We start from the raw sequence: 60,948 nt of genomic DNA, 5'->3' as shown, positions 1-60,948 counted from the left end.
CAACCTCAGGGTTAATGTACTCCTAGTGCTGGTCCCAAGCCTAGATAAATGGGAGAATTGCACATCTAAATCCACCCGATCTGGCAGCTAGTTGGGAAATAGGTAAGCAGCTGCCACCAGGTTTTAGTTCTTGTTTAACCTTTCTGACAGAAAAAAAGACAAAAAGAAAAGCTACTGAGGAGGAATTAACATGAGGCACATATATATTTCAAAGTATTATTGTTATTAAAGCTCAGGACATTTACATACTTAATCACAATTTCTTCAGCTTAAAACAACACAAAGTGATAAGTGTTATCTGCAGAGATAATCCGATTACTTTTTTCAAGTAATGAGTAAAGTAAGGGATTACTATTGCAAAAAAGGTAATTCGATTACCGTTACTTTCCCGTAAGCACGCTGCGATACTGCATTACTAAAACCGTGATTTTTTTGCGAGAGTGTCTCATGTCAATGACGTAAGCGAGTGCGACGTTCGTGACAACAGCTGTGTGCAGATCAACAATGGATAATATATCGAGTGCGGCGAGAGTATGAGCGTGCAGCGTTTAAAGCGTGGAAGTACTGACCTTACTTTGAGTTTAATTCCGTAAAAAGTGACAAAAACATTAGCGTCCATCGTGCGTGGGAAGATAACTTCTTTTTACAGCGAAAAAACCCCCCTAAACTTCCAAGCAAGCACCGAGTGCGCTACCACGGGAATGTGAAATTCACAGAGAAACTCGTGGATTCTTCCACTGACATAAAGGCTGCGACACACCTGCACCAGGGCAAACATCCGCCTGCCCCACTCCTTACTCAACTCCTGCTCAACAGATAAAAAATAGAGCAACAGGACCGCTGAGTCTTTGATGTTATTTATTTTCTGCTGTGTTTTACTTACTTCTATTTGAAAGAGTGAGTGTAAACACAAAAAAACTATTTTATTTTATGTGCTGGAATGTGCAGAAAATAGGTTTAAATGTTAAACAAATTTCTTCCAGTCAGAGAATGTTGCACATAATTTAATTTTTGCTTGATGCATAAAGTTAAAATATTAAAACTAATAAAACAAGTTTTAAAAAGAGACTTCTTCATTTGATTACATTTTAGTAGAATCGGGCTGAAGGATCTATCGCTTTATTACCTATTCAGGTTCTAAATCATGTTTTTAAAAAGTAACTAAGAAACTAAGTAACTAATTACTTACTAAAGTAACAGGATTACTTTTGGGGGGAAGTAATCACTAATTAGTTACTGATTACTTTTTTCAAGTAACTTGACTAACACTGGTTATCTGCTGTTTTAACCAGCAGATAACAGTTTATAATTTGGGGAAGTAATCTGACTCATGCACCCACAAATATTTCTTAGGTTTAATGTTAACTGATAAATCTCTCAGTAAGTTAAATAGGCCTGTTCCTGGAAACAAAATAAACTGTCGATGGTCATGGCAATAGAGGCACATGAGCCGGGAACAATGGGGCCTTTGGCAGGATGCTGCTTTCCTGAGTGTCCTGCCTGTACTTGGTGGTGAGGGGTTTTGGATAAAAAGGCCCCTATTGTCTTGCTCATCCTTCTTCTGAGCTTTAGCAATGAAAGGATGCTTCTGGATGCCTGCCCAGCGTGCGTTACTATAAATTCTAAACACACTTTCTTCTTTACCCACATGGACAGGTAGGTGCAAGTCTTTTATTGTCCTTTGACTGTAGTGCTGTGGATTATGCTGAACATTAGTTTTAAAGCTTAAAAATTAATTTATGCATCAGTAGACGGGAAATCAGTGAGTGCCTCCCATTGATCCCCTCAGAATAAGTCAATTCTTTTTTTCTTTTTTGTACTTTATAGCTTTTTTGGCTTCATTAAATAGGAGACAGGAAAAAAGACACGCTGTGGAAGAGAGCCAAAGATGAATAATAACTACTGATAACCAGACTTTGGCAAAGTGGTGACACATCTGAATAACTTGCAGTTATGCATAATTGTTTGAACTGATGATCTGGGATTCTGCAGTTTTTTTTAGAAAATGCTTCAAGTGACCTTTTCAACTTGTGCACAACAAGTTCTCCTTCTTACGTCTTTGCTGAGTTCATTGTGTCCCATTGTTCTGAGTATTAGTCAATCGAGTGAATGTTATCAAATTAACCATTACCAAGAGAAAAAACATCCGCTGGCCTTCTCAAGTTAAAAGACGTTGTAGAAAATTAGTTCCTTCACCTATTGTGAAGGATCAGGTGATAAGTTGGGGCCTGATAATTCAAAATCTTGTATGTGAGGAGAAGGGCTTCAAGCTTCTATTGAGCAGTAACCTTCATGATAGTTCTCCAGTTTTCTTGAAGGATTTTAAAAGCTCTTCTTTGGGTGTTGGCTGTTTTTTGTTCTATCCTCTGGCAAGATGATTGTACACTTCTTAAATAATAATACTGATAATGTTTTGGGGAGGTCAGTCCATGACTGATAGTTTTCCATTGTGTGTTTTTCTGTCCTCGTATGCTTTACTGGATTGGTAGTGTTTGAGATCATTGTGATGCTGAAAAATTAAGCTGTTGTCAGTTAAATGCTTGCATACATGGTGGATCAAAATCTGACGGTATCTTTTTGGGCTCATAATTCCATCTTTTTTTTTTTACAAGATCCCCAACACCACCGTAGTTTTGTCTCCACTTTACGGTAACATATTTGAGTCACTGTTGCCAGCGTCATACCGTGACACCGTGTTATGGTAAGTTACCGTTCTTCAGGATGATACTGTTGCTGTTGTGCTATAATAGTCTTGGAAAAATTATGCACTGTAGCCTCTTTTACGGTGATAGTGACGCCAGTGAGATACCGTTATGCCTTTTGTCGTCAAAAGGCAAAGTAACATCATACTGTGGTTAAGAAATTGATACACTACCGTTTATTCACGCTATGTGACTGTTACCATGCTTCAAGGTGCAATATATTTACTTTGGCTGAAATGGAACCAAAGACTGAACTATATTTTACCAATGACTGTAGACACTGCTGTTGTACTTCTCTGCTGGCCTCTTCTTTACACTGATTTTCAATACTGAAATGGTCTCACTTCCACCAAGATCATTTCTTTTTGAGGTGTCAGTGAACAACTGATGGACCGACTGCAGGGCTAGCTGCATCTCTCAGGTCCTGTGTCAGAGCTTTTAAAGACATTACTTTCAGATACTCTTCATCTGCTGTAGTTTTCTAGGCCTGCCACTTGTTCTTTTGTCCTCCACACATCCAATTTCCTCTGATTTTTAGGAACACACTATGAAAAGTACTGAGATGTGACAAGTTTGCACATTGGGAATCACTTGTTGATGGAAAAATACTATTTTATACCAGGTGAATTACCTTATCTTTTTTTATATTTGATATATTCAACAAAAGAAATGGGATAAAAATATGTGTTTTGCAAGAGGCTACTAATAACAAAGTGCCTAAAGATACAACTTAAAAGGGAGTCTCTTTACATTTTCTGTTTATGTGTAGACACAACACCGTTCATCCCTGCTTCAGGTATCTTTTTATGCTTGAAGGCTTCATTGGTGAGTGTTACATGGCTTTAATGACCCCAGAAAGTTTGGCTCCTTAGAAGTAAAATATGAAGATGATGAGAGAGATGAGATAGCCTTTATTTGTCAACTGCAGTTGCCCACAATCGAGATGACAGACCTTACCAACCGTACATACAATACACACACATCACATTGGGGAGATGGGTCACGGGAAAAAAAAACATTGAAATGTGTAACACAAAAGGATAATCTAGGAATGCACAGATATCAACACACCATAACACAATAAAACACAGACAAGCAACATGGGAGAATATTCCAGTGTGTACAGCTGGATCTGGGACCGCTGCAATCTTCAATCGCGCCTCCAGCTGATGCGCTGTCCATGGGAGGTAAGCATGGGAGGAGGCGTTAGATTCGGGGGAGGGTTGGTGATAGTATCAGTATCACTGTACATGTTTCGTGCGTGTGTGTGTGTGTGTGTGTGTGTGTAGGTGGCCTTGATGGAGGGACAAAGAGTTCTGACAACAATCTGTTATAATGGGAAGAATTTTTTGTTCCAGTCCGCTTCGACCCTGGCAGGTCTTCAGCTGGCGCCAGTGGGATAGCCACATGAGTAAAGATGGTGAATGTTTGAGTTAGTGCGAACAACTGCATCCAATTTTTATAGTTGGTCTAATGTCCGTCACTGGTCACCAATTCTCTCAATTCCCTTAATTCCTGTTCTTCTTCTCCAAGATCTTATCCATATTGTGTTCATTAACACAGTCTTACTCACAGCCTTGCCCATCGTCTATCATGTCGGCCAGCTTTATGGGATTTTGAACAGCTGTAGCCGCTTCTTGTTCTTCGACAAGCCAAGTCCGAGCCAGCTCCAATCAGCCAGAACTCTGTTATCGTGGTTCCGAATTGGTAGATGTCATTCAATGTCCTCCACCAAGAGTGTCGCCAGACACACGACGCAACTGACCATCGAATATCCAGCAGCAACCGTCCCCGCAGGACAATCGGGCACTCCCAAACCCAGGAGGGTGTGAATTTTGTTATGGGACCAGTTGATCAAATCCATAATTCTTTAGGTATTAGACAACAAAGACTGAGAAACTATTTGAGGGTTAGAGTTAGACGAGACTAGACGAAGACATAGAAGCAGCAGCAGGGAAGATAAGGGAGGGAGAGGGTGAAAGATGCGTCCGAATCCTCGGAGAGCCAAAGAGAGAAATGAGACATGACTCAAAACCTTTTCACAGTACTGTTACTTCAATATTTTGTGCTATATTGCAGTTCCTACTTTTCTTAAACAGAAAAACTGAACAACAAGAAAAAAACAATAGTGCAGAAATGTGGGGAGTTTCTCAGGGAAGCAATGTGTGAAAGCCTGAAAAAGCACGCAGTCATGCCTAACAACCTCGCTTGCTCTACTCTAAATCTAAATGTTGATTGCTAGGCAGTCTCTGCAGGGATTTCCGTCTGAAGTTTTTGTGCCATGTTAACATAGACTGTGATAGAAAATAATAACATCAATTTCAACTGTTCTGCACTCCTTGGTATATAATCTGATGCATTAAATGCCTTAAAATATTCTTCCAGAGCCCTCCGTAAAAGATTTAGTCGTTAACTCTGGAACAGGTTATTTTTATTGTTTGCACACGCTTTCAAAGTTCTTAGAGAAACAGGGCTGCTAGTATTCCACCTAATCAAAGCCTAAATAGGTCAGTCACCTGTTTGCCTTAGGTTGTGCAACAGTCAAACACCTTTTAAATGTCTGTTAAGAGTTCAGCAGGAGTCAAACTTGGTGTGTTTTAAATGAGTACATGCTTGCCATCTAGTGGCTAATAATGGCAATGCCAGAAGGATAAAATGAACAAGATTTAACACATGTAGTTGTTCAAATCTAAAAAAATATGAATACTACTGTACACTTAACATGCATTCAGTGGTATAATGAATAGCTGCATGAATAGTTGCATATTTACTTGGTAACAATCACAGTGACCTTGAAGGTTAATATTCTCCAGAGTAGATTAACTTTTCTTATCACAAGATTAAGACTTTAATTGTTATATGTGTTAAGTACTATACAATGTAACCATAGGTGGAGTTATGATCCTGATTGTATTAATTTACAACATTAGAAGATTAAAGATTTTTTTAAAAAAGTATCTTGCTGTTATCTGAGGATGTCCTGCAGCGTTGCTATCAGTGTCTGGAGTTCACTCAGTTAGAGAAAGGCAACGGCACTAAGATGCCCAGAAGAAGGAAGGAGCTGCCTTAACATACCCCTGATAGTGCAAATGAACCCTGACTAGGTCTGCTGCTCCTTTGAGCTTGCCCCAGCTCATTCCCTGACATAGACATTTAAGACAAGATAATGTCAAAGATCAAGGCCTCACAGCTCTGCAAGCAAAGCACTGTTATTTCAATTCTTTCTTTTTGATGGCTAGTTGTGAGTTGGATTGTATTGCTCTGATGGAAAACCTAATCAGAAAGTCATCATATGAATAACGGTGGTCAAGTTACACAGTGAATGCCGTTATGTTTATACATTGAATTTTACAATATTAGTCAAAGTTTTTTTATAACATTTTGAAAACTTTTAAAATTTCTCTAAAATTCGGTTATCTTTCAGAATTTAACACTGAAACTCTGTATTAGGTTATAGCTTACAAACAGACCTATGAGCTCATGCCCATGGAGGAGGTATCTGTCAATACTTCCTCAACAGTATCGGTCAGAATAAACACACATGATCACCTAATCAGTTGTTACACAAATCAAGGTTAAGTTCAAGGTCATATTTCACAAGAATCTCTGCTCCTCCCAGGGCACTGGCCAGATTTTTGTGAAACCTGCACTCAGTAATCTCCCAGTGTGTTTTCATCCAAACTGTGCCTGAGATAAAGGTCAAGGTCAAGGTCGTTTTATGGATACTAACCTGTGAACTGTGAGGGATTGTGAACTGGATAACCTACGATTTCATTTCTTTTCTTGTTTAAGACGGCAAATTTTCTTCTGCTTTCCAAACTTTTCAGCTGCTTTGTTTTCTTCTATAGGGCTCTATAGCTCTTTTGGTTAATAAAGATTACTCTGTGTTAAGATGTGTTACTCACTTTCAAATTTAACTAGACAACTGGTTCCATGCAAATATTTTTATTTAAACTCAAATCAAATTACATATCTGAGAAGATTTAACTAAAAACATTGCATAATTCATCCGTGTCACATTCACCACAGCCATACAGTCAGTTCTACAGGTGAGAATAGTTCAATATTGTAAACTACCTAATGAGACAACTACTAATGAGTTAATTTTTAACTGGCAATGAAGGCTGGCCTGATATAGCTCTGAAGTTTACATAATAATAATGTTTTAATCTTCCCCCTATAGATCAATGGGAGTGTGGATATATTATCTCTGTTAGTAATAGAGCTCTTTAAAATCCCTGTGACTGCCAGATTTGCTGCAGTGTTGCATGCTATTTGTCATATTTATCTTTAAGTGAATATGGACGTGCATGAAGACGAGAGCTTTTACCTGCATATCGGACTCTTAATGTTTTATTTTCTCTGTTCATTTAACACATTCAAAAATAATAACCAAGTCGACACTTTAATATTGAAACTAAACAAATATGAACTTTCACTTCCTTTGTCAGCGTAATGTAATGCACACTCAATACGAGTTGCTTTGCTCATGTGTGGGGGACGCAGAGCCCTGTCTGAGGGAAGTTGTTGGCATCCTCCTCAAGGCTTTTCATGCAGTCGCTTCAGTGGAGTCAAGCCTTAGTGAAACTGGCACGGGACGCACTCACCCCGGGGGTAGGAGATGCTCAGCTGAGAAACTGGGAGAAAAATGAACAAATGCGATGGGACTGCCACCACTCTCAGGCTGCCTGTGGGACAGCCCTTCACAGCCTGGTAAGAGTAGTTTAATGATAGTGGTAGCAGAGGATCAGAGAGGAGGAGTCCAAGAGCCAAGTTGCATGTTTTTGCTCGGGTGTCTTGTGTCACTCTTTTCTCCCAGAGGGTGGGACACATCCAAGTCACATGGTGGAGCTCGATCTGTTACATAAACACAGACCTTCACAGCCCCCAGTCTACTCGCATCAACTTTGTTCAGTAAATACATGCGGATAAACCTGTTGTGATGTCATCAGCGGCGTCCAAGGACAGTTGTTGAGATGTTCGCTCCTCCATGCTGCATCATTCAGCAGTCACTAGTCCACAAAACTTAAAAGCTTGCAGTGACCTCTTAAGACGTAACCGTCTGCGACTCAAAACTTACATTTATTTGGTTGGAATACTGATGCATGAAGTATAAGTATACAGTATACATGAACCAGGGGCTATGAAAATGGTTATGAAATGGTTTATATAGTGAGTATTCAATTCAGTGTATTTTTAAAACCTTTTTTTAATCTGGTAAATTCATGAGACATTCCAGTGTCTTTCTCTTTATTTTAAGTGATCTGTTTAACATATAACAATAAATATAACCTTAATGAATATTAAACACCCTCTTTTGGCTGTTACATGTGGCCAGTCCTTGTAACAACAGCAAAGTCAAACAATGTCTTACAGGGGAATACTGTAATATTTTCCTGGCTCAGGGCAGTCCAATCAATACTTATCAACATGAACTTCAGTTTCCCAAAGCTAGAACAGTCTGACTTGTCCAAGGACACAATGACTGTGTATCCAAAGCTAAACAGCCAATGGGTTGACTCTATGGGTTGTTTTTATTCAGTAACTTTGTGCATCTCATGCATTTAAATGCACGCAAAAGCTGAGTTTTTATTGTTTGTCACTGCCACTATCAATTTTCATATCATGTCAATTTTTTCTTAATCTTCTGCTGTAAAACCAGTAATCCTGCAAACAGTTATTTATAAATAAAATGAAAAAGGTAATACTCAGGCATATATTTTTGATTACATAAGGTGTTTTAGTAGATAATGGTTCTAATATCTTGACTGAATACATCTGCATATTAATCTCTTCTAATATTCTGAGTGCTTCCTTTGCTCAGAATGTTATGATACCAGAGTGATAAATGCAGTTCACATCAACAGTGAGCAATTTATACAACTGTTGAGGAACATAAACTCTAACTGACTTCAATTTCAAGTCACACAAATGTTCACTTCTTAGCTATCTTCACTGGACCATCTGCGTCTTCTGGATGATGGAAGGACTTTAGAGGGAGAGCAGTGCGTTACAACTTAAAAGCACGTGCTTAATGGTCCCTTAGGGAAAGCACATGTCCAAACGCCAAATGCTCAAGCCATTCCAGAAGCATCCCCTATCTTCTTTTCCTCACTGCTGCACCAGTGGTGCTTGCTACACCGCATCTCCTCAGTCAAATGGAGAGGCGAGCCTTGAAGGCGAGGCCTCTGGAGGAAGGCTCCTACAGGCCCAGATGGCTAGCACTCAAAGATTTATTAAGACCACAAATGACTCAAAAAGAATGAGATTTTAATGCAGACTTCTTTTTTACTGCTATTGTTTTAATCTGGGCATTTATTTTTGTTGGCTTCCTGCGTTCATAATATTGCAACAGTGTTTAAAGACACTGGAGATCAAGAATTTTGCATCATTTCTGAGTTGAAACTGTGATTTGATTGATGGTGGACTTGCTGATGTTGTTGAACGTTATTCTCTGCTTTATAGCTGTACACAGATCATAATTAAAGAGTTATTGGGGATCTGGTGAAAGTAACTTTATAATAATATGGCCAACGTGACAATGACCAGGCACATTTCATTAATGCAAGCCAGACACTAACCAGTTTATCTGTCTTCTATTAAAAGTAGTCGAGTTTAAATCTCTTCCAAAACTTGATGGAAGAATTCTTACTTCTAATCTTCCATGAATCACTTCATCATCTGTATTTTGGTGTTTCATTTCTGAAGCAATTAATGTAATGCACGTGTATGTGTGTGAGATTTCTGTTCATATAGCACAAGTCTTTTTATCATGATAAAATAAAGGCCATTACGTCTCTTTAGTAACAATGTATGCCGCTGCACTTCACAGACCAAGGTGAAAGCTTTAAGTATAAACACCAAGTTGGGAAAAGACGTGTAGCCGCAGCAATGACTGCGACCTGTCCACTGCTTCTATCTGGCCATCTGCCTGGACAGAAGATCTAAATATTATGACACTTGATATAACTGAGCATACCTGCTGGTTACATTCTAGCGGATCTGTATTGAGGCAAGGTGGCTTATATCTCAGTGACACTGCTGTCCTTACACTTACTGGCCTCCCCAAAGTTGTTTTTTCATGACCGTCACCCACTGTAAACTGTTATGTAATTGATAATAGAGAGGTTGCCTGTCTGCATTTATTTTTTGTTGATATGCTTGTATGTGACAGAAAGAGTGGGATAGAGGAAAATGTAGTGATGTCTTAAATGATCTTTTGAGAGAACTAAAAGTGTTTATCAGTCATTAAAATATAAAGGTGCTAGAAGCTGAGGTGCTTATTGTATGTTGTCGGAAACAGAACGTGATAAAGACGATGACAAAGTGAGAAAAAGTAGAGAAAGAGAGAGAGAGCGATACTTCCATCATCTGTGTTACAAATGTTGCACACGAGCGTTGGGGGGAGGTTGACTGTGTTGAGATTAACGTCCTCCCTCAGCTGGGTGTTCGTTTCAATCTGCAGTACCATATCCTCAAGTCTGAACCCTTGGATGAGGGTCAGTTGCCAGAGGAGGATTTTTTCTTCTCTGCCTCTCTGTTTTTTTTATACTTCCTTCTTGGGCAGGAGGCTGGTGTAATAGAAACCAGACACAGGCTAGAATGTGAGGCATTCACAGCGGCGAGACTTCACTTCTTAACAGAGTGGAAAAACGGGATGAAAAGAAATTCCAGTTCAACAGGTTTAGTCATTTTTCTTATTTTTTTGTGATTCTGGAAGTGATCAGTAAGACGGAGAAGGCCAGGACATTAGGATGGAAGTGGTATTCCATGGATCAGACTGTGGAGGGGATATCTAGAGAGGGCAAAGGAGACCTTCAGGATGGGGGAAACATGTGCAACTTTTCCAGGTGAGTTGTTTCTAGCCGACTTTCTTCTCTAGTCTAAACCAACTAGATATTTTAGTATTTTTTCAACTACAGACTTGCATCATGGCAGCATGGATGTGTTTGCGTGAACGTGTTTCAGAAAAAAAAAACCTTGCTGAAAGACATTTTGACACTACTGCAGCAGTCTTTCAAATATCAAACACTCTGACATATGCAAAGCAACTAAATGGAAAAATGTGTAGCAGTTGTTTTATATTGTACAGTGCAAAAAATATGTCCCAATCCAAGAGGAAGCTCGTCACTAAAAATATTTTACGATACTACTCTAATTTAGCCAGAGTTCCCATTCATAATATGGTTTTATGTAAAACATTATTGTCAAGATGCATAAACCACACATTTTAAATATTTTGTGTAATGTCCTATATAACTACCTCTAACTGCTTCACTAAATACCTCCCTGTTATTTACACAATAAACAGATTCTGGGACATTTGACAAAAAACATGGCAGCTCTTCCTCTTTTTAATGATTTGGAAAAATATTACAGCATTAAATTAAATTAAATTAAATTAAATATCCAACCTTAATTTTTACATGTAATTAATAAGAATAGTTACTCTACTACTAATGTAGGCCAATTTATATTAATCCTAAAAAATAACCTAAGAAAATCTATCAGGTTCTACAGACATTTAAAGCTCAAGGGGCTCATTGGGCTGAAATTGCTGCAGCTCTGCAATACAAACAAAACTGCACAAAACTTATATAAAATTTTCTAAAACGGTTTTCAAAACACATCAGCAGCGAGTGTAAATGTATAGGAGTTGTTATACGAATAAGGTTGATGTTAAGCTACACAGCAAATTCATTGCATCCTACATGAAACAGCCCTTCTGTCATGCCATCCTGGGGCAGAAGTGAACTGCCCACCATAGGTGCCATCTGCCTCCATGACGCCGTAGCCCTCCCCAGCGTCAGCAGTGCTGGATCTGCAGGGGAGGCCTCGTGGCAGAGCAACAAGCCTCTCCTGTTCTCTCAGATGGCAGCAGAGATGGCACATCACACGCCAGGGAATGCAGTGTTGCATTCATGAGATCACCGTGAACCATGAATGAAGGGACAGAAGTACTACGCTGTTTCCCTCCATTACAGTTGCCTCACTGAGTCAGTTGTGATGCAGGCTATGAGAAGAGTATGACACTGTGAGATCTCATTTCTGTGTAGGATCATTGGCGTGGAGTTTTAAAACAAAGCTTGCAGTATGTTTCTGAAGAGGCGCTCTTTGGTTTCCGAACTGGCTCGAGTTCTTTTCTTGTAGCAATCGGTTTTGTTCTGTCTAATCAAATGATTGATGGCGCGTTTGTTTGTTTGGCTGATGGAATGCTTTCTTTTTGTCTTTTAATCTTCCCTGAGCTATTTTGTACTATTTCAACCATGTCAAAAACTATTCCAGGATGTCCTAATGACTTTACCCTATGCATCAACACAAGCCTTTGTTTATTTGTGGCTGTGCAATCACTTGAAAAGAGAAATAGCCTTTACAAAAAGAAGTAGCCAAGTGAGCTGGTCACAGGTCCACACTGTATGTTTCGGCAAGTATGCTTGCAAAGTGACTGTTTAAGTCTGAGATAGCAACAAAATCAGTGAAACACCTTCATTATAAAATTAAAATTAATTTGCAATAATTGCCTTTCTCTTGAAAAATGACGCCACACTTTTCAGCAAAAACTTCACTAACAGAAAATATTTTAAGACTATAATTTGGTCTTAAGTTTAAGGAAACTCAGATGCTTTGCTGTTCAGGGACTGTAAATTACTTCTGGGTTTGTTTTCTTGTCATCGTCTTCCTGGGATCTAAAAAGCTGCGGGGTTTTTTTAATAATATTTTGGTATATTTTTGGTAATTGTATCTTTATACAGAGTAAAAAAAAATTAATTTAATTGTCACTTAAAACCATTTTAGTTAGAGAACACCACACAATGAATACAATGGGTTGATTAGTCAAAGACTCGAGTTCATTACAGTTCTAAATGACAGTTTGCTAAAATGTAAAATGTTCACATCATCAGTCCAAAACATCTCTTGAATAGTTCCTTACTTACATTTAATTATTACTTATCTTATTTTCTTTTTAACAGATTCTAGTTGAAAAGCTTCTTAGAGCAACATGAGCTGGAGCTTTCTCACTCGCCTCCTGGAAGAGATCCACAACCACTCCACCTTCGTGGGGAAAGTGTGGCTGACTGTGCTCATCATCTTTCGCATTGTGCTCACAGCAGTCGGAGGTGAGTCCATCTACTCGGACGAGCAGACCAAGTTCACCTGCAACACCAAGCAACCAGGCTGTGACAACGTATGCTATGACGCATTCGCTCCCCTCTCGCATGTTCGCTTCTGGGTCTTCCAGATCATCATGATCTCCACTCCCTCTGTCATGTACATGGGTTATGCCATCCACAAGATTGCCCGAAGTTCAGAGGAGGAGCGCAGGAAGCAGCAAAGACTTCGCAAAAAGCCACCTCCTCACTTGAGATGGAGAGAGAGCCACCATCTGCAGGAAGTCTTAGAGGAGGAGGAAGATGACGATGCGGAGCCAATGATCTATGAGGATACACTGGAGGTGCAGGAGGCCAAACCTGAACCAGTAAGCAGTACTAGCAAAGACCCACCAAAATACGATGGCCGCAGAAAAATAATGCAAGAAGGCCTGATGAGAATCTATGTCCTCCAACTCATGTCAAGAGCTATTTTTGAAATTGCTTTCCTTGCTGGACAGTACCTCCTTTATGGTTTTCGAGTTAATCCTTCGTATGTATGCAACAGGGTGCCCTGCCCACACAGAGTGGACTGTTTCATCTCCAGGCCCACAGAAAAAACAATCTTCCTCCTAATTATGTATGTGGTAAGCTGTCTTTGTCTCGTGCTAAATGTCTGTGAGATGCTTCACTTGGGGATTGGCACTTTTCGGGATACTCTTCGCATGAAGAGGAACCGTGGCCAGCGGATGTCATACGGCTACCCATTCTCCCGTAACATCCCAGCGTCCCCTCCAGGGTACAATCTTGTGATGAAGACAGAAAAGCCTAGCAGGATCCCCAACAGCCTCATCACACATGAGCAGAATATGGCCAATGTGGCCCAGGAGCAGCAGTGCACCAGCCCAGATGAGAATATCCCCTCTGATCTTGCAAGTCTGCACCGGCATCTACGGGTTGCACAAGAGCAGCTTGATATGGCTTTTCAAACCTACCAAACCAAAAACAACCAACAAACCTCCAGAACCAGTAGTCCTGTGTCGGGAGGCACTATGGCTGAGCAGAATCGAGTTAATACAGTCCAAGAGAAACAAGGAGCAAGACCCAAGTCAGCCACAGAGAAGGCTGCATCCATTGTAAAAAATGGGAAGACTTCTGTCTGGATCTAGTGATAAATTTCCTTTAGTAGATAACAGTGAAAACTATCAAGTCCCCAGAATTTCAAAGTGACCCAGGTGGAGGATGTGTTTGTGTGAGATACAACTTTGGACGATAACAAGTGAAATTTCAGTCTCACTATTTTAAAGAAGTACAAAGTAGGAAGACAATTTGGGGGAATAGAAAATAAACACGAAGGAATTATTAACTCCAGTATCATAAATCTTCTTTGTTACTGTAGCGTGTCATATTGTTCTTGCAATAGATTTTGGTTATAGGCTAACAAATGCTTGCTCAGTTTATTCATCTACTTCCAATTAAAATGTCAAAGCATAAACAGACTGCTTCAAGCGAATTACCATGACTGATTTGAAGAAATTTTACTTTGAAAGGACACAAGTGGATCTAAACCTGAAAATGCAGTCTAAGACACTGTACACATGCACAATGGCTCATTCTGAAGAATGATGAATGTTATTATTATTAGAAAGATGCATGTTTAAAATTAGAAGTATTTCTGGATGTAGTATGGATGAGTGTCCCCTCAAGAAAATTAAATGTAAAATTATATACATATAACTGTTTGACACTGAAAGCTTTAAATCTTTTTAGTGTCATCGCCAATCAATGTGTCCCAAAGCCTTGCAGTGTCACATTTGAACAGAAAGAGGTAAGTAAATAGAAAATAGACTAAATACTGATTTTATGCAATCTGAAGCAGATGATGCATGCTTTGCAGCTGGGAACATACAGCATAGACATAGGCTATAGTACAAATCCTGTCCTTAGCTATTCAATAAGCTCCTAAGTCTTGGCATGTTAAATGAGATTATTACCTTTTTTCTGTTTCTATAATTGCTTTCATAATAATGGTTAATCCTGCCTTCGCTGTTTTCATACAACAAAGTGCCTCAAACCTTAAAAGACTGTTCAAGTATTTTATTTATGAAACAAAGATAAACTTGTTTGAAACCTCAGATTTCTGTCTTTACAGCAGCACTCTGCTTTTGTCACTCTGTGCTAATAAAGAAAGTGTTTCTAAAAGTGCAAACGTTTTAAAGTTGTTTTTTTTATTGAAGTCTGACTAAAAATTAGAGCATTGAAGAAAGTTAGGATGTTACTGCAGGTCCTTCTCAATCACTTCTGACCATCTGCTGGTTGAGCCTTATCTTAAAATGGGGTCATACCTTTGCTGTCATTGCACCAGGACTTTGGAATTTCTCCCAAGTGACCTCAGACAAGCATCGACTCTGAACCTTTTTAAACCTAAGCTGAAGAGATACCTTTTTTGTTTGTTTGTTTAGCTTTTAGATATTCTTACTTAAGTAAATAAATGAGTATATTCACTTACTTACTGACATAGTTTCATTTCTATTTGTGCTCATATTAATCTGGGCAAACTGCATTCAAATAAAATAAAGGCTATTTCTCCTTTTTATGTAATCAATGCCAAACCTTAAGCTCTACAGACTGTGCATATGCATCTATTAAGGTACATATAGGAAATTTTCAGACTATCTCTCATTCCATTTGCCCAAATAATATTAGTTGCCCTACATTTAATTATTTTAATCTGTTGTCTTATAAAATCACAGCTAATGAAAGATCAACATCACAATGTGGGAGCTGGCTACTCCGCTGACTTACAGATTCACAGCACCACGATAGTATTAAAACAAGAACATTCACAGAGCGTTACTCCCCCTGAAGGCCAAGGCCTAGACCACAGGTGTCGAAATCCAGGCCTCGAGGGCCGGTGTCCTGCAGGTTTTTAGATGTGTCCTTGATCCAACACAGGTGATTTAAATGGCTAAATTACCTCCTCAACATGTCTTGAAGTTCTCCAGAGGCTGGTAATGAACTGATCACTTGATTCAGGTGTGTTGACCCAGAGTGAGATCTAAAACCTGCAGGACACCGGCCCTCGAGGCCTGGAGTTCAACACCCCTGGCCTAGACTAAAACTTTGATGTTTTTATTACAAACTGGTATCAGCCTGTTATGGTGTCATTCTACAGAGGGTTGTACAGCTCTCTCCATGCCCTTTCATATGCTATATTACTCAATATGGTTTCTTTACATTTTATTTTCAAAGTCGATTTTGACCTTGAGCACTATCTGTCATATATTTAGCCAACCTAGGTACTCATGTCCCTCAAGGCCTTTGTGAAGTTTGAAGATTGTAATAAAAAAAATGTGTGTAATACAAAGTTTTTACTGATTATTTTTACATTTGGTGAGACGTTTGACAAAATTAAATCAGCTCGAGCTGTTCTTGTTGTCTACCTATCACTCAAAATTTGAAAATGATATCATTACTGAGGAATATGCAAAAAACTCGCAAACAAGCAACTTTAATAACTTTGATTTTTGCTGCTTTGCTGTTCTGTGTGTCGTTTTTATGTTTTACAATCTGATAACTATTTATAAAGAGATAGTAGGAGAGCTTTTATTCTATCAATAAGCGTCCCATACCTCACGAGAAAACGACGGGAACAAATATCGCTCACTGACACACACGTGCTATCGAGCAATGCATTGTGGGATTTCAAAATGGAGCTGTTTGTGCAGAGTACGCTGTGATATCCTTGGTATTTAGCTGTCCACTGTCGTTTTTAGTGGAGTAGGCAGTCTTTTTACGACTCAGTACACTCCCGTGCCACTGTACATCATGGGGGTTTTGTGCTTTGCTCGGGGAGTGCTGGCGTCCGCCTCCGGGCTCGGTGTTTACGCCAGGAAAAAACCCGGAGGTTTGTGTGTAACCCTTCTCTCAAGTGTGTTAGCTCCAGCTGGGATCCGTGTCAGGAGGTACAGCCAGGACACCGGTAATCCTAAACACTCCCAGGGGCAATTTGTGTGCTATTACCTTCCGCACAGGAGCCTGCTGAAAATTCAGGGACAAGACACGAGCGCGTTTCTCCAAGGTATTATAACCAATGACATGGCGGTGCTGGATGAGCCTGAACACAGAGCTTTATACGCACACATGCTAAACGTGCAAGGAAGGACACTATATGACATCATATTGTACAGGTAAGAGCAAACTTAGAGCACTGTTCAAACGCTTATAAGTGCATTCAGTAAACGCGTTATCAAGAGGGTGTGTCTGCTTACTGCTTACGTAAAGGCGTTTTTTTCCCCCGAGGCGTCACACTGGCCGACATAAGCTTATTTTCTTTTTCCTTCTATTTTTTAAACCCCGGAAAAAACCAAATTGTATGACAGAAAACGAGCTCAGGCTGACAAACCCTTATTTAATAAGCTGTAAAATTCAGCACGGGAACAACAACAGCTCTTCTTTATCACTTGCCTATTTTTTACTGTTACTAAAAATAATGTTAATAAAACTTTAAAAAGCAAAAACGACTAATGTTGATGGTTGAAGTAGAAACCATTTTTAAAATTCTATATTAAAAAGCGTTTGTCATGTATGCTGTACTTGAGTACATCTAAATTATAGAATATAACTTCTCTAATAAACTGCAAAAAGACATTTTGCAATATTAGCATCTCAAATTTTTAGTGACTGACACATGATCAATGTTCTTTTAGTTTTGATGTACATTGTTGGGTGAACCACGTTTTCTATACCTTAAACTATTTAAGATGATATTCTTGTACACCTGGTTGTAAATATCCCCAGTTTTGAAAAGTTGCAGTTGTTGCAGTTCTCACTACTCATAACTCATCTTGATATCTAAACAGCATTTTTACTAGTCTTTGTAGTACTTTGTAAAGCTGTGTTTAAAAACTCCTTGCTCTGTTTGACAGTATTTGATGTTACAGCAAATCCTGTTAAAAATTACATTCTCATAAGGAGAGAATTATTAGCCCTCCTATCTGTAAGACACAGTGGGTGACCACAGATGCTCCATCAAAGTTCCACCAAAGGTCACCCAACCAAAATAAGTGAAAACATCTGCGTGTGTTTGCTTTCATGTTGTTTTGCATTCTTCTGAGTCACTCATCCAGTTATATTTGCTTTCAGATTAAAAGAAACAGAAGGAGGATACGGTGTTTTCCTGGAGTGTGACAACACAATTAAGGACTCCATCTTGAAACACTTGAAAGTATACAACCTCCGCAGAAAAGTCAACATTAGCCCTTGTTCAGAGCTCTCTGTGTGGGCTGTGCTGTCCCAGCAAAACAAGCCAGGTCAAGAGTTCAGTAAGCCTGAGCTTTCTTCCCCTGATAAAGCTCTGGCATGGGAGGCTGATCCAAGAACTCAGCAAATGGGCTGGAGATTTGTGCTACAGAGTGATGTTGATCCTCTCAAAGTCATTGCGTCCTGTCAGAAAGGAGATACTGAAGACTATCACAGACATCGCTATGCCATAGGTATGACACCAGCTTTGAACAAAGACAAACAAGAACACCCGGAGAGAGAGAGCAACTTATTCCGAAGGGCAAGGGCTTTACTAAAGCTCTGAATTTTTTTTTTTTTTTTTTTTTTTGGGAGGGGGGGGGGGGGGGGGGTGTTTTTATAACAGTGGGAGGACAGGTTGCTTTTAATACAATATGCTCTATTATCTTTAGCCAGATAAGGACAAAAATAAGATTTACCCGTATGGGCAGCACGGTGGCATGGTGATTAGCCTCACAGCAAGAACGTCCTGAGTTCAATTCCACCACCTGGCCAGGGCCTTTCTGTGTGGAGTTTTGTTCTCCCCGTGTTTGCCTGGGTTCTCTCTGGGTACTCCAGCTTCCTCCCACAGTCCAGACATGCAGTTAGTGGGTTTAGTTTAATTGGCCATTCTAAATTGCCCATGAGTGTTAATAGTTGTGTCTCTCTGTGTTAGGCTTGCGACAGATCTGCCACGTGTAGCAAACTGTTTTATTGGATATGCTATTATACCCTATTTATAGTGTTTATTGTTTTGTTTGATATGCTTTTATTCCCATGTGAAGCACTTTGAAAAAACTTCCTGTTTTAAGAAGCGCTATATAAAGACATTTTACTTACTTAGTTATTGCCTCTCGCCCTACCGTAGCTGGGATAGGCTCCAGGAAAAAAAAAACCTGCTAGCTAGATCCTGAGATGAAGATAAATTCATGCAGTGTGTGATTTTTGTTGTGAGGTCATAGGGTGTTGTATTGAAAAAAAGTATCGTGCAGCTCTCTCCATGCACTTTCATATGATATGTTATACTCTATGGGGTTTTTTATTTCCAATTTCTTTTCTAGGTCAACTTTGACCTTGGGCTATGAGAAATGAAGGTCGAGGTCAAATGCTTAGCCAACCTCAGTGTCCCCCAAGACCTGGAATATTGTTGCGAAGTTTGACAATGATCTATAAAAAAATTGTGGGTAATATGAAGTTTTTGCTGATTTTTAGTTTTGGTGTGACCTTTACTGTATTCTCACCAAAGTTAAAATCGGCTCGAGGTGGCATTGGAATCTACCATCACACAAAATTTAAACATGATATCTTGAAAGCTGTGGATGCTAGACTGCTAACAAAGAGACAGACAAGCACAGACAAAAGGAGGAGGGGGTGGTTCTGAGAAGCATTTATTTGTCTGAAAAAGTACTCTTATTTTATGACGCATGTTTGTGTCCTTTGCTGTTTTTGTTGTCTAGGTCTACCTGAGGGAGTCAAAGACCTTCCTCCTGGGGTTGCATTACCACTAGAGTCCAATCTTGTCTACATGCAGGGTATCAGCTTTAGCAAGGGCTGTTACATTGGCCAGGAACTCACAGCCAGGACTCATCACACTGGTGTGATTCGAAAACGCCTGATGCCAGTACGCTTGTCATCTCCAGTGGAACACCTCGAGGAAGGAACGGCACTGTTAACCCAGTCAGGCAAGCCAGCTGGGAAGCACAGAGCAGGGACAGGAGAACTGGGCCTAAGTCTGATCCGCATGGCGCACGCCAAAGAGGTGTTGACGCTCAGATCTTCTGACGACACTACAGTGACACTCGAAGCCTCCGTGCCAGACTGGTGGCCTGAAGATGCGAAATGTAACTGAAGGGAATGTTTTAAAGCTCCCTAAAAATGACATGCATCACATCTGACAGACTTCTCATGGACATAACCCTCAAGTACAGTATGTTACACTGTCATTGCTTAACAGCTGTGTGGCACTGGTCCATGTTTGGGTATTTTTTATTTTATTTTTTTGCAATAAAGCCCAAGTTTGTGTGTTTTTGATTTTTTGCTTAAGTATTATTTACCACTGAACTATCATAGATTTATCACAGCTCTGTTCATACTGGACACAAATAGTGTTGGTGATTATTCAATAAATATTTAAAAGAGAAAACTCAGATATTTAATGTGTTTAATCTGTCAGTGCAAAAACAAATGCAAGACATTCACAAACAATATTTGAGATTCCAGTTCAACTCAACCCAAAGATGCAGTAACAGATGTATCATCCTTTTTTTTTTTTGCACTTTTGCAAACGGGCACTTTTCATTCAAGCTATTTCCAGTCGATAACAATGGTGAGAGGCCGAACACATTACTCCTGATAAAGGAGATGCTGCCCTCTTGTGGACTGTATGGTGTCACGAATTTGCTGTAACATTGTTTCTGGCTGCAGAGTCAATGTTGAGTGATCGAGTCGCTTAAAGTCTTCATTGCACAGGAGGCATTCGATTATATGAGCTACTCTTTGTAGGTCAAAGGCCGCGTGGTAAGGTCCCAACGTGGTGAGAATCTCTGAGAGATGACGTGAGTAATCGGAGGAATCCCCAGAGGAACAAGCGTTAAGGAAAGCCATTCTGTTGTTGGCAATGATTTTCAAAAATGAGGCAAATTCTCCATAATTGATACCGGAGCAAGCCTTCATAATTACCTAAAATGAAATGCACCAAGCAATTGCTATTATGATCAGAGCAGAAGCACATTTAAATGACATGACTGAAAATTTCCATGCATTGTACCTGGCAGTGCTGATGCCACGAGTCCATCGTGTTTCTCCACTCATTTATCTCTTTTTGAACAGATGACAGTTCAGTCTGAAGAAACTGCCACATGATGTCAATGTTGCAGCCATTTAGCCAGTTATGATTAATAGAGATGGTGTCCTCCTGTATGAAACAGAATGTTTTAATATGTCAAACTGGTGATAAATAAAACGCAGTGTTATACAACTTAGAGTAACTGTGATGTCATCATTTCCTGCAAAAAGCCATATTTCTACCAAAAAATATACACAAGGTTTAAATTTATGAAAGATATGTTGACTGGAGGAGATAAACCAGAGCTGCTGTATTGAAACATGAGTGTGTCTGTAAATGTGTGTAATGTTAAACAAAACATGAATTTTGTTTAAAACCTAATTTGAAAAAACATTATTAGGGCTCTTGTCATCTAGTACGTAGTAAGTAATCCAGTCCATTAGACTATTAGGGTATGTTCACACTGCACGCGAAAGCGCATCAAATCTGACTTTTTGACCCTATGCGACCCATATCCGATCATGGTATGACTGTGTGAACAGCACAAATCCAATATTTTCGTATGTGGTACTGAATCCAATACATATCTGATGTTTTAGAAAGCGACTGCTGTTTGAATGGTCATGTCGCATTAAATCCGTCTTTTACGTCACTGATACAAGACAGACACCAATTGTCAGCGCCAGAGAAGCGCCCAAGAACGCTTCCTGGCCATCCAGTGAAACTGTTGGGAAGACAACGGTGGAGAAACGTGAACATTTTATTTGTACTGCATAATCTGCAGATTCTGACAGCAATCTGCAACTATCCTTTGAAGCACCGCTCCTCTCTAAAACAGCAATAAGGATAATTATTAGGCCATATGCAAACAACAAAATAACTTCATAACTTAAAGCAAAATTGGGAAACGTAAAGTCCGAAACAAGTCTTTATATTAAGGGCCATCAGTCAAACAATACTGTTTGGTCTGGGTCTGAACAGAGCGCGTTGTGTGTGACGTTTTCTTTTGCGCACACGGGCCGCTTTGAGGGTTCTTAGCTCAAAGGAGTAGCCAGGCATGGTGTTCTGTTGCTGTAGCCCTGTCTGACATGTTTTAAGTTCAGAAGTGCTATTCTTGCAAAACTTGTTTCTAACGAGTGGTTAATTGAATTGCTGCTACCTCATCGAGAACTGTCGCTCACTGGATATTTTCTGTTTTTCAGAGCATTCTCTAAGCTGGGAAAAGTTTCTAAAATACTAAGACCAGCCGGTATGGCACAAACAATCACATTCAAAACCACTTAAATGGCCTTTTTCCCTAATTCTGATACTCAATATGAACTTCAGCAGGTCATTTTGACCATGTCTACATGCCTTAATGCACTGAGTTAGATAATTGTGTTAACGAGCAGCTGAACACGTGTACCTAACATTGTGGCTGGTGTTTACATTCAGTCTAACAGAACACTTCTCATAGTAAGAAATGCAACTTGTCTTTTATAATACTTGGCAGACCATTTTCCTCTAGATCACCAGTAGATATCCCTCTACAGCTCTTACCAGGTTATAAACTTGATGATGCCAACCACTAGGCACAAAAATGATTTCTCCTGCCTCCTGAATGATTTCAAGAGGTTGGCAGGCTTCTTCAGCGTGTGGAAAAAGGCCTCTGTCTCGAAGTTCAGCTGACGTAACATCATAAGGGAGGTTGCCGTGAGTGTCTCGTAAAAACTCCTCCTGACCTGGAGGATACAAGAGCCACTTCTTCCTGCCACAGATGTTTGCAGACCAACTGTATGAACGGAACACATCAGAGTGGAATGGTGTCCTGGTAACAAGGAAGTGCACTGGGTCAGATCATGAAACATTTTATATAAGCTTATGTTTTGTTTGGTTTTTTTGAAATAATGTTTTCATACCATGACCCTTTAGGTCCCATGTAGACAAATCGGTAGTCATCCACTTCGAGGGTGTCCCAGTATTCATTGAGCCAGTCAGAAGTAAAGAACACTGGTGTGGTGTAAACATTATGTTCTGGAAAGTCCCTGTGGAGAAATTTACAAAGGATAGTTACATATTTTTCATACAATGGTGTAAACATTTTTCTTTGGATTAATATTACTGTGATACCTTGACATGTGCCAGTCTTTAAGATAGAGGCATCCTTTGGGTGATGAGTGTCCATTCAAGATGTATTCCCTCCAGTAGTGTATAAATTCTTTAAAAGGCATGACTTGTTTGGGGTTGGCATTGTACTCCTTCGCATTGCAGTTTGCAACAGGGACTGGAGTCTCATCTGTGATTGAAACAGTAACAGTTATTAAGAATTATCACAGATTATCTTTGCAGACATTTACACAGTAATGCATGTTTGTTTTACCAAACTCTTGCAGCAATTTCTGGAAATTAGGTTTCCCATCCTCAGTCACCCACTGTTTCCTACACTTCCACTCCTCTGTGAATCTCCTTGAAAACATACAAGGGTGATTGGGGAGCAGATATTTCTTGAAAAACTTGGAATAGCTAAGCTCCTTGTCAATGTAATCTACAAAATGCGAAGACCAAAACTGTTCATATGACTGCCTTGGTATTTTGACCAGGCTGCTGCAGTTACGGTACGCCTCCCTGTCCATGATGGTAAACAAGCCCTCGGCTAGCTATTTAGCAAGCTCAGCTGTCAGGGTTTGGACAGCGGGGGAACTGTGAGGGGGAAAAGCTAACTGGAAGATTAACTCGACATTACACCGCGTACGTATTCTCACGTTTCTGCCACATTTGAAAATCTGGTTAAGCTAGAAAAAGATACTAAGCTAAGAAAAACGCAATTTTCCACTATGACAAGCCGCTACACATTAGCGCATGTTGGGACTCCTGAACGACGCACATATAAAACCGTTGCTATTTATATTTTGTCACGTCACATACATATATATATTTAATACATTTATATTAACGTTATGTTTTTCGTATCGCTTGGAAAGCGCCGAAACCGCCGCCGCTTTCATTATTTTTCGCCAGACATTTTCGCAATAGTGCTTCTTTTTTTTGACAGCAAGTTTTTTCCCCCCCCAAGTCGGACGGTAAATACTGCCGTGCTCGAGCGTGACGTCACTTCCGCAACAAACAGCCGAGTTACTGAGAGGACTACGAGGTAACGTAATGCCCAGCCCGGTGTTGACGATTAATGTGGTGTGGGTTTAATTGCACCGAGAGGATATAAAACACGTTAAAAGGGTTATAACATTATAATGACGCACGCGTAATGCGGTCAGCTGGCTAGAGAGCTGAAGCTGCCAGTGTGAACGCCTCGACTGAGCTCATCTTGCTGTCTGGATTACACTCAAAAGAAAGTATGTTCTTCATCACGACTCGTAGATCACTCAGTACAAAGTGCTTCTGATGTAATTTCATCTTAACCTGCAGCAGTACCTATGTGCATGTTAAACTGATACCTATTTGTCCCCCTGACAGGTGAACCTGTCTTATCTCCTTCCATCACAATGAGCCGGGACGTTCCCATCCACAGCTGGCCAGGCTCCTATTACATCAACAGTGAGAAACGGTGGGAAAACGGAACCCTCTCTCTCACCAGAACCACGGTGTGCTTCGTCTCCAACCAGAGCAAGGAGAGTCTTGCAAGCTTCCGTCTCTCGAGGATCGTGGAGATCAAGATGGAGTCATCTAGTTTCATCTTCAGCACTCTCACAGTACTTGAAGAAGGCAACGTGAAACATTGGTTTGGTTCCCTTAAGCCCAACAGGGTGGTGGTTTATAATGTGTTAGAGCATTTCTGGAGAGAGCGGCTTCTCTCTCCCAGCTCAGAAGCCCAGCGGGCTGAGGCTCAGCCTTCGAAGGGAAGAGAGCTGATCAGCCTGGTGGCAGGGGCCCAGAAAAGATTGGAGGACACTGGCAGAGTCCTTGGCCATCAGGGAGAGCAGTTTGACAATATGATGCAGGGCCTGGAGAAGATTGACTCTGACTTGGGCGTGGCTGACAAGTATCTTAAGATATTTTTAGTTATTGAAGTTTTGCACATGTCTTGTTTATATTGCTTGGCTAACTATAACAAGGCCTAATTTATGACTAACATCAGTTCCTCCTGCCTCTGTATTACAGACTTCTGTCAGAGCTGGAGTCTCCTTCCTGGTGGCCTTTTGGTAAACTCCCCTGGAAGACCCAGCAGGATGCAAAGGCCGATGATGCTGCGAGAGCTGCAGCTACTGCTTCTTCTTCAGCAGCCAGGGGCTCCAGCAGAAATAAGTTAATCACAAGCATCCCAGCAGTGCTGTCCAAAGGTGGAGAATCGGACTTGAAGCCAGGATGTTTGTCGGTGCTAGTGTCCTCGCTGGAGGTGCGAAACACAAACTGCCAGCTCCTTCACAGATTTGAGCGAAATGAAATTGATGAAATCAGGGTGCACAGCCCCTATGAGATTACCGTCAGGCAGCGTTTCATCGGGAAGCCAGACATATGTTACAGGCTCCTGTCCGCCAAGATGCCAGAGGCTTTGTCCGTGTTAGAGATGCAGTACAAAAAGAAGATAGAGTTCACAAGCGAATACACAGATTTTAAGACAACTCCAGTTTCATCGCCACGTGACACAGAAGGGAAAAGCTGGACTGAAGGTAAGGAACACATCAAAAAATAAATAAAGACACTCTTATTCCACAGTGGTTTCCATGCCTGGTATAGATTTGACCACTAAGTGGCAGTAAAGGTCTGCATTTCCACCTCTGTGTATTTATAAGTGTGCAGCCACATGTAAAAACATTTCATCATGGTTATTGGTGTCTCCTTGACAGAAATGTATTTTGATGAGTCACTTCACCCTGATTGCCTCAGTTGCTGTACTCTGAGTTTACTGTCTGGTTTCCTCATAAACAACATATGTACTCTGCACTTTTTCACCATCTCCACCCATGGAGTCAGGTTTACTGCAGACGTGCCAAGAGACAGAGCTCCCACTGGAGGTCCCCGCTGGAGAGCTGTCCCAGTTGCAGGTGCATGTCTTCCAGCCATCTGTCAGTCAGGCTGAGGCCCAGGAACTCAAACAGGTGAGAAAAGCTGGACTCCCAAATTTATGACTACACTACCGTGGCCTTAAAATGTTTCATATTTGTATTCACAAGACAAGTAACACAAATGAAAAGCCGTGTGTGCTCCGGGAACGGATTGATTCAAATAGGGGTAGCTGCTATTGTAAATAATCCCAGAGTCTCAGCAACACGTATTTTGATGTTTCCAGTCCAAACCACAATTCACCATAATGATTTTTTATTTTATTTTTCATCCTGTATGTTTAAAATGTTATTTGGTGAGACCACAAACCAATGTCCATCCTGGTTTTAAGAGAGGAAAAGAAACACGGTTAGTTATTTGGTCAGAACCTACAATGTCTTTCCATTCAGAACCTCACAGCGCTGAATGCTGTTACAGACACGGTCTGTGGTGGCAAGACCTACACAGTGACGCAAATTCAGACCCGTGATTTGGGCAAGTTTTATTTTTTAATTTTTTTATAATGTGTGTGTGAATCACTATTACAGGTTGCTTAGACTAGGATTTTTCATGTAAAACTTTCAGAAAGTTGCTCTTTGTTTTATCATATAATGTTTAAATGATCAAAGTTAATGAGTGACTTCAGTCTACAAGGCTCTACTATATGTAAAGGAAAAAAACTATATTAACATTTACAAGTGAGAAGAAACCAAGCAAATACAGTTAATAATGGTGCAAATGTGCCAGTATTGAAATATGTAGCAGACAAAGATGGCTTTGCATTACATATTAACACATAAACATATTAACTCAAAGTTTTTCATGACATCATTACCGCCCTCAACTCCTCAAATCAAAAACTGAAGCAACAACATACAAATGTCTTGTCAACAGCAGCAGTGACACCATAGACAAATACTGTGTTGGGGTTAACAAATAGCTTCATGCTGTAGCTCAGGAGGTAGAGTAGGTCATCTACTAATCTAAAGGTTGGCTGTTTGGTCACTTTGCCAAAGTATCTTTGGGCAAGACCCTAAGTTGCTCTCGGATGCATTTATTGGAGTGTGAATTTTATAGATAGAGGGATAGAAAAAAGTGCTTATATGAATGTGTTTGAATGGGTGAATGAGGCAAGTTGTATAAAGCGCTTTGAGTGCTCCAGTAGATTAAAGCAACACTATATAAGAACCAGTCCATTTAAGATTTGCTTGCAGCCTTATAGTAGTATATAACATAATATCTCTGAGGACCTAACAACATTCCTGGCAAGAACTAATGTACACAGGGAAAACCTGCAACCTCCACACAGAAAGGCCCCAGCGAGCCAGTGGAATGAAACCCAGGAATTTCTTACTGTGAGGCAACAGTGCTAACCACTGCTCTGCATGTTCGGTCAATTGGTGATTCTTAAATGTACGTAGAGGTGAATATGAGCGTGAACGGTTGTCTCGCTCTGCAGTAAACTGCTGACCTGACCTCTCACCCCATGACAGATAGGCTCCAGCCCCCTCCTCTGCCTCCAACCTTCTTCATGATAAGCAGAAGAAGATTGATGGATGGATAATAATATAAAAAAGAAACAAGCACACCATAGCAATAATAGCACCAGGCCAATCACTGGCTAGCCTATTGTGCTTTAAATGGCATGTTATCTGCGGCTGATAATGGGTTACATTTCAAAGCGTGCCAGTTTTGCCTTAATGCTATGCTTTTGTACACACCCTGCTCTTACTGTAATCCATGTCAAGATTAGAATCACTGTGGGCCAACTGGTACTGATAACTTGTACTCAGTTTCATGTCCTGCCCTAAGTGCCGTGCCAAATAGTCTTTTTGGTGTCAGCATTTGTATGTTTTATTATTGTTTGTGGTTGGAAATTCCCACTTGCTAAAAATATGCTGTAAGAATATGAAATTGAGTGTGCTGCTAATGCACAGTCCCAAAGTTACCGCACCTAATACACAAGACACTCAGACTTTTTTTTGCTAATATATTTTTTCTTTTAGCTCTAGCCTAAATGTTTGATTTGAAGGGTTTCTACATGACTTAAGTCCCCTAGCCATTATATAAACAGCGGCAAGAAGTGTTCATTTTTACTGTTTTTCTATGACACACCGAAGCTCTTGTGAATGTTAACTGCAAGGTGTGATTCAGTCATGTCCTCTCAGTTTAAATTGTAAAGTCACAGACCTGAGTGAATGAATATCGTTGTTCCTTGGTGTGTATTGACATATTATCTGTTTTTCAAACTGCTAACTCGAGCTGTTTTTGTGCTCAGCTGAAATGTCCACATAAACCAGCCAGAGAACATAATGACATAATGTGTGTGTGTGTGTGTGTGTGTGTGTGTGTGCGTGAGGCAGATCATGTAGCATAAAATACTACCAGTTAAGTAACCATAGTGGTAGGGTTTGAGGTGAGTGTTTATTAGGCTTTGCTTGGCACATCACAATATATTAAAACTGTTCCATCAACTACAGCATATGTAGTTGCTGGATCATGGTCATGTAGTTGTGATATCCCTTAAAGTCACTGAAAGTGAGGGAAAAAACCCAGTATGATATCACCGATCCCAAGAATCAAGCCAAGACTTCCCCCCTGTGTGTCATCAAGTTTCATCTGCAAAATGAATAACAGCTATTATTGTGGTGAATTCCATTGTTCCTTTCTGATCAGCGCACAATTAACAGCAAGCCTTTCTAACGCTTAAATCAGATGGTTTAAGCGTTAGAAAGGACCAATGTCTATGTCTCTCCATATGTGGTGTTGTTTTAATGTGCCTTACTTCTTATTAACACAAAACGTTGTGTCTTTTTATTGTGCTGTGGTGTGTGGGTGTGCTTTCAGATGCTCATGCAGCTAAAGAACCTTGCCTTGGAGGCTGAAACTGAGCTGGAACGCCAGGATGAAGCCCTGGATGTCCTGACGAGCTCCACAGACCGGGCCACCATGCACATAGAGAAGCACACCTGTCGCATGAAAAGACTCCTGTAGTCCTGCCGCTTAAGGAGATGCACATAGGCTCAGTGTCCTGAGAAAAACACCGTACACCTTTTTACTGTTCACATGCAGTTTGAGAACCATGAAAAACGCACATCAACAAGGACTTGTGTGTAGTCTCAAAATTAATTTAGCTGCATTTGATGGCCACCAATTCTTGGGAAGTACAGCAATGGCCACTTAAAACAAGACATCTTTAAAGTTTTCACTTTGGTATTAAAAAGAACACAATTGTTTGTTTTAGAGAAAGTAGATAACATGTGGCTGTGCACATTTCTACATGAGAAAACTTGAACTTTTTGCTAAATTGCATCTTATCAATTCTAAATTTGCCCTTCTCTGTTGGAAATGGTCAAAACATTTAATTGGCCATAGCACGAGTAAATGCTCTCCCTGTGAATGCATATTTTTCAGCTGTGGCCTTTGCATTTGGCTTTAATTCTCTCAGCTGCACAACATTTTGAAAGACAGATGTCCTCTGAATACTGGCAAATAGGTGTTAGTATATAAGCCTAATCGGCACATGACAGAAAAAAAATGTAGCCAGTTAACCCTAATTTAAAATATTACCAGTGGGAACCCAATGATGGAGCCCATCGATTTTAATGCCCCAGTGATTCATACTGATCAGTCATGTCACCTGAGTGGGAGCTGGCAGGAATCTCAAGTGCACGTCGTGCGCTCCCTGTGAAGTTGGCAGGTGAAAAATAAGCAGATGATTTCAGGGTAGACAGGCAGCAGTATATACCCTCCACATCTGCAGTACAGAACAAGACATCCCGAAATGAAAAGAGAATATATTGTACATTCATTCTGCAGTAACTCATTTAAAACAAGCTGCATGTTGGGTCTCTCTTTGATAATCGACTGCCATTATTTCCTTTTATAACCGTCTCTGTCTTTCTCAGGTTCTGTGTATCACGTATCCCTTTTAGTGTTGCATGTCCCAATAATGCTGCTTTGCATAACATCGAGGGAAAATCTTCCATCAATATCAATATATTGCTGAAAAATGTAAATTTGCAACAAGTTCTTGGACCTTTAAACAGAAAACACTACCGATCCACATCTATTGTATATACCTCTATTCTCCTCTAAGCCTGTATTATCTGTAAATGATACATACAATGTAATTCTGTAATGTTATAACAGTCTGTTGTCGCTGTGAATGTGTAATTAGACACTAGGTTAATTTAAATATATGTCTAGTTTAAAAATCTTATCAATGTTTACTTTTTCCTGTGATAATTACCGTGACAACGAATGAAACTAAACCGCTCATTCTAAATACAAGGGAAGACCGTCTGCACTATACTACCATTATAAGCAATGAATGAATTCCTTTCACCATTCAAGGTCTGGAAAGCATATAATGTAAATAAAACTGAAGTTAAACAAGTAGTTTGTTTGTTCTTTTTTGAAACTGCTGCTTACAGTTGCCGTAATCTGTGTCATTGTGCTTGTCAAAGGCGTGTGCTTCAATTATACGATCACACACTGCAGTCTCCCTTTGCAGGCCTCTTGGCGTCTTTGAGTCTTTTGTTTTGGTTCACCCTCAGTACTTTTGTCAGCAGTGCAGGGTGACATTACTTCGACAAGCAGCTTGTTACAGCATGTTCTTGTTACACTCATTACCTCAAATAACACCCCCTTGAACTAAGTGTAATGTATACTGTCCAGACTAAGATGTGTACTGTACTACTGTATATTATTCCGTTCACTGTTTAACGAGTCTGGTTTCATTTTTATCATTTTTCTCCACCACACAACCACCAACATGCTTGTTAGTTGCACTCGGGGTGACGGCATTAGCTATAGTGCTGTGCAAATGTCTTGGGTTACCCTTTTTTTTAGGGAAATAGGAACTGAAGACTGGCTGCCTTTTGTTCCATTCACTCTCAAGACGATCTCACACTGCTTCAATGATGTTGATGTCCAAGCTCTGGGGAGTATTAGGGCCACGTTTAAATATATATATATATATATATATATATATATTGTTGATCATTTTGAGAATAAAACTGATCAGTTGTCTTGTGATACAACATACATCCTCTTAATTGCATTAGGATGAATCCATTGATAACCTTGCATCTGTCCATTAAAAGCCATTTCCTTTTGTGCAAATCCACTCTCCCACATTTGTCTGTTTTTCCATCTGACCAGATGGAGCTTTCTGATAATAAAAAATAAATGACAAACAAAGTAATATTAAATCTGCTATAAAAACATCACTTCACCAACGCATTAATCATATCTAATTTACCAACGTATATGTCATTCTTTCTAGCTATAAAATGTCACATTGGAGCCTACTGATGATGGGAAATGGCAAACGTCTGAAAATGTAGTTTTTCAGGGTGTTTTGCTCCATGATACCCATGAACTATATTCATCACAATTTGCATCTCTTCTAAAAAGTGTTCCCCTATATAGCGTCTAGAGAGAAAATGACCATTAAAGAATGAGATACGACTGACTTTTTTTAGATGAAAAAATAGGATTACTATTTGTGGGGACTTGTGAAATGGGCCAGTGAAATGAGTTTTAACCAGGCTTTAGGTCTTAACAGAAAGTAATTGGGAAACACCCCTCACAGTCAGCTCACATGTGACAAACTGTAACAGAAGACTTGAAAACAGTTCATTATGGTATCGGTCGCTGTGCATGCTGTTGTGAGGAAGTCGCTCACTTTATTCCCTCTAATATTATAACATCCTGTTGGCACCGGGGCTGTTGGCATTGGTTTGACCACCCCAGCTGGACTGCTTTTACCAGAAGGGGGGACTACTTCATGTCAACAGGAGACCACATTTGATTTGGCAAGTGTCTGAGTAATTAATTATGAATCAGGAAGAAGTCTTTCATAAAGAGGTTTGAAAGACTGGCAGCCTCATTCAACAGTTTGGTCCCAGTTAGCATGAACTTATCACTTCTATTAAACAGAGCCCACCAGGAAAGATGTGACACTCAAAACTAAACAAAAAAAGGAAGGCCTCAGTGAGATGTTATGCTTTCTTCTGCACAAGTGAGAATGTTTTTACTGTGGGTCATTTTTTGGTTGATTTCTGTGATAAACAGAGTTTTGAAAGTCCCAAACTCCAGAAGCATACCACATGGTTATGTGAATTCCAATCCTTAAAAAAGGTTAGGGGAAATAGAACACACACTGGCGTGGTTTTCAAGCAGCCTAGCAATACGAGGAAGTGGTGGCGGTCTTGTCTGACCACAGATACACGAGATCCGGCTTTACTTTCCCAATGGATGGTATGAAGACACAAGAGATTTTGCTGGCCTTGACTTCCAATCTGTTTACTTGATAGTTCTGTGGTGAGCGCTCTCATTCAAGGAGCGTGTCTGCACTGATGGCCAATCAATCAACTGCTGCAGGGAAAAAAAAACCAGCCAAAGTTTGTGGGCTACAAGTCGGTTGCACTGCACTCCAAAATATGGAGTCATGTGACTGCAAGAGAAAAGGGTGTATTCATCATCCCAGAAAAAACCATCCAGCTCTTCAGTGTTTTATATTTATGTTAAAGTTGAAGCACTTTTCTTTGTGTTGCTTGGCAATGTGTAAATGATGCAGCAATTATAGTTTGAAATTAATGGGTTTTTATATAAATGTGTTTTAGTATTACACATCTATTTTCATGAGTAATTGTTGACGAGGAGCAGATCTACTATACATAAATAAAATATTAGAGAAATTTAGCTTCCACTGCTCTATTAGACCATGTCTGAGTCTAATGGCCTGATTTTTGACTCACGTCCTGGACAGCCTGTTTCTAGTGCAGGTGTTGCTGGGTTTCCTTTTGCTGAGGGAGTTTCTGGTTTCAGGAAATAAGGCCTGTTGGTTAATGTTAGAACTGGGAGAAAACATTCCTGTAGGGAAGGTGCTTGAGTCCAACTAGGCGGTGTGTATGTAGTCTCAAACAGAAAATGAGATGACATCAAACATCCTCTTCTTGTTTGTGCGTGTCAGTTTGATAACCTTGCCTCTTTTGCTTAGGTCAGATACAAACATTTTTTGCAGGGATGAGGTAACCTGTAGATTTGAATTTGAGTTTTATTTTTAAAAATAGAAATACACAATGTTTATGAAGCTGCTCTTTGGAAATGTTCTTTCTTTCAGTTTAGTACAATCATAAATGTGCTTTGGTTATGCGGTACTTTCCCAAATGCTGAGCTGCATGATGATATCATATGCCATTGCACATCATTATGCTTTCCTTGGTACTTTGGTTTTCTGGCTTTTGTTTCACCAACCTTTCCCATTTCTGCAAGACAGAGTTAACAGCTAGCCGGCCAAACTAAACATGGTTGTGGTTGTATACAGTAGTATCAGCCTCAAATGAACTCCAAGAGAAACCCCACATTACAATCTACCTGAAATCTGCCAAGGTGTTTGCATTTCTTGTATGAATGTTATATAACTTGCATAATATTACTTATAGTGATATACACGCAAGTCCTGAGAATGGCTCAGTTTATATCGAGTGCAATGTGCAGCTAACAGACTACAAATGTATGTACTGATTGACTGAAACAGTTTTCAACAGTTTTCAACTTGATTATGCTAGTGTGGTATATCATTTTCTTATTTATTTTACTCTTTTTTTCTGTACAGTTCATTGTGAGTGCTTGACTTTGAAAACTGCTTCATAAATAAGCTCTTCTTACTTACTGAACTATAACTGAATAAGATGAAAATGTAAACAAGAATTTGATATTAGATATTGCAGCACTTTTTAGACGGTATTTTGTACAGAACACAAATTGGGTTGGGGGGGGCTATATTAAATGTAAAGTGTTTAAAAGCACTGTGTGCCATTACTCAGAAGTTGTACGTCAGATCATATTCTTATCTATCATGATTTCTGTGCTCATGTAGGATTGCATTCTCTCATTCACGCACGAATACAGGGTCTGATAATATGGTGAAAAACGAAAATATTGTTCTAGCAAAATGATCCTTAATGTGTACTCATGGGAATCAGTAGATGGCAGGAGTGGGTTGCTGATGGTCAGTTTTCCATCCATTGATCCATCCATTTTCTTAGCAGCTTCAGAGTCACGGGGGGTGCTGGAGCCTAAGAGGAGAACCTGGTCCTGGTCTCGTTACCAGTCAATCACAGCATGAAATTTTCATTGAATAAAAAAAATTAATTTACCATAATTTATTTGGTTGGTGTTGTGTTGGAAAGAGTGTGTGTTGGGGGAGTGTCCACCAGGTATATGAAATGCATTTAAATGTTTACGTTACACTCTGTTATTATACAGTATATCATCATAGAAATGGTTTTATTTTTAAAGTCAGTACATTTTTTCCACGCTTTTTTCATAAAAATGATAATAGCCCTAACAGCAGTAATAATAGCAATAGTAATACTTATAGTAGTAGTAGTAGTAGTAGCAATAAAAATTTCATTGCAGGTCTTGTTTATTTTCTTTGGAAAAACCAAATCTCTAAATACATTTCATTTTTCTGCTTAAGGTGTATGAGAACACAACAATCCAGACCTGCAGCTTTGGCAAGTTTGAGGGCTCCTTTTTGTGATGACTGGATTATGTATTCATTAAAAGTCCATCTATACAGCTCCCCAAACAGGTTGTCAGGCCATAAGCCAGCTCGTACCGCATCAGAACTTTTACAAGCAGGCCCCCCAGAAATCTTCAGCGAGGCTGTTTTTAGTGGCTCTTACTGCAAATGGAAACACTTAGCTCCCACGATAAATTACCCACCCGACTGATGCCACACTGCACAGACCCCCAGCTAGTTGCAGACATACTATGGATTTATATTTCAACATTAGTTTCTCTTGGCATTTGCTATGCTATGGTGACTCTGGGTCCCATGAACCGATAAGAGGACAGAAAGAGGAAAAGAAAATTAATCACACAAAGGTTGTTGCACTAGCGTGCAGCCTGCAGGCCCAATGGTTTGATTAAAGTTACGGATGTGTCACCCGTCACCTCAGTGGGTCTGACTCGGGGGTCATTTCGGGATAAAAATAGACTTTGTTGGTTACTCATTTTCTCTGCAAAGTAAATAGCCATTAGTGCAGCAGGCCAATGATCTCAAGAGCAACACTAGTGTTCAGGCTAAACTACTGTTTATGCTATAGTCGGATGATTAAAAGCACCAATGGGGTACAGGAGACATGCTTTTAAATAGCAAAAACAATGATGATGGTGCTCTTGTGAACACAGTCCACTGGGGTCAAGTTGAGCCCCTGTGAATACATACTTAAAAGCATTTGACTTAAAGCGCTGCGTTAAATGTCGAGGTGTGTTAGAAAATAAAAACTTCGTGTTTGACCCTCTCTAAGAGTGCCCATGTAATAATCCTAATTATCATTCCAGCTAACTTATGCGTTTGACCACCTAGTGATGTAATTGCAGCTGACCAAATAGATTGTTGTTGAAAGATTGCCCCGCTGTTATAGGTACGTTGTGACAGCGTTGTGTGTTCACCGAGGGCTGGCGCAACCATAACAAACACAGCTGAATCTGGGGTTTACATTTCAGCAGGATGACGGCGCATGCAGCGTCTGGGTGGAACTTGGGAAAAGGAGCCAGGGCTGACAGCCTGGTCTGGCTTCCTGCCAACGTGGTAAAAACAGCCTTGTCAGAGGGGCCTGTGAAGTTACTGTCCATATGCTACAGTTTGTGAACGCAGATAGCTTTACATCAACACAAAGCTTGAAGGATGTTTGACTAAACCGTGCCAGTACAATAGACCGGGTCTGTAATGAGGGTGGGGACCATCGAGTTGAGACTGGAATAATTGTGACATTTTCTTTTGAAAATTCCAAAAGGAAGCTGCCAGGCTAATACCATCCAGGACTTGTGATTTATGAAGTCAACGCAACCACAATGGAAAGAATAATTGCAATCATTTTGGTTTAAGAATGCGTTTAATTTAGAAATGAAGTGAAACTTCTGTTGTGTGCACATGTCCTTCAACTACTAAGAGACAGATTTGATTTTCTGTATGTTTTTACTTGAATGTCTGCTGAAAGAGGTTTCCTCATAAATTATTTGATTTCATCAGAATTTGCAAAAGAAAAGCTACCAATGAAAAAAAGAAAAAAACAAACTCGAGTTGATTCAACCAAATTTCAAGTTTCTTCTCTCTACTTTTCTCAGTCTCTATAACGTGTCCTCTTTTTGTGGGTTTATTTCTATAAGTGCAAGGAATTTTTGGACAACACCTATTTTGTGGAAACTCCTTCCGCAATACCCAACCGTTTTGTCCACGTAACCTCAAGGGAGCAGCCAGCAACTATGTAATTGGAGAAGATTGAGTACACACAGCGAGACCATAGTCTGGTGAACTATTGAGAAGCTGAAACAAAGATTAACAGATGTTTACCCAGCCATGCCATATGTGAAGTGGATACTAAACCTATGCACAACATGTGTGACTGGCAGACAGAAACATTATGAACCTTTGACCCAGTGTCCATTACAGGTTAAGAAAAACTATAATGCCAGTTGACCATGGAGCCAGTGCAAAACAATGACGTGCTACCCTGTTTGGTTTTCCTCTAAAAGGAAATCTAGTGTTCCTCAGGATATCATTCAGGAATCCCCTTTTACTGATGGAAACCATGAAGCCGTCAAAACAGAGCTCTGTAATTTAGCTGCCTGGTTTCAATTAAAGCATTGAATATCAAAGACAATCACTCCCATTTTAATGTGCAATTTTTATGTGTTCCCAGTTTATTTTGATGGAAAATTTGTGGGTGGAGCACTTGCTAATTGGTATGGAAAACTTGCACCTGTGGTAGACCAATGTTTTGAAAGTCAGAAGCATTGAATATTTGCGTTCTTTTCTTCTGAGAAAGAGCCCGGCTTTATCCAAAAAAACAATTCCAGACTGGAGCTGATGTGTAGGATTGTCTGGAACAAATTGGTTGTGAGTTTTTCAGGCTCATGGCGCAGCATAATTTGTCATTTATCACAACCACGGACCAACTATTTAACCATTAATTTACCACAAGATACTTGAATTGCAAATGAATTTAAAAATATTTAATACCAGCAGACATTAAATGTTCCAAGATGACAAAGATGACAATGATGGTACAATCATCTACTTTGCTCTTTGATGTATTCTTTATCGCTGAAGCACTGGGTCTTGAGTATTTCTGGACTTGCTTTGCTACGTATACTCAACATACCCTTAAGAAAAAGGCATTCAATATTAGCTGCTACTACCATCTAGCATTCCAGTATTGTTGCTTCAGGGTGGCTTTGTGAAGGAAATCCTGTTTGTGCTTTATTCCCTACTACTGCTGTCAGCACTGATACACTTTGTTCATCTACCATTTTTCACATTTGCTGTCAGTCCACCTCAAGTTGGAAGCCAGAGTTTCCTGTCTGTGTTCTAACAGCTTCAACAATTCTTGCCAACTTTCTGTTAAAACTATGAGGGTCACTGCTTTACTTTATCACGCCACTTTCTGCATCTGAAAATGCAATTACTGAGCAGCATTTGTTGGTGAGCAACATTATGTTTCCTTTATGGTATGTTCTTTCTGTCTGCATTGTTTAGGTGTCTGCTGGTTTGCCATTATCCTAAAATGATTTTTTTAGGCTTGAACTCACACGTTTAAAGGTATTGTAGTTGTATGATATTATTATTTAATAACAGTGTAATAAGAGTGTCTGCAGAATCATTTTAGGGCCTTCTTTTGTGGCTGTTTTTCACTCTGTATGGATGCGTGTGTGGGATGGGTCTATCAAAACATTCCTTCCATTCTGGTGAAAGAGAGGTGGAATCACTATGTCTATATATGTAACAAAATGAGTCACTTTCCACCATCCTCTGTGGTTTTCAGGACTACAGTGAGATCCGTATGTAACTGTGTTCTGTCATTAGTGGTAAGCTTCAATCTCCAAATTAGAGGGGTAAATCATTAAAAATTGCTTTCATGTGTAAACAGGAAGACGTATAATGAGTCTTTCCCTTTTCATAAAACAACTGGCTGACATATACAGGGGAAAGATAATGTATTTAGACACAGGATTCCCCAGTTTTCTGCATTCGTTTTTTTAAATGCTCATCTTCATTTAAATATTAATAACATGCTTAATAATGACATCACACCAGCAATTACAGTTTTAATGGGTATCAAGCGCCAAGATCTGGCTTCTTCTCCTTACCTCATTAAGCATTTACCTTTATGACTTTAGGGTGGATTTAGCTGAGTACCAAATAACAAATTAAATTATAATTTTAAAGGCAGATCATTCCAAATGCTTTGCTTGCTTTTTCTTACAGTGGAGTTCATCCAGCTCTGTAGTGATTATGGCCATTGAAAAATGAACAACCTTTGGTATAGTAATGGAAAATGCCTCGTAGAATTACAGCACACAATCATTATCGTTTCATTGTTTTTTTTGTTGTTGTTTTTTTAAAAAAGTATTAAAAGCAATATACTCCCATATTTATGAGCAGAAACTTACATTCAGTTTTATATAGCAAGCATTACAGACGATACACTGCATTTAATGCACTTCAATTCATTCTTAAACTCCAATGAGTGACAGACCAGAGTTTTGCTTGGTCCCTTACTTGTTCACACCCATTGTTGTCAAGATCCTTAACTTGATTTATAGCGTTCTAACGTTTCACTGTGTTTAAGAGCTTGAGTTTATTAGTTTGGTCCTCACAATTTGTTTTCCGGAGAGATATGACGGACCTCTGAGAAAGTCAATTTTGTGGTTGTTAGCTCAGTTGCAGTGTTATGAAGCAGCTAGAGACATAACAGTCTCCAGTCCTACAGAAACATATTTTTCAATGACGGCATGAGAACATCTCGCTGAGGTGATGCTGAAATCAACCGAGCATAGACGTCACAGCTTTGCGTAAGCAGCAAACCTGACCATGTAAAAGAAAATTAGTTGCTTTGTTGTAGGCACTCATGAGATCTGAACTGTTTTGGACTGCTTTGCAAAAATATTCATGGTTATAGACCCCTATTAACCTCCTAGGATGATTGTTTTAGTTTTATATGCCCACTGAGCAGTGATATTAAATTTTTTTTCCAGGTGTCAAATAAAGTTATCATTTTATAAAGTCACATACTGTGATTTTGTTATGGTTTTTACATGTGCACACCTGTGCTTGATACATTCTCCTTGAAGTCTTTGGGGAGGTAGTAACCACCATCGATTATGTGAATTCATTTTGCACTTTTATAGTCTACTGAAAAAGGTATTGAGAACCAGCGAAGCAGTAAATGAGCACTCAGCTATGAGACCATGTCTGGTTTTATTATTACCTTCATATGACATTTCACTCATTACTCCCTTATAAAGAATACCAGAATACCAGAGCTTTTTGTCTTCCAAATCATTTAAAGTAACTTCTACGCATGCTATGATTTTAAACTATCTTGCTTCAATCAGACATTTCTGTTACCTTCTCAATCATTGAGGGATTCACTCCATTATGGCCTTTAAACATATGCAAAGGACAGCCCTTCCTTTCCGCTGATCAAGTATCTTCGCTCTGTTTCGCCTGTCAAAGTGAAGCTACATCTGGGAGTTTTTCTCTACAGTGACTAAGCTGTAATCCGAGGCTTGCGACTCACTCCTGGAGACTGTGACCTCTTGTGATTTGGGCTTATGCTGCTGCTTACACAAGGCCACCATACCAGAATGAGGTGGGACGTTTTACAGGCCCACCCGCAAGGAGGAAGCTGCTATTTCCTCTCCATAAATCAAAATGGACATCCTCTGTCAAGGGGTTTTCGATAGTAAAGGACCATGTTCATTTTAAAATAAAGCTAAATTCATTGCTACACATGAGCTTTTGTGCACCAATGGATTTACAGTCTGAACTATGTACTTGAGTAATGTATTTTTAAACCAAGTGACCATTAAGTGTTCAACTAAAACATTTTAATATACCACAGAAATTCACAGACAGTATAGATGGATAGAACCACAATAAAGTTGCCCACTGGTTTCTGTGCCCCACTCCATTTTGAAGACTTACTGATAGATAGATAGATAGATAGATAGATAGATAGATAGATAGATAGATAGATAGATAGATAGATAGATAGATAGATAGATAGATAGATAGATAGATAGATAGATAGATAGATAGAAGACGATAAGATGGTTAAGCACTAACTAATAACTTAGCAGATATCTGTGTTGTGTGTTGTGATACAGTGTTGGTGTTACAGTGCTAGTGCTAATGGTTACCTTAGCAATTCCATCAAACACTAGCAAGCTTGGTTAGCTAGTTGCATCTATACAAAGATATCATCCAACAAAATAAAGAAATACTAGAATAAGACTTACCAAAACAGCAGGAAAGATGTTTTGGATTTGCTCTACCACACAGCAACTCATAATATTTGTCAAATAACCACACTAAAAAGAGTTTACAATGGAAAAACACAATGGAGACTAGTGCTAGTGAGGTCTAGCAGCACCTGTGACTTGCTAAATCTTAAAAATTTCAGTTGTTAAAGAAAAGAAAGAAACAAAAACAAATGCATATATTTATTATGAATTGGTAAGCTAGTCTTTATACCATGTTAGTTTCAGGCCAAATTGGCATTTTAACGTGGGCCTGTGAAGACTTTTTCCATTGACTAAATTTTTCAGTCCCAGAAGTTGCCGCTTGGAGAAAACACCAAGGGAGTCCTCTTAATGTTCCATCCAACTGATGCATGTAAATTTATTCATTCTCCCATTAGTTGTGTACAATCACTGCCAAATCCTGAATTTTTCCCACCAAGGCATACCTCAGATATAAATCATTTAGTGATAGATTTGAGAAATCGGACCCATGTCTTCTGCAGCTGACCTGAGCTGACATCACCACCAATGCATTAGGCTATATCTGGCTATATCTGGTGATTAATATGACTTGCACACTTCAGAATTCCTGACAAATGTGATTTTTCTTCCCGTCACAAAAACAATTACCACCATTTTCTTTGTGATGTGGTTTTCTGTCGGGACCAGGGGTTATGGAACGCACACAGACGAGTCATGACATGACTCACAACCAGCAAAGCACATCCACAAATATGTGCCTGATGTCAATGACACCACGTCTCGAATATTAAAAACACTCATATCCCTGAGAAAATATCAGCCAGTAATTACACATTTCCTCTGAGATATGAAAATTATTAAAATGTGCTTCAGACAGACTAGCAGTGAAATCATTATGAAACTGGGGAAAGAAATGAAGATAAATCTCTTGCAGGCATGCATATGTCTATCACCCATTTGTAACTTGTACAAAATCAATCCCTAGCAGCCTATGTGATTGGTATTTGTATTGCTATTTGCAGTGTAAATACACAGGAACAATTCAGCCAAAGTGCTTGACTGAGACTCTGCAGAGCTGTGGGAAGCACCCATAAATAGTATTGTGTTTGTGTATTGATAACAGAACATAGTCTTATGTGATATAAGTTCTGTAATAATTCCTTTATTAATACATCAAACATTTATCAGCTGTTATGGAAGAAAATACTGTTTCACTGCAAAGTCCGACTTTACTCTGCACTTTACAGTCTCCCCTGGTGAGTATAAAAGTGTAAGCACATTTACAACACTGGGATACTAGAAAAACATCCATCAAAAACGAGGAGTGCCCAGTCCCAGCTCTGGATAGAGTCCATATCCATATACATTTGTACTGCATGACCTTTGGGGTAAGACCCTTATAACTGCATGAAAGCCAGTTTCATACACAGAAAACTGGCCTCCCCTCAGCAAAGAGCTTGACGGAGAAGCGAATCTTGCCCACCATACCTCTCCTCTTGTTCGATTTGGTCAATATACAGCACCAGTGGTAAATGTTATTGTAGGGAGCTCCATATTGATCAGTAGTGGAACAGAATCCAGATCCAGCCAGCTGGGGCTGTTAGCTGGGGAAGCCATGTTCTTTGCAATGAGGTAATACTTCAGACATCTACAGCAGGTTCTAATTATGCCAGAACAACTCAGTGTCTGGCTGTGTTTGGCTAGAGGATTAGCCAACACAAGCCATTCTACTCTTCTCTGTGCGTAAGCCATAAAGGCCAAGGGGATGCCCTCATACCGCCCAGCTTCGTCACTGAGTGCTTGTGAAATTCTCCAGAGCGAAATGTGCTGAAAAAGTATAACCAAGTCGTGAGGTTACATATTATGTTTGTGGTCTCTTTCAGTCTTTGAGTTACAATGTTTAATGTCCTCCCTGCCCCTATCAGCAGTGATAATGCAGTAATGTGATTTAGTTTAATTTTGAACGTTACATTTGATAACGTTAAAACCCCCATTGTTTTAGACCTTTTAACCTTTAGCTGTGTCACAACACAAGGGGGTGCTACAGTATCTTTGTGCTATTTTGCTGATGTAGCAGACAAAGGACTAACAGGGTAAAGGCCATGTGTTTAAGGTCAGGGCTTATGTTTAATTTAAGCAACCAATTCAACATCTTAGAGGAGCAAAATTATTAAAGGTTCCTGTACTGAAGACTATACTGCCATTGGTGTAAAATATTCTCAATGGTTACAGTTTCGTGCTTTTCTTCATTCAGTCAAGGTTTCTTTTTTATGAAGTCATAGATTCAATATGTGTCCTTTTGTGTAATTAAACTTACATTTCCATTCCTGTAAGAAAATTAAAGGCTTCACGAACAACATCCCAGTCTTAAAATAAGAAGGTATAACAAGAGCAAAACTGCTCTTTGCAATGCAACCCTTGATTTGAGTAAATTGTAAACTGTAAGTTGACAGTGATTAACACAAAAACATTGGTTGCTATAGCCACCGATTAACAGAGTGTGTAACAGAGATGCCTGTGGATATACTCACATACAGTACCTGGCAATTACATTCAATCGGTTTTAATTGCCCCTTTTTGAACAACTATAATTCAACTTTCTTAAAGTGTTGAACATGCATCTGCAAAAGAAACATGCAAGCAAAGTGTGCCCGTAACACCTTGCATGCACGCACTTGCCACAGCTCAACAGTAGCTGCAAATACAATCTTGAGTTTAAATTGCACACATGGCAAAGTGGCTGCCCAGCCTCAAATCTCATCATTACCAGTGCTGCAGGGGACGAGAGAACCCCTTCTGTAGTCCCACTACAGAAATAGAGTGGTGACAGTTTAATGGTCTCTGGGCTCAGAGAACCACACCCTTGCCAGCCTATATGAAAGACCCTACTCCCACCACAGCTTGTGACGTCAGGTGCTTGAACCTGCTCTGCAAAACTTTCTGGCATTGTTAATACTCGGGAGGGTTAAATTCCCTTTAAGTGATGACATTACTGTGCGTGACTACAAATGGAAAGTTTTTTTAGGCCTGCATAACTGTCAAGGCTCCAAGTGTCAATATTTACTTCTCATTTATTTATGCTAATCAGTAACAATTGGATTTTTTCGTAATGATTGGCAATTTGATATGGATAAATAATTAAAAGCTGGAAGGAGATATACATTTTTTTCATACTTTGGGAATTATTTTTCTGTTGATATGAGAACCTCATTTCATTGTAATAAATTTTTTATTCGCCAGCTCCTGTCCACTACATCCATGGTGAATATTCATTAATTTTCCCCTTAAAGACTTTTCCAAATAATATGACTACTTTTTCTGGTGCACTCAGTGAGCCATCTGCGTGGAGAATTACAATCCACAGACTTTCTGTCTCTCTCAGCCCCGTAGTCCACAACATGGGACCTGGTTGAGACAACTGCTGAAAGTTTGCTGGAGCAGCTTTGCTGGCCTGACAGCTTTTGGTGTGAGACACTCCAGATGGGATCCCACACTTTGAGCTTTCCTAATGACCACCAGTATCGCTAGAACCATAAGTTAAAACCTTTGATGTGACAGGGAAGGAAGGAACATCATTAATAAAAATAATGAGGCAGATGGGTGCTCTAATGGGTGCCTGAAGTACACACTGAGGAGTCAGTCAGGGGTGAAGACATCGGATGTGTTTGTTAGGACACATTCAAATATAGAAACCGGATGCTTGGGTGATTTTGACCTTGAATAACCACAGTAAATACATGTCAGGCAACTTTGCCAAAGATCAGATTCAGTGGATTCCACCACCTTCACGGCTACATGTAAGCTTTCCCCTTATCTGATATGAAAAACAGTAATATAATCACAGTACTGAAAAAAATGGATCAAATTTAAAGCCACAAAGGCCTTTTTTATGTTGCACATTTTTCTCCTTTTCAAGAAGTTCAAACACTATTTACCACCAAGATAATATGGCTCAGTTCTGTCAGCTTTATAGTTTAGCAAGCTAAAAAGTCTTTGCCTCAAGCGATATCACTTAAAGCAGTCTATTAGATTTCATGAAGCTCCCATCTACCTTGTTACTCAACCTTTTTTGGCAAAACATGCAGCAACACTTCACCAAGACCTGTGCTGTCCAGACCTGAGGAGGTGTGAGTAAAGGCATGCATGTAGTAGCTTCAGGGGGGGCTCAAAACTTTCAGCTAGCTGAAACGCATTGACACATTATTCCAGATTTGAACTTCATGTAAGATAAAACCATTGCTTTCATATACTTTAGTGTCAGTTTCCATTTTATGTTTTGACTTATGAGCTGGGTTGTAACCATAGACTTGGATATAAAAGATGGACCTAGTCACCGTGACATTGGTTTCTGCATTTTGAACCCCTCACTGTTGGCATTTCGTCCTCTCTCTTGTTAGGGTTTTTTTTTAAATCCTAAGCCAGAAATGATTCAGACCAGAGCACATGGTGCCTTGTTATCAGTTAACTATCAATGAACTGAGTCAAGCGTTAATCACAGATACCTGCTAAATAGCAATTAAAAAGTAATAAAATGCTAGATATCACTCACTAAAACTGTAGAACATCTTCTTGGATGGTCTGTAAAATGGTCTGTAATCCACAGCAAGTCTTTTTTTTTTTCAAATAAATTCATAATAAATGCACCAAAACACACCTACTCAACAAACATATAGGTCCAGTTGTTAGTGAAATTAGCAGAGGTGAAGTCTAGCAGACAGTATCAGCAGCAGCTGTTCTTGTCAGCACAGCTGTCAATCAAAAGAGCTACACCCCTAATTTTAATTGTCAGCAAATCAAAAGTATACAATATTTAAGAAAACAAAAAAAACATCACCCTATATAGTTATTATGAGATGAGAAATGTGTTTGTTCAGCAACATATAGTTTCAGTTCCGTATAAAAGATGAATGTAGCTTTAGAGTCTGAATTTTCTTGAATCTGCATTTTTTTTATTGGCCTGTAGGAGGTGACATCTGTGGCTGCAAAAAAGACACCCAGTTCCATAGAAATGGCACTGTTGCATATCTGTAAAGACTTTTCTTATGTGTTTATTCAGACCCTACAATAAGACTAGGGAAAACCCCAGCATTAAGTTGACCCTCTATGAGCAAGCACTTGGCAACAGTGGGAAGGAAAAACTCCCTGGTAACAGGAAGAAACCTCCGGCACAGCCAGACTCAGGGAGGGGCAGCTGATCTTATCCCAGATGTTGATCCAAAATGGCAATGATAAAAATAGTAACAGATTTCTGGGTTTTAGGACTCGCAGATCTATTTGGGCTCATTATGACTTACTTTGTGAGCCAGATTCAAGTGGCCATTAATGAAATTGCAGGTTGTGACACTACTTCTTGACTGTTAACTAGAGGTTGCAACTTGGTCACGACAAGGTGTTGCCTGGTTTCATGGATACAGTTGTGATGATCAGTCCAATGTCTACACGTCATATCACTAAGGAAGCAGAGAAGATGATGATAGGCCTTTTATATATCTTACCCCAGGGAGGCATCAATTTAAAGGTTTTCTTATGTGCAGCCTACTAATATTTTCACTGATAAGAGAGCAAAGGGATGAATATGTTTACATCATCTTACTGCATTTGCATTTGCATCTGCTGATTCATTGTTGCTATCAGTGGCTCATTCACAGCTATGTGGCTCAGGTGACTATAGTGAATTTCAGTCATGTTCATGCTGGTGAGCAGGATTCCTGTTATATGCAAACACTTCACACTATTACTCAAACTGATATGCCAAAGCCAGTGCTATTTGCTGCAGCAGATACCTCTACCAGCCTATCTTCTTCTTCATGTGTGATATTTTTAGCATCGTTGTTAATGTGTTTGTATTAAGTTAAGAATACTGCTTGTTGCTCACTGTCATTACAACTCAAGCACAAAACAAGCACTGTCTTTCTGCCATGTTTTATTATAAATATTCATTTATATAATGCATGTGTTTCTGAGTACATTTAGATTTTGTTCTGATATTCCATGTCCTCTCATGTCCTTTCTATGCCCACTCCTTCTATGTAAAATGTCTTCTGTCAGCTCTGAGGCCAGGAGATATAGCCCTATGAGAAGGGAAACAGTGTGTTGATACGCCCAGGGGCAGTGGAAAAAAGGGGTCTGTGTGAACTGTCAGCACCAGATATACACAGAAGCAGCTAATCTTCTCTCAGGCCACCATTTACTACCATATGCCGCTTGCACTCTTGCTGACCAACTTCCTCCATGTGAGCACAGGAGTTGGAGATGGTCTGGGTGTACCCGCAGGTGGAAATCCTGAGTCTAGATATACGTGCATTAGGAGAGGATGACCAAACATGAGATGCAACTAAATTCTGGGAAAACGGTTTTCCTGGCAAAGGACCCCCATTTTGTAAAAAGCACTCTGAATGCAGACTTAAGTGTGGGTTGTCTACAGATTCAAGACACAATGACACGCAAACGCAACTGTATTATCTCACTCTGTACACTGGGGGAAGTGTTGACATGCAGCCTGTGCGTTAATTAAATATACAATTTTCCAGACAATGGAAAATGGATCATTTAATCAGCCACTCCTAGCAGAATGAGAAGAGCAAATAAAGGGTTGTTTGCTCAGTGACTAAGATTTGGAGATGGATTGAAGATGGATAGCTACAAAAGAGACCAAACCCCATGATATCATATCCTTTACTGTAAATCTTCCACCATGAAACTCACTTCACGATTCATTAGTGCTGAACAGAGTCTGTCTTGCCATTAAGGCTGTTTAAATCCTTTGATTGCTGTTGAATGATCAATAATAAATAAAACTTGGTTTGGGCATAAAGGGAAGTTGTCATGACACTGAACAACATAATAATAATCTTCTTACATAAAAGTTATGCCATGCCCTGTCAATCATTTACAGTGTAGCAACAGTCAACAAATCTTGACTCCACCTGCTGCTATTCCACCGGATGTGGGGACTGTCTCGTCTAAATAGCTGGTGCCCAAACATTGTGCCCGACCACTCATGGCTGACACAGTGACCATCAGGCTCCTGTTGCCTACAAGGCAGTCCAGGAGCTGGTCAGATCAAAGTCTAAAATCATGCCCCACCAACAGAGATAAATACACACTTCCTCTCTTCTCTTTCACACCGCTTTTTTCCCACACTCCTGCAAACCCATATGCTGTTGCAAGGCTAGCTCAGAGGAAATGACTGACCACATCAAGGGTCTGGCTGCTGCTTTGACACGAGGGCTCGCATCAGCCTACAGGATAAAGAGAGACGCTTTAGTATCCATCAGCAGGTTGAAATCTGTTTATTTGTCTTTTGCAAATATTTACACCTGCACAACAGCACATTCAAATAGAAAAATATGCTAGTTTTGACATGCACATTACCTACATTAATCACACTCTCAAGAATAAACCAGCAAATGTGCTTAGTTATTTGAAATGCCAAGTCATTAGTGTCCAAACCCCTATGGGAAAGAACTCCATAAACTTCGAGCTAGTTTATTATAATGAGAGGTTGCAATTTAGAATTTATTTTTTGCATCCATGACAAGCGCGTGATTGGTCTCACTCTTTTAAACAAAACCCAATGCTCCAAAGTGACTTCTTCTTAATTTTGTCATGGGTTAAACCTGCCGACTGATTCTTGCTGCTTTCAGTTTGAGCAATTGTTTTCCTTCCTTCTGTTGAGATCAGTGAATTTAAATGCCCAAATTCCTGCTTGTTTTCTTTCTGTATTATACATAATTTATAGATCGTTCAAAAAGAGCAACTTTAATGTGCAAAAACTGTCAAATCACAGAAGCGCTATACAAATAATGGAGGAATGAGCCAGGAAAACCTGACAGCTGCTTGCCTCATGCTGACGACAGAGCTGCCCCTTGCAAAACCGCAACTTGTTTCATCATTTTCCTATTCTGAATATTAAATACTGAATATTTCCTATAATTTCTATTGATTCCTACTATTCATTTACTAGCTATGATTAACTGAGCCCATAAATGGGGAGTTTGTAAGTCATGCAACCTTTGAATGCCCTGACACTTTTATAAATATTTATTTGCTTGCCCTTTCCAGTGGCTGACTGATGTTCTTCTCACTGAGTGGCATATCACAGGCAAATACCCTCCTAATAGCTCAGTTTTACTGCCTATTAGGCTTCTGGCTGTTCCCGGGAAATGCAATGTAGTACACCCGTGTGTGTTTTAATAGCATGTAAATCTTGCACGTCTGATCTCATCTGAGCCTTGCAGACTCGACAGGTCTCAGTAGAAACATGAATCTAAGCAAAATGATACTAAACCAAAACCTTTGGGAGATAAATAATAAACGGTTTTGTTCTTCCAAGGTCTTTAGTCATTTTTAACATCAGCATCTTCCTTGCTTTCTCAAGTTGTCCATCATTACTGCTGCACTGCAGACATGCCCCTGTCCTTGGTTTTGGGGTTTGGCCTTGATACTTACCTGTTTCCTCAATCAATGTTTAGCAACAAAAGGCCCTCTCATTTTGAGCAGCTCATGGAGTAAATCAACTTTACTTCTGGCCATGTTTCTCTAACATGATCCTTCTGAGACATGTACTTGTCATGGCAAAATATGGCAGCTGTAAGGAAAATCTTCTCCTCAAGCAATGAATTATGTTTGGGCATTCCCTGGACAGCGTCTGTTTATATTTTCTTGGGGGGATATGGAAGGCCACCCAAAACAAAGTTGTGTAATGTTATATTATTCCACTGCTTTACTACAAACAAGAGAAAACGCCAGATCCTCCTAATAGGGCTGTGCAACTTTTCCAGTTTTCTCCTCTGTTTTATGCTTCTCCTCAGGAAATCCACCCATGCTCATAAGTTTCTCCACCTGTTTGGAAATATGTTTGAATAGTTTCTGGTCCCTGTGAAGGATCATAAGCAAGGCCCTTAATGAGCAAATAAAGTTTGCCGATGCTTTGCACCCAAAATCGGAGCAAATGAATCATTCTGCAGATTCATCTTCTGCAACACCTAATATTGTTCGTGATTCATGTAGACATGTCAAAAAGGAACTGGTGGGAGAATGGGAAAACTGAGCCTTGATATCCCACTGCTGAGTCCAAATCCTTGTAATGTAACTCAACATTTTTATGTTCATGCTTTCAATAACTGCCCAAATGCGTGAATGTGCTCTGTATTTAAAGTACAACTGTTAAGACAAATTCTGTTCTGACACAGATTCATGCAAACACAGAATGCAAAATGCAATATTGGGATTTTGATTTTGCATTTATCTCAACTTATATTTAGAAAGGTGCAAAAAATTGTTACAACATACAAATATTCTTTTGTTGGGTGGCTGTAGCGCAGGTGGCAGAGCAGGTCAGCCACTAATCAGAAGGTTGGTGGTTCGATCCCAGGCTGCCTCCTGACTGCATGCCAAATATCCTTGGGCAAGATATTAACCCCATGTTTGCCTACTGGTGGTGGTCAGAGGGCCCGGTGGCGCCAGTGTCCGGCAGCCTCGCCTCTGTCAGTGCGCCCCAGGGCAGCTGTGGCTACAATGTAGCTTGCCATCGCCAGTGTGTGTGAATGGGTGAATGACTGAATGTATTGTGATGCGCTTTGGGGTCCTTAGGGACTAGAAAAGTGCTATACAAATGCAGGCCATTTACCATTTTGTTTGGAAACAAATTTTTTTTTTTTGTTAAACTTAAGTCCATGCACATGCCTGAAATTTTACTTGAGACTTGATTTCAAGGCAAGTTGGCCCAAAGTCTTAAATCAAAATTGCAAATAGCAGTCTGTTAACAAGAGGCCTGTGCAGAGCCCTACCATTTTTGGTAATGGATAGGTGAGCATGTTCTGTGGCTTTACCAAAATAAGTACAATTTCTAAATTCCTGCACAGTGCAAGAGAAGCCTTTTAAAAACCTCTGTTAACTGTACTTCTGCCAGCCAGGTTTAGTCCATGGGAGCAAAGTGGTTGCCTTAGCTATGCGATGTGGAGGGGTAGCAGAAGTATGTCCGACCAATGAAGAACAGGTGGCTTAACAGAATTGAATCAGTTGTAGAGAGAAGTGTAAATTGCTGGTAATAACTGAGGGCCTTCAAAGAGTAGGTAGGAGACAGCTGATATATATTCAAGGAAGGGCACAAGCTCCATCGATATTATATACAAGACAGTGAATCTGTTTGTGTTGACCATGATTCTTCACTCTCCCTTATATCCTCATAACCTCAGTGACCCAATGGGCTTTATGTTGTGTCACTGTAAATGATCACTGAGTATAAAGAAACCCAACCTTAGCTGGTTATGCTGTCAGTGTCAAGAGAATGTCAGAGGGGGAAAAAAAGTGCCAGAGCTTTTTAGTGATCTGTTTGTTTGTTTTCTTTTTCGTTCATTTGTGGCACTTTTAAAGCTTTTGGTCATGGGATGATTCCGGCTGGCACCCCCCCCTTCCTCTCTACCGCACACCTTCCCTCTTGCCATCCGTAATTACCACACTGTTCGAGTACTAGCCTGTCCAAAAGCCACTGCAGGTTTGATGTTTTTGGCTTGGCTCCTCTCTGACATGCCTGGGAAGGGCAAGGAAAGGAAATGGGTGGACCAGTCGCTCTCCGTTCCCCCAAAGCAGGCCTGGGAGAAGCCAGCCCAGTGTTTTTCGACTCGGCTGAGCTTGTAAGGGAGCACAGCCCATCTGGTTCTAATAAATCCTCCATGCGGCTTTGCAACTGGAATTGCCTGATCTGTACGGGGATGTGATCAGTGATACAGTCATTTTGCAAAACAACAGGGAAGAGCTTGGGAACAGTTATGAATGTCATCATATTTGTGGTCCCCAAACAATCTTGTAATCTGCAGAAAACAAAGCTCATACTAAGCAAACCTCCCCAAAACCTAACATTGCTAGGTGATGGATGTGTGGTATAATGGGGACCGTGCTGTTACTATGAATTCCTGCCAACAGTGGGCAACGCATCACTGTTTTTTGTATCAAGACCCTTTGCACCTTATCAAACACGGGTCATGTTTAGACCAGCACTAATTTTTATAATGAGGCTATAATGAGTGCTCTATTAGCCAATTTGTAATTACCTTTGCTATCACACAAGTACAAGGTCGAGGACATCCTACTTGGCATGATATCTATAGCAAGCACAGAAAATGAAAACTGCTCCAAGTGGAGAAAAAATAAACTGAAATCCATCCTTTAAAAAAATCACTTGTACCTTCTATTACACCGGGGCAGTAAATCTATGTTGCATTGTGAATGAATGGTAGTATAGGCACACCAAAACAACACACTACGCCATCTATAGCCTGCCAGATCATTAGGTCATGCAGCGCTATGTTGGTAATGTCTGCCTCTCGATCCCAGGCATATATTTATGACCTGTTGGCTGCAAGAGTCCTACTGACTCGTGTGTATGAGGTCAAAGCCATCAAAGTGACCTCACCATCAGAGACAGCACAACATCTGTCCTCATCTTTCACACCTTCGGTGGCTGGGTTTCCTCAGACCTCCCTGCCTCTCGATGCCCTCACTTCCCTCTAATTAGAAAGAGTTTGATTCAGCACTGTGAACACTGTAGATAAAAATAACACGAGCCAAGCGCGTTAAGGCTTAACAGGGAAAATTTTACAGCAGCAGAGTTTACAAATGAATGTAATGCTCTCTACATTTAGCAGCTGAATCAAAAACTACTTAATGCACTCTTCACATGATATTAAAATAGAAGGAACAGCTGCTGTATATCCAATATAAGCCTTCCAACTTGGTTTGTTGACATTTAACTGCCAAAAGCTTTTGAGTAATAGGATTCAGTGGTAGCATCTTTCGCCCTATGATAACACACCGACCATACAGTAACACTACATGTCCGCTTTTTCACTACTGAAAAGGTATTCTAAAAGGGAAAACATGCGACTCTAACAACAGTCGCTTGTATATTAATAATATTAGCAACAATAATGATATAATATCCCACAGGTATTATCCTGTAATCAAAATGGGTGATAATAGGATTTGGGTTGGGGTGGGGTGGAGGGTAGGAGACCACACATGGGGTAAGCTTGTATTGTACATGATTAATCTGATTAAAACTTTAAATGTGATTATGAAAAAAGAGTGACACAGACTTGACAGGAATGTTAACATAAACCTGGATTGTTCTTACAGTCCCTCCTGACAGGGCAGGACTTTTCATTTCACTATAAGTCTCCTCTCAGAAATTTTCCGGAGGATTTACACTCAAGTGGGCTGAGAGAAACTTAGTGAGCTTATGGTGCAGATTTGCACACCTGGTAGAGAATCACTTATCATCCCAGTGTCTCAACTTTCAAATTTTCAGTCAATAATGCAGCAGTGTGGTGACTCGGAAGGTACTCAAACACATTCGCGTTTGTGTTTTTTAGTCTGTGCCATTCAGTTATTTATACAACTTGTATAACTGTTTAAATTTGTGTTTTTGTACTTTGTTTCCACGAAATAAACCAGTGTGTTTTTTTTCTGTTACTTGCACTGATGGAAAAGTGTGTTGTGAGTAGGTTGTTTTTATAGTCAAACTAAACAATCATTTGTGTTCAGTAAAACATAACAAAGTATTAATTGACTTCATCTGTGCCTGATGAGGACTCAGCTTTGTTATTACAGATTTCTGGGGGTGAGTGAAAGTGGGCTGGTGTTTGCCGATACAAGGCCTTACATGTCTAATCGCGTAAACATGACCTTCATCGCACATCACATTATCAGTTTTTGTAAACAAACTTAAGTATACATATTTGATATATATAAAAAGTAATAGCTTATCGAAATTGTTCAGTAAAACAGCCGTATACCTGAATATACAAAAAAAAGAGACCTTTATGCATAATGCATGCATGTCTGTTTATTATTGATGCCCTTCCAAAATTCCTTCCAAAATGCTGTTTGAGTTCGTTTTTTTTCCATTTAGTTCATAGCAGCTTTTGTCCTCTGCAGGATGCAGGAAATTCATGCTTCTTTTTGTCTCTTTGTGGCCACAAACGGCACCATAATAAATTGCCTGAGCACGGTGGTAATAACAGTAACATCTGAGGACCACATGGGACGTAACAAATTCCTTTGCATCCTTTGCCTCTCAGACAAAGAAACTCAAATTCATTTCTGCCACAGTATAATACAATAAATATTAGTAGCGCATCAATAAGTTTGTTTTTTTCCACTAGGAAAGAAACCTTTATCTTGGGAAGTTCAGCTTGCAAAGTGTAACACCTGGTATGTATCAGTAAATTGAAGGGAGGAAAGGGAAAGCCATATGTCCACCTTCAGTCTTCAAAGGAGCTTGAATGTGTATCTAAGTGCATTTGAAGACTGAAAAAATCCAAAAAGGAAATTTATCACTGAGCTGAAATTTCTGGGCTCTTAAGGATTTAGTTTCATAAACATTGCATGCTGGATGTTTTTCAGCTCAGACTGATGCATGCCATTTGAGCTCAGACATCTACGACTGTCGGTATATTTTCAATGTATTTGCCAAGGCCGTTCATGTGTGTCTGCAATAGCTTTAGTAATGCCACATATATCATTCGTGTCTTTAAATGCACTCAAACAGACCAGATTCCTGTTAATATTTGCAGCCTTTTACTCAGAAAGTCATTTTTTCCTTCACAGAACACAAGCTGTTAAAGAAATTGTTTGACACTTTGGAAAATTGTTTTATTCAAATTGAGATTCAGATCCCACGAGTTAGGCGAGATGATTAGTATCAGTACAAAGTCTGTTTGATAGATATGAAAAAGGAGAAAGTTAGCTCATGTTTAACATTAAACCAGATTGCCAAAGCTAAAAATAAAATTCTAAAAATTCAATTAATATCTGCATATCATTCCCTTCGATTTTCATTAACAGCTGTTTTCATTAAAGTTTTTCAGAAATATTACATGAAATCATTATAATAATTTTATGGTCCACAGACCTCCATAAACATGCATCAGAAATTATACTGCCCAGTAGTCCTATCATAGTCACATTGCAGAACAAAGTTTAGTAGTGAGGTAATAGAGCCAGTAAGATATAATCTGTGTTAAATGTGTTTAATTTTACTGAGTAGTAGAAGTAAATAACAGTGTCTCACACATTCTTTGTTTATAGTTTGCAAAGTAGAGGAGTTAGGGAATGGTAGGCAGTGGACCAATCCATTGTGTGGTACATGAAGGGGAATCTATCTTTCAAAGCTTACCAATTAATTGTTGTACGTATGTCTATAATTAAACCAAAAATTTTCATTGCATGTAATATTTAAGATTGTTCTACATATAGCCATGGCTATACCTTCTTATCCATCCATCCATTCATCCCCGGTCTGGGTGGGTGGGGGCAGCAGTCTAAACAGAGATGCCCAAACCTTGCTTTTCCTAGCCACCTCCTCCAACTCTTCTATGTGTACACCCAGTCATTTCTAAATCACCATTCATTCATCTGCCCTTGAGGCATCCTCCTGCCACCAGGAGGTGCCCAAGAAGCATCAGTCAGATGCCTGAATCACCTCAGCTGCCTCCCTTTTATGTGGAGCTGAACTGAATGAGCTCTTCACCCTATCTTCATATGCACAGGTGGAGATGTTCATTTCCATCTCCTGCAGTTGCAGTCTCATTAGTTTAGTCAATATCCAAAGCGCACATCAGTAACAGAGGCCAGTAATGTGGATTACCCAGGAAACCAACAGCTTCACTCTCAGCTCTCTCTTCACCACAAGAGACCCGTACAGCAATCACACTCACTCATCATCTTGCCAAAGCTGGAGTACAAAGACTATGAATGCTATTGGCCCTATCAGAGTCCAAAACCCATTGACTGGATGAGTTACTAAAGCCAAAATTTTAAATAAATGATGTAAATAAATGTAAATCATTTATTTAAATGATTGTTTCATTTAAATAAATGACATATTACGTGTTAGTAGAGTGTTACCAATTCAATTCAGTTTATTTATATAGAGCTACATCACAACAACAGTTACCTCCAGGCAATAAGGTTTCAAAATTAAACCTAGATCGCAGTGGTATAATCTGACTCTGAGAAGATAAAATCATGTCAAGTCAGGGATAAATGTTGGATTATATCGCCATTATCTGGACTATCAATAAAGTACAAGAACTCACGACTTCTCGCTGGCTTCCCCTTTTCTTACTCTTAGTACACCGACTGCATCATGATGTTGATAGGTTTTTTAATGGTCTTCCTGTGTCTCATCCTGTGTCTCCGTGAATCATGCCCACTGCAGCGAGGCTCTCCGGACAGTGAGGTGTCATTTCATAATAAATAACATGCACTTGGGTGGGTGGAGATGGGAGCGTTGGATGATAAGCGGACCGAGAGAATCATCATTTACTCTGCTGGGAAAAACAAATACATATGGTAGTTAGATAAACTTCAAACAGGGTACAGACATCCTGAGACTAGAGAGCTGCTTTGCATGTCTCTTTGGACTAGAGAGGAAAGAGATTGAGGCTGTGTTTGGAAAGCAGAAGTCCCTCTTGATAAGATAAGTTTAAGATGTCTAAACAGAGATAAAGATATTTGTTGTGTTTTGCAGCTTTGAATGACATAGTTATGTTTTGTCTTTTGAAAACCAGTGTTGCTCTTCAAATATTTATCATGCTAAATTTACAATCATTTTCACTTTAAGTTTTACTTGATTCGAGGCTTCGGCTATAACATCTATCCATGGGTCAGGAGGATATTATTATCCAATATTATTTTCTATTGCATGGCAAAGTACATGGCAATTTTTAGGCTATTTATTTTATGCTTCTATTGTACATTAGACAGATCACAGGAACTGATGGGAAAGAGTCATGGGGAAAGACATGCCACAAAAGCCTTGTACAGGATGTTGTGGTTCATGGTGTGTGCCTTAACCCCAGGCCACCAGAGTACCGTAAGATTGTCAAATTAGTTACTGTTTAAGCAATCCTAGTGTTGACATACTGCAAATATTTAACAGAAGTACTGTGAGTTCATACTTCAGTATGAGTTCATTTCGAATTGTATTAGTCAAAAGGAGTATTTGTTGTAATTATGCTGTTGCTGCTGCTGCTGCTGCTGTATAAAACCTTCAGAAAGATACTAACTAGAGGTAGTACACTGTAAAAAGAAATGTGTAAAAAAAAATGGATAAAAGCCCTGGTAGTTTTCTGCTTTTTAATTAATCTAAGTTTCCATAAATGGCAAAATTCACAATATAATGTCTGATTAAAAACTGCAGACCAACTTTTAAAATGGTATGATGTTTTCACAGATTATTTTTTACGTGGTGGGTGTAATTGTCTTAAAGAATGCTTCCACTTCCAACATCCAAAGCAATAAACAACATTCATTGGTAAACAAACACCCAAATAAGTTGATGGACAAACAGTCCTCACACAGTCTGCATTCAGTTGTTGTTTTTGCTTGATGTCATCTTTTACCTCCTGCTTAAACACCTTTCCTTGCATAACTGCCTTAAGGTCCCTTGTGGCCCTCCACCCTCACAGGATCTGTAGCCAAAATGTGTAGTACCTGTCAAGTTTACACCAACAGATAGCATCATTGCAGTCCTGACAGTGAGCGACAACTACCCCTGTATAGTATTTGGCCGCATAAACGGGAGTTTCCAAGGGACTGCATGTTTGTCTGCTACCTGCAGTCAAAATAAAACATAAATACATGTCTTGGGGATATTTAGACTTTTGAATGACCCCTATACATGGAAACATGGTGGAAAACAGCACATCACAGAACTTGGGATACCCTCAGAGCAACCATAGTAACATGATAAACATCGTGCCTGCCATTAGACGAAGAAAAGCAAATAAAGTGACTCACTGATTCTCATTTTTCATCCTTCTATCCATTCTGCATCAGCAACATATACACTAAAGAAAACAAGTGGGCCGAAAAGCGCTGGGTGGGTTTGTGCTTCAGTTTCAACTTCGGCTTTGCTGGCAAAAAGAACTGCTGGAGGAAAATGTGAGCTGACGATGGTCACGCCCAGCCAGCGTCAGGTGAGTCATTTTATGTGGCAGTTCAGGTTGCAGTCAGTCCAAACCACCCGCGTCTTCTTGTGGCCATCATAGGTCAAATGGTGGTTGGAAAGAAGGGAAAAATCGAGGTAGACTTAATTCATTCTGGGCTGTGACAGGTGTGTTTTTATTTGAGGTTTTTTTTGGTTTTGTTTACCTAAATCTCTCTTTGCTAGACAGTCTCTTGCCCCCCAGATGACTGGATCTGTCATTTTGAGGCTTTCAAGGCATCATTAACTCCTGATTTAGACAACATGTTGAAATACTATTTAAGACAAAGTGGATTATATCAAAATTATGTTCCTTTACTACTCTCAAATTGGTGTAGTCAGAAAATACTAACAGATACAATCGGTTTTGACTTGTTAGCTGCATTACAGTTTTCTAGCAATTTAAAGTGGAAGGTAGAATTGCGTAATATGAGTTTTAACCAGTCTAAATGTCGAGGATATCGTTAGTCTACAGCCTCTACAATATGCCTTCAGGATTTATTTCAATCAAAAAGATGCAGTTATATTAAAAAGACACTTGGACCTTCATGAAGGCCTGCTGTAGTTCATTTGTGGACTTTTATTTATGCACGACTCTCTTTGGTCAGGTTGAGGTTAGGACTTTGACTGGGCCGTTGTCACACCTTGACCTTTTCTTTTTCAGCCATTCTGTTGTAGATCTACTGCAGTGATGTGGGATCATTGTCTCATTGCATGACCCAATTTCATCAAAGTTTTAGCTGTCAGAGAAATGGCTTCACATGTGACTCTAAAATAATTTGGCACACAGAGGAGCTCAAAGTCAACTCAGTGACTGTAAGGTGCCCTGGTTGTGTGGCTTTGAACAAGCCCATAACACCACTGTCCTTGCCAGTTGGTATGAGGTGTTTGTGCTGATCTGCTGTGTTTGGTTTTTGTCAGGCATGATGTTGTGCATTTGACCAAACATCCCCACTTTGGTCTCATCGGTCCAAAAGAAATTATTCCAGAAGTCATGTGTTCAGATACAACTTCGTATACTCAAGTTGTGCTGCCATGTTCATTTTAGAGCAAAAAACATCTACTTATGTAGAGGTACTCACACTAATGGGGTGAATTTATTAGAAAATTCTGGCTGCTATTTACACTTAAGTCCCATGGAAACAGCATACTTAGTTTTTTAGAGGATGCCATAGAATCCTGTGAAAATGTTCTTTTTATGACTTTGAAAGCAAAACACTACAGAGTAATGTTTTGAACTGACGTGCTCATGGCGTGGCACAAGGAAACTTCATTGTCTGGGAATGATGAGCATCTGAATGTTATATAAATCCTACCAAGAAAGTTGATATTACTGCAAGTGCATTTGATTAGCTGCAGTCCACTGGTAGTGCTGGAGAAAAAGTCCAGAGACCAAAAAAGTTTGTCAGCATCATCCACTGGGGACCATCAATTTTTTGGCAAATTATCGATAGGCTGGAACCAAAGACCAACAGACCAACATTGCCATCCCCAGAGCCACACTGTTAGTGCTGCTTAAACACTGATTGCAACAAATAGTGACTGTCCACTATCCAATTAGCTTCCAGCGGTGGATTAGCACCCCCCCCCCCCCCCCCCCCCCCACACACACACACACACACAAAAACCTTTCCCACAACTATTAGAATAGGAAATATGCAATGTCTCACAGTAAGTCGTGGATTCAATTAGGCAAGAATTTCCATGCAGATGAACAAGTGCTTTTGCTTGAAACCAGGTGACGACCGTCATTTAAGAAGCGGGAGAAATGTTGGAGGGGTTTATTTCCATCCACGTGTTTTTGTTTTAGGAGAAATTTATAAAACCCTTTGTTTTAAAATCCAGGGGTTGACCTGTGCTATGCCTCCTCTTTCTCACCCTCTCCAATCTTGTTTAAGCCTTTAATCAAACGGACATCTGGATTGCATTGAGCGTTGCAGAGAAAGAGGCCTGATTGCCGTTAAGCAGACCACGCGATGATGTCACTTTTCATTAATAATGATGCTGCCCATAGCAGTCGCATTTATCTTCCTGTCTAACAATGCAGAGACTGGAGGCCGAGGACGCAACAATGACCACGGACACTTGACTGAACAGCTGAGAAAACAGCACAGGCTGCGTGATCACTCTTTGGTCCAATTCATACAAGAAACACAACAATGTGATCATGACAGAGCTACTTAAAAAAAGACAATACCTTCATTGTCATTAAATTCACATGAGAAGCTATGCCAAAGGTTAATCTAGTGACTTGTAGCTAACAGATAACAAAGTACATCAGCAGGTTACTCTCTCAAAGTTTCGATTTACAAGCACTTTGAAGTGACAACAAGCAGTGAATCCAGAGCTGTTGGCATTTTCATAATAGGGAAAAATCTCAAAAACATTCCAACTGGTAAAGTATTTCAGCATTAATGAAAGATGTTACACACATGGGAAAAAATTGAATGTCTTTTTTTTTCCGTTTAAAACGAACAACCCAACAAAGTTCATTCCTAACACAGTTACTCTGTGAACTCTACAAGCCTTTCTTCTGAGCTCAAGTTTCATTTAGTTTTGACAGTCAGGGGTGGGCTCAGTTTTAAACCATTGTGTCCATAAATTTAATCTGTTACTGTTAAGTCTACACCCTTTTCCAAAAGCCTGTTATGACCGGCTGATATGCTGTGCAACAGCGTCAATACAGATCAAAAGCAAAATTTAAAAGAGGACAGCGGAAACAGGCCTTTTTCTCATTTAGAAAAGAAGTTCTTCTCACAATACATTTTAAAGAGGACCCTGTTACGCTCATTTGTCTTTATTTTTTTTATTGTGGCTTTCAGAATTCAGAATAATTCTTATTTATTTATTATAGCCATAAAAGGTAACACAGTCCATGTTTTTTTAATTCAGTGAAGATCACATGTGCCACTTGCAGTGGGCAAGGACTTTATCACCAAATTCTTCTCTTTTTTTTTGTAATTTTCAAATTTATTTTATCTTCTGTGGATACTCTATTATTGTCCATTGTTTTGTTCTGAAGTAAATAAATATGTAGTTTATTAATTTTGATTATTTAAAATCCTCGTGCAAACATTCGACTCTCCACATCCAAAACAATCCAAGTTCCACAGAGTAGTGTTGTTGCTGAGATGAAGGGACACTTACTTTCAATATTAAATACATACATACTCAAAGCACTTTCTTACCACAAGCATCATTCCCCCACACATTCACACACCAATGCTCCAAGGGCAACTCCGGGTTTAGTATCTTGCCCAAGGATACTTCAACATGCAGACCAGAGGAGTCAGGGATTGTACCGCTGACCTTGTGTGTAATAGACAACCCTCCATCCTACTGAGCCACAGCCGCCCCTAAAATAAACTAAAATCTGTAGAGGCCTGTGATGTGAAGTCAAAGACTACCTTTACCTGCCTTTATCTCATATGCATACCCGTTCCAGCTACTACATGTGACAGACTCAAACAAAGCAAACCATGACATTTCAGAGGGACAGCATGAACTGGAGCAACTGGGGGCAGTTGTGGCCCAGGCTGCAGCACAGGTTGTCCACTAATAGGAAAATCAGTCATTAAGCTCCCAGCTTCTCTCGTCTGTATGATGAAGTGACCTTGGATACTGAAATACTGAAATGAAATCTGAATTGTCCTTGAAGTATCAGAATCAGAATCAGAATCAGAAAGGGGTTTATTGCCAAATGTTGAGCAGGTTTACAACATTAGGAAATTGCTGCGGTGCTTCAGTGCAATCCACTTGAGCGTGAGTGTGTGTATCAATATTAGAGAGTTATTTTAGAAATAAATAAAAGCA

The 60,948-nt window shown here is 39.7% G+C and overlaps 4 protein-coding genes across 7 annotated transcripts; 3 read left to right on the top strand and 1 right to left on the bottom strand.

Moving 5' to 3' along the window:
- Positions 1-10,244: 10,244 nt before the first annotated feature.
- gjc2 (gap junction protein gamma 2) lies at positions 10,245-14,959 on the top strand. The gene is made up of 2 exons (XM_080907176.1): positions 10,245-10,552; positions 12,674-14,959. The coding sequence occupies exon 2, from the start codon at positions 12,703-12,705 to the stop codon at positions 13,957-13,959; it is 1,257 nt and encodes a 418-aa protein (XP_080763302.1). The 5' UTR covers positions 10,245-10,552; positions 12,674-12,702; the 3' UTR covers positions 13,960-14,959.
- Positions 14,960-16,494: 1,535 nt separating this feature from the next.
- Positions 16,495-20,307, top strand: iba57 (iron-sulfur cluster assembly factor IBA57). Its single transcript, XM_080907775.1, has 3 exons — positions 16,495-16,980; positions 17,936-18,285; positions 19,528-20,307. Exons 1-3 carry the CDS (start codon positions 16,619-16,621, stop codon positions 19,917-19,919), a joined length of 1,104 nt encoding a protein of 367 aa, XP_080763901.1. The 5' UTR covers positions 16,495-16,618; the 3' UTR covers positions 19,920-20,307.
- A 106-nt stretch (positions 20,308-20,413) lies between these two features.
- On the bottom strand, positions 20,414-23,470 carry jmjd4 (jumonji domain containing 4; the record flags this gene model as incomplete). Its single annotated transcript, XM_080907770.1, has 6 exons — positions 23,215-23,470; positions 22,965-23,130; positions 22,754-22,879; positions 22,395-22,662; positions 20,838-20,984; positions 20,414-20,749 (listed from the first exon to the last, which is right to left on the bottom strand). Exons 1-6 carry the CDS (start codon positions 23,465-23,467, stop codon positions 20,414-20,416), a joined length of 1,296 nt encoding a protein of 431 aa, XP_080763896.1. The 5' UTR covers positions 23,468-23,470.
- A 26-nt stretch (positions 23,471-23,496) lies between these two features.
- On the top strand, positions 23,497-30,230 carry snap47 (synaptosome associated protein 47). Of its 4 annotated transcripts, none has more exons than XM_080907773.1 (5): positions 23,497-23,582; positions 24,306-24,831; positions 24,951-25,459; positions 25,764-25,888; positions 28,680-30,230. In XM_080907773.1, the coding sequence occupies exons 2-5, from the start codon at positions 24,335-24,337 to the stop codon at positions 28,824-28,826; spliced, it is 1,278 nt and encodes a 425-aa protein (XP_080763899.1). In that variant the 5' UTR covers positions 23,497-23,582; positions 24,306-24,334; the 3' UTR covers positions 28,827-30,230. The 4 variants fall into 4 exon arrangements, with proteins under 4 accessions (XP_080763899.1, XP_080763898.1, XP_080763900.1 ...); XM_080907772.1 differs by lacking the exon at positions 23,497-23,582 and adding an exon at positions 23,860-23,985; XM_080907774.1 differs by lacking the exon at positions 23,497-23,582 and adding an exon at positions 23,957-24,184 and having other exon boundaries at positions 25,760-25,888; positions 28,680-28,816.
- Positions 30,231-60,948: the final 30,718 nt, after the last annotated feature.

Source organism: Rhamphochromis sp. 'chilingali', assembly GCF_963969265.1.
Source record: "Rhamphochromis sp. 'chilingali' genome assembly, chromosome: 16".
In the NCBI taxonomy this organism is placed as follows: domain Eukaryota; kingdom Metazoa; phylum Chordata; class Actinopteri; order Cichliformes; family Cichlidae; genus Rhamphochromis; species Rhamphochromis sp. 'chilingali'.
This window is presented reverse-complemented; position numbering and strand designations above follow the sequence as displayed.

What these genes read in the sequence shown, in the direction of transcription:
- gjc2 (XM_080907176.1), top strand. Translation starts at nt 12,703, where the DNA reads ATGAGCTGGAGCTTTCTCACTCGCCTCCTGGAAGAGATCCACAACCAC.
- iba57 (XM_080907775.1), top strand. Translation starts at nt 16,619, where the DNA reads ATGGGGGTTTTGTGCTTTGCTCGGGGAGTGCTGGCGTCCGCCTCCGGG. An exon ending in TATGACATCATATTGTACAG is followed by an intron (nt 16,981 to 17,935) that starts GTAAGAGCAAAC and finishes ATTTGCTTTCAG; the next exon opens with ATTAAAAGAAACAGAAGGAG. An exon ending in CAGACATCGCTATGCCATAG is followed by an intron (nt 18,286 to 19,527) that starts GTATGACACCAG and finishes TTTGTTGTCTAG; the next exon opens with GTCTACCTGAGGGAGTCAAA.
- snap47 (XM_080907773.1), top strand. Translation starts at nt 24,335, where the DNA reads ATGAGCCGGGACGTTCCCATCCACAGCTGGCCAGGCTCCTATTACATC. An exon ending in GACTTGGGCGTGGCTGACAA is followed by an intron (nt 24,832 to 24,950) that starts GTATCTTAAGAT and finishes TCTGTATTACAG; the next exon opens with ACTTCTGTCAGAGCTGGAGT. An exon ending in AGGCCCAGGAACTCAAACAG is followed by an intron (nt 25,889 to 28,679) that starts GTGAGAAAAGCT and finishes GTGTGCTTTCAG; the next exon opens with ATGCTCATGCAGCTAAAGAA.